This window comes from Saccopteryx bilineata, chromosome 6 (genome assembly GCF_036850765.1).
Source record: "Saccopteryx bilineata isolate mSacBil1 chromosome 6, mSacBil1_pri_phased_curated, whole genome shotgun sequence".
Lineage (NCBI taxonomy): Eukaryota > Metazoa > Chordata > Mammalia > Chiroptera > Emballonuridae > Saccopteryx > Saccopteryx bilineata.
The window spans coordinates 6,798,556-6,870,307 of record NC_089495.1 but is presented as its reverse complement, the minus strand read 5'-3'; the positions used below and the strand labels follow the sequence as shown (position 1 = coordinate 6,870,307).

The window sequence follows — 71,752 nt, the reverse complement described above, 5'->3', positions numbered from 1 at the left end:
GGGCACATGCTGGTACATTTGGCACACGCCCATCCCCAGTGGAAACCCTGGGTACGGAGTATCTAAGGCTTCCCGTAAGCTGTGACTGGTTTCCTCCCCACTTCCTCCCACGCGGGTCTTCCCTCTGACTACTGTGTTTTGTAATCTTCTCCTTTGAAAAACTGTGCCACTGAGTCCTGAGTCCTGTGAGTCCTAGCGAATCAGCTAACCGAGGTGTTCTGGGCACCCGACACAGACCATTTCCCGTTTCATAAATGTCATCATGTCCTTAGGATTTCTACCAACACCCGGGGAAACAGCCCCATTCTCTTCTGCAAGGGAGGTGGAGTATTTTTTTTTTTTTTTTATCCTAAGCCCTATGAATGAACTGGGTCTTTTGCTCGGGGGTTAACTGCTCCCACATGTTGCCCTGTGATGCTCGCATTCATTCTGCCCTGCCTTCTGATTACCCGCCTTCTCTGCTCTGTTCTCAGTGCCCTACTTGTCTCATCTCAGGACCAACTTGTCACGTTAACTTGGGTGGACGCATCACCCAGGTTCCTGAGTCATGACTTGCACAGTCTCCTGCTTCCACGCACACCCCCAGCTTCGAGTGGGAGGCGCTTCCGCTGCCAGTTCCTTATCATTAATGCTACCAATGCGTCATCACTGAGCCAGTCTGTGGCTGTGTCAGCTCCCAGTCCTCCCTGGGAGGAGGGCGGGTCAGGCGGGGTAGACTTTTTGTGTAGACTTATTCCCACCTTCATGTTCCCTGTTTACAGATGGAAAGCTGAAAGTAAAATCAATATATATATGACAGAGGAGGCTGTAAAACCCTAATACCTAACATGACTGTTTTTCCCCCCGAGACTTGTTTGTAACCACTGGGAATACCTAAGAAATTAAACACCCATGTGCAACAGAAATAGTAGGAAACATCTGAATTTTTTCCATCCTGACTTTGAAACGTCTATTCCAAAGAAAAGGAAATCGTTTCAAGAGAAGTTTAGATTTCAGCTTCTGGATGCGGAAATATGTTTAAACTTTCCTCACTGTTACACGTCTCCTAAACCTGATATTGGAAGGAAGTTCAAGAAATCATTCAAGCGATTTGAATATACTAACTGAAACCGAAACTGGGAAGCACAAATTCTGCTTCCGCGGTTTAGTCGTGCGTCACCCTGCGGGAGTCAGCCGTAAGTATATGGCACTTCCGGAGCAGGTGAAGCAAAGAACTTGTGGCTTGGCCTAAGAGCTGTAACAGGTGCCAAGAAGATGATCTTGCCGTGTGCACTGTTTACCATAAAGGCTGGCAAGACGGGTCCCCGAGAGGATTCCAAGGACAGTTATGAGCCAGGCAGCAGGCAGCAAATGGGATCTGAGTTAATCATGAAATGAGCAGGTGCCTTTCTGCATTTACATCACTCGTTTTTATAAAGCACGGTTCACTATCCATTACCATGTTTAGTGTTTCTGTGGTAACTTTCCAGGGAAAGATCCCAAGTGATTCCTAACATCAAGGGATTCTTGACAGAAAGATCCCTAGGTCAAACATTGAATAGATCGTGTCTTCTTTCTTCTCTCAAATGAACGAAGAAGAAGAAAAAGCAAACCCTTGGTCAGTCTACAGATCTCACGGCTCCTCTGAGCCTTGGTTGTTGGCGTGGGTCCAGGACGGGTGGCCAGGGTACTTGGCATCTCTTTTTAGTTCAACAGCTCAGAGTGAACTTAAAATTCCTCTATCTGCCCTAGGGTCAGTGTGGACATTACTGTTGTTTGTTTGTTTATCAATTTTAGAGAAAGAGAGAAAGAAACATCGATTTGTTGTTTCACTTATTTGTGCATTCATTGGTTGTTTCTTGTATGTGCCCTGACCAGGGATTGAACCCACGGCCTTGGCATATTGGGACAACGCTCTAACAAATGGGCCAGGGCCCTTGGCTCACTGTTTTTAAGAAATAAATTATTTCTTGTGTGTGTAACATCTTTTAAAAATTATTTAAATATATGGGGAGAGACTTGCTGGAATAACACATGTAGGTAATGGAGATCTAGAATGTTTTTGCCTGTTTTTACGTTCTTACAGAAATAATTCTTGGTTAAGCTTCTTCCTCTGATGTTGGTTTTTCTAGCCACGTCACCTTGACGTATTACACATTCTCACTGGGCTTGATTTCCTGATTACGAGAGAAGGACCCCATGTTGGGGAGCTTACCATGGCCGCACTACTCAGGCCTGAGGCAGGAGAGATGGTGATTAAGCAAGGTGTGCCCATGCTGGCTACAAGGTATCAGTGGGTATTCAAGGCAAGTCTGCCAGGAATTATGTTTGATAACGAGGCTGAACTTAGAAGTGGGGATCATGGCAGACTTGCATTCCTACCTGAGGTGTGGATGAGAATAGTGTGGGAATATTGGGGGCACAGATATCTACTCAGAAGTCACTCAGGGTGTCCCCAGATCCCAGTGAGGGATCTTTGATAAGCTATGCTGAACTCCAGAGCGTGGGGAGACTGAGGCTGCTAGTAATCTTCCTCACTGCAGTCCGGACTGGCTGAACTACAGAACTGAATCTACATTATTTGAGGGGGGTGTGTCATCACCATAAGGAGCCGGGCAACAGGGAGAAGATACGGAGGGTGGGAGACCATCAGTAAGCGTCTATTTTTATTTCTGTTTTGAAACTAAATGTCCATGGTTATATGAAGTGAGTGGATGAAGTTTCAGGTTTGTTTTTTATCATAGAAGGATAATTACAAATCTAAAAAATACTCTTACACAAATAAGAAATGAGTTGTTTTTAATTCTCCGACTTTATCAAAGTTTTAAGTTTCTTTTCACTCTATTTGTGTGTATAATATTTAAGTGACTCTATATTCAAATGATAGTGCTATCTCAATGCGAATGATACTTTTTAAATTTTTCCAGTTTAAATAATTTCCTATCGCTGAACCATTCCAACGACTCACTCTTTGGAACAATGATTTTTCAACCTTTTCATCTCAGGGTGCATATAAACTACTGAATTCCTGTGGCATGTCAAAAAATATATGATACTTTTTGCCAATCTGACAAAATAAAAAAAATAAATAGGTTTAATTTTGATTCATTCACACCCAATGGCTATTGTTGTGTTGGCTATCGTCATTTTTCTATTGGACGCACACCGCTGAGGAATGAGGGGTCGCATGCTTTAGAATTCTTGTGGAACACCGGTTGAAAATCACTGCCTGAGAACACATAGAGCAGCCTGCAATGTAGATCCTTTTCCACTGACTACATGCTTTGTGTTGCTTGCATTACACAAACTGCCTATCATCCATCATGCCTGGAACAGTGTGGGCACTCAGTATCTGAAAGCTGTTAGCATAGCTGTTATTAAAAGTCCAACAGTTTTATCTAAACAAACATTGTGAAAGTAAAGACTTACACATACAATCAATGTCACAGTTACCCTTTTCTCCCCCACCCCAAACTTTTATGTAATAATCACACATCTATGGAGCAAAGCATGGAGGTAAATATTAATTAAAAAATGAAAGCCCTTCATAATATAAAAAAAAGAAAACAGAGTATGAGACAGGAACAAGACAACTTGAGAACATTTCAGAGTGGAGAAGGTGAAAGACTTTGTTAAAGATTACTTGTAGATATAGACCCATTAAGTTAATTATTTAAATTATTTTCTATTGCCAGAGTGAAAGAATAACAGAAAGGTAGGGGGGAGGGCAGTGAGGAATGAATTGGAAAAAAGGAAAGCTTAATTAGAAACATATCATTGCAGGCCCTGGCCGGTTGGCTCAGCGGTAGAGCGTCGGCCTAGCGTGCGGAGGACCCGGGTTCGATTCCTGGCCAGGGCACACAGGAGAAGCGCCCATTTGCTTCTCCACCCCTCCGCCGCGCCTTCCTCTCTGTCTCTCTCTTCCCCTCCCGCAGCCAAGGCTCCATTGGAGCAAAGATGGCCCGGGCGCTGGGGATGGCTCTGTGGCCTCTGCCTCAGGCGCTAGAGTGGCTCTGGTCGCAACATGGCGACGCCCAGGATGGGCAGAGCATCGCCCCTTGGTGGGCAGAGCGTCGCCCCATGGTGGGCGTGCCGGGTGGATCCCGGTCAGGCGCATGCAGGAGTCTGTCTGTCTCTCCCTGTTTCCAGCTTCAGAAAAATGCAAAAAAAAAAAATAATAAATAAATAAAAAAAAAGAAACATATCCTTGCAGCCCTGGCCAGTTGGCTCAATGGTAGAGCATCGACCTGGCGTGTAGATGTTCTGGGTTCGATTCTCAGTCAGGGCACTCAGGAGAAGTGACCATCTGCTTCTCCACTCCTCCTCCTCCTCCTCGTCCTCCTCGTCCTCCTCCTCCTTCTTCTTCTTCTTCTCTCTCTCTCTCTCTCTCCCCCCTTCCCCTCCTGCAGCCATGGCTCGATTGGTTCCAGCACACTGACCCCAGGGTGCTGAGGATGGTTCCATGGAGCCTCTGCCTCAGGTGCTAAAAATTGCTCAGTTGCGAGCATGGCCCCAGATGGGCAGAACATCTGCCCCGGACAGGGCTTGTCAGGTGGATTCTGGACAGGGTGTATGAGACAGTCTGTTTCTCTAGCTCCCCTCCTCTCACTTGGAAAAGAAGAAAAACAAAACGTGGCCCTGTGAGGAGAGTGCTGGCAGTGAAAGCCGGGTGGGAAGGGGACCGCCATCGGCAGGTATGGAGCCCAGCTCTCCCGTGTCTGGGATGCTGTTGCTTCAACACCGAACCGCTACAAAGGAGACTCAGGACGACTGTGGGTTGTCACCTCCTGGACCTGCATGATGGCCGAGGGGAGGCCACAGCCCTCCGTGGCAGTGACTGCTGTGCCCCTCACCTGTGAGCTCAGCTCTGCTACCACTCCTCTTCAGACTAAGCAACAGCTATAAGTGACCCAGAATTTAAATTGGAGGCCACACCAAAACTCTAACACAGATGTTGGCTGTAGCTGAGATTAATAAACAATGTATGACACAAACCAACGCCTGCAGGGAGAGGTAGTTCCCCAGCCGCCCTCCCTTCCCCTTATCTCATGGGCCTTCAGCCCTCTCTTTAGGAGAAGTGATGTCTTTGTTTATATTATTATTATTAATTTTCTTTCTTATTTTTATTTTAAGACCTTGTGAAATTAGAAAAGAAGTTTTCCATTAGACTGCCAGTGCTGTGTAGTTCTAACACACTATAAACAAATCTCAAGCTGTAACTATCTCCAGTGGGTTCAAATAATCAATCATAGTTTTATTGAGAAAAGAAGAAAAACTCTTTTTAATATCTGACTTTGCCCCAAAAGCAGATTAACAGCTGATCTATTCTTGAAGACATCAGTGGAGATTCTGAATTAATCATTATTCATAAGGAGCATTCTAAATCAAGCATCCACACTTTTTTGGTTCCTAAATTTGTTTTCAGTGGTCACTATTCAGTGAAAGACTTGAGTACATTGATCATGGAATTTCTAGAGCTTAATACTGCCTGAAGACTTTTGGAAGGTGAATTCTGGTGGACATCTGTCATTCATGTCTACCTAAATTTTTTTCAATGCTTTCTCCATATGGTGGTGGTTGTCCTCCATGCATATGATGCATTCTGTCTTCCCAGTGCAGCATCCAGAAACTACATTTCCCAGAACTCCTTGCTGCCAAGGTATAAACATGTGATTTAGATTTGACCAATCAGAGAGAGCTTAATAAACCTTTGATTTGATTTGATTGGCTACATGAGAAAACAGGAAACTTACATATTTGCAGCATGGGAGTTTCTGAGTTTGAGGGTGAGGGAAGCATCTTCTAGAATCAGAGCAGAGGCAGCGTAATTCTCAGTGGTCACTGGGAGCAGCAGGACCTTCTAGCTCACAGTGGAAGAAGCTCTGGTCTGAGGTCAGATGAGGCAGCCACTCCCTTAACAATTCTGTGATATTTAATTTCTTTTTTTTACTCCAGCTATTCACACACGCTGACCTTGTGTCATAGTCATTTCACAATGACAGTTTGTCATTCTTAGGGACTTATCAGTACTTGTCTGTTGACTGGAAGGTCAAGCCATTACTGACCTCGGAGCCTCTGCTGGTGCATTATACTGAACATGAATCATGTATTCTCACTGTTTGGTAACTTGGTTTACAGTGCAGCTTAGTTGCAAAGTACCCAGATGGCAGCTCATTGTCGATGATTTATTAGGCAAATGCCATGTAACGTATAGAACTAGCGTATGGGAATCATAATCATGTGTGGCCAAGTTTTTAAATTTATACTGATCACATATTTCTGTGGGGATAATGTTCTAAAATGATGCCCACATATATTTCACAAGATATTTAGCACCAGAGTCTTTTCTCGGTGCTTTTCTTTTGCACTGTTGTTTATAAGCTCCAGAGCAATGCTGAGTTCTGGTTTCCTGAATTCTGTGCTAATGCCATCCAGAATCTCATTGTGCCATGGATCGGGTGTTACTCTGATTCCTTCCTTCCGTTCACCATCTAGTTAACTGACAAATTCTATTAATTCTACCTCTAATTGTATCTTGCACTGACCCACTTGGCTCAGCTTTTACTTCCATTTCCCTAGCTGTAAGAGTCCTCAATGGCCTTCCGATGCTCTCCCTGCCCTAATTCTACACACATCAGCTAACACGATCCTTTCTCGCTTTTATCAATGCCTTTCGATCACCTCCTCTTTCGCTTAGAATAAAAACCCATGAAGTGATGTGATGTTGCATTTTGGGTTCCTCAGGAAGGGGTCTCTGGGACAGAGCATAGTGTGCAGGTCGGAGGTTTAGCGGGGAGCATCACAGGCAGTTCCCGGGGTGGCTGATGGCCGAGGGCAGCCAGCAGGCAGCACCATGAGCAGGGAGAAGAACTGCTTCTGTTCTAGGGGGGGGGGGAGTCCGGTGGTACGGGACTGTATCCGCTGCTTGTGGTCCCCAGGCACAGGTCCCTGCCCACTCCTGCCCACTCCTGCACTACCGGCCATGCCGCACTCCCCCCCCCCCTCACACTCAGCACAGTGTCTTTGTGGGTCCTGGGAAACCAGAGTCCTGTACCGCCATGCTGTGGGCTTGTGCTCCCTCTCCTGGGCCCACGCCCTCCTCCCCAACTCATCAGCGGCTGGCTCTCTCCTTCTTCAGGTCTCTGCTCAACTCTCTTTCTCCAGCAGGAACCGCCTCCCCTCCCTCCCTGTGGGTCACCACGTCGTTATCCTTTTCCCTACACCGCACCAGCTTCCTCAAGTGCCCTCATCACAGTCTTGGTTTGTTTTGGGCGTTATCATTATCTGGCTGCTCTGCAGGAATCTAATCCCCACGACAGACAGCACGGGCCCCATGTGCTCACACCGCCTGGCTGGTGTCTAAAGAAGCCAGGCACAGAGTGGGCACTGGATGAAACCGTACTGAGTCAGAGAACGCAAATCTTCAGGCTGAATGTTAAGACTTCAGCACAGTTCCATGTGAAGGCAGCTTCGTGAGCGCCTCGCTCAGGCTGATCACACTGACAGTGTGCGCCTCCATCAGACAGGCTACATGGTGCTGGGCTGACAGCGTTAAACCCTCCATGACTTGGAAACACAAAGGGGTACTTCTCATGCTGTGGGTCCCCACAGGGCTATGGGACACGCTGCTCTATGTTGTCTTCATTCAGTTCCCCAAGGCATCAGGTGAGGCTTGATTTCCTTGTGTCCCGGTTTGCTGAGGCAGGGGGAATGGGATGTGGTGACATGTGCACTGGCTTCGCTAGCTTCTTCCCAGAGGGGACACATGTCTGCCCTCAGGTCACTGGTCAACGCGAGTCACATGTTCAAGGCTGCGAGTCACATGTTCAAGGCTGCGAGTCACATGTTCAAGGCTCCATCCAGAGGGGACAGGGAAAGACAGGGTGGGTTCCAAATTAGGTTTGTCGCTCAAGACGAGAAGATGAAGGCCAGAAAGCACACATTTGGTTCCTGTGATGAAATCATATTTTTATTCCTGGAAAGATCACCTTATATATGACACATGAAAAGCCCTTGGGAGGCACAAGTGAGACTATGTGGGCCTTACCCATCACTGATACCAAAGTAGCTATGCAAATAAAGGACCTAAGAAAACCCATGGGTGTCTGAGAATCACTCCAACAGGGAAAAAGGAATAAATAAATTGAAATAAATTCACAAAATCACTCCAAGAGTTACTCATTTTATCTCAGAGCTGTACTTAACAATTTATTTCTTTAGATGCCTCCGTCGAGTTGAAGGCATTTGGTGAGCATGTCTTCCAGGGTATCATCAGCCGCACGTATGTGTGTGCGTGTGCGTGTGTATGTACTGACAGGTGTATGACATAGTTCAGGGACATTATAGCGATGGTTAACACTCACAATTTATCAAAGCAACTTTAGAGTGATTATTAAAGTACAAGAATTATTACAGTAGCCTGACCAGGCGGTGGCGCAGTGGATAGAGCATCAGACTGGGACACGAAGGACCCAGGCTCGAAACCATAACGTCAGTGGTTTGAGCACAGGCTCATCTGGTTTGAGCAAGGCTCACCAGCTTGAGACCAAGGTTGCTGGCTTGAGCAAGGGGTCACTTGATCTGCTGTAGCCCCCCAGTCAAAGCACATATGAGAAAGCAATCAATGAACAACTAAGGTGCCACAACAAAGAATTGATGCTTCTTACCTCTCTCCCTTTCTGTCTGTCCCTCTCTGTCACTCTCTTTGTCTCTCTGTTTTTGTCACACAAAAAAATTATTATAGTAAATGTCTTACAAGAAAAGCATAATACCATTGCCATTAATTATAATAACAATAAGTAAATGAACTTTTGTGCTATTCCTGCTAATGACTTTTTCAGCGACCAGATAAAGACAAAAGAAATGGATTAAAAACAGGGCTTGATGGATAGGTGTGTGGTTACTAGAAAGCATATCAGGTTGCAGAATATTTAAATAATTACCTTATAAGATCACCTCTCACAATTATATATGCCTATAACATAAATCTGATTAGCATACATTCCTAGACATTTATTGATGAAACAATCAACACACCACTAAGACTAAATGCAGCTTAGCCCAGCTTGCTCATTAATTAATAGAGTGGATTATCATGAGATAAAACTGAGGAAGCAAAAAGCCTTAAGAATTTACATATAAAAAAGTTTCTGAAGTGGACTGTTGTGAGGTATATATTCCAGTTAAATTACTAATGACTATTTGAATATGACCTGTTTGAATATGACCTGATTGTGGTAATTCTTTACTGCTGATTTTTGAGGACATATTTTTATATCTAACACGCAGATGTGAAAGAGAAAAAAATGGGTCAGCAACAGACAATGATGTTATGATTGGTAGCAGCTCCTTAAAGTGTCATTTTTACTAGTCATTGTAGTCCTGAGGGTTCAAAGGCTACACTTTATTTTCTCCATCTTTCTCAAATAATTTTTTATATCTTTGCTTTTATCCCTGGGAAGAAATCTGAATTAAAATTTGGGCATAATTTCCTTTTACTATTTGAGCCTTTTGAGCCCATGTTGTTTTAAGATACAAAGATATAATAAGTTCCTTGAGGAAGAAGGCTGTCTTCTCAATCATTCTATTCCCACTTGATATATAGAAGGCCCTTGGTGAGAATTTTTAAATTCAGTCACAGTGATTTGATAGAGTTTGACCAGACTCTTTCTATAATGATAAAGGGCAATTCTGTCAGACTTTTCTCTGCCTTGTTGGTCCGTTTACTTTTAGTGCTACTTTCGCAACAGAAACTCGAGTGCAAGAAATTATTTTCTCACTTTTTACATAATGGCACATATATTGGAATTGTTGATTAAACTCTATCAAGGATCAATGCTTATTATTCTATTGCATGTATTTTTTTTTTAAAAGCCTCAAGTATTTTTTTTAAAACCTATTCTTTTTTTTTTTTTTCTTTTTTTTTCTGAAGCAGGAAACGGGGATAGACAGACAGACTCCTGCATGCGCCCGACCGGGATCCACCCGGCACACCCACCAGGGGACGATGCTCTGCCCACCAGGGGGCGATGCTCTGCCCCTCCGGGGAGCGACCAGAGCCACTCTAGCGCCTGGGGCAAAGGCCGAGGAGCCATCCCCAGCGCCCGGGCCATCTTTGCTCCAGTGGAGCCTTGGCTGCGGGAGGGGAAGAGAGAGACAGAGAGGAAGGAGAGGGGGAGGGGTGGAGAAGCAGATAGGCGCTTCTCCTGTGTGCCCTGGCTGGGAATCAAACCCGGGACTTCTCCACGCCAGGCCGACGCTCTACCACTGAGCCAACTGGCCAGGGCCTCAAGTATTTTTATTATCTTTATTTTGAAGGACTTTGGCATTGCCCCTTTCACAAGCAGTATATTTTATTGAATAAGTGACACAGAGCATTAGATGCATTCCTTCGTCCCTCTGCCTGTGGAGTGTGCCTGATAAGCCAAGAAGATGACATGGAGCGTAGTTCCTCGCCTATCCTGCCAATCGGTTGAGAGCTCCTAAATACTTTTGACAGTTACCATGGGCTCTTTGGAGGGGAATGCCACTCTGAACTCCCGAGGCCCTTCCCGGGGTCTAGGAGCACAATCGGTCTCTCGCCAGGTCTCCATCGACTTTCCCTCTTCCCGTCCCCTGCATTGAGGGACTGCTGTGACTGTTCAGTGCGGGGAGAGAAACCTGACGTGCCCACCCTCAGTCTGCGGCCTGTGTTTCCTTACCAGGAGGACACATTCTCCGCTGTTCCTTCAGGAGCGAGTTCTTCCCTGCCTCTCAGAGCCGTCGGCTACCATCCAGAACTGGGAACAACTGGGTGGATACGTTTCCCTGATTCTTGTGGTAAAGGTAAGAGTCCGGCAGATGGTGTCCTTCAACCTGGCCTTTACTGGTGACAAAGGCGATGTTTTGACCCCCATCTTCCTTACTCTTCGTCTTTCTTTGGGAAGGATAAAAGGTGTTATTTATTGCACATGCACACATACACACACACACGTGCACGCACACACACACACTTGCATGCACACACACACACACACACACGTGCACACACACACCCCAGCAAGACGTCACCTTTTTGTTGCATTGGTCAGGATGACTGAGAAATAAGTTATAAGACACAGAACCCAACACGGAGTCATCAAAGCCTGGACTTGGGGCTCAGAAGAGATCGGGCGCGTTCAGGGTGGTATGGCCGTAGATGGACTTGGCGCTCAGACTCGACCTGTGGGCGGGGTATGGACCGGCTGTCAAGGACCACTTACCCTGTCCACTCAGTGAGCACCATGCCGACAGCCATGGTATTTTTAGGGGACCCAGAAAATGTTTTCATTTCTTCCAACATCTGAAGAAAAGAAATTGATAAAAGTCTGGCTTGGATTTGTCTTTATACCAATGCAGTTGTCAAATACAATTTGTTTATATTTTTAAATTAATTTTTAAAGTTCTATGGAAGGAATCCCCGAAGACAAAGTGTCCGAGGCCCGGAGGAGGCCTCCCGCAGCTCTGCCTCACCGTCTGCGGAAGCCCTGGCTGCCCTGGTCAGCCGCGCACAGCGGGACGTCCGCCCTTAGCTGCTCGGCCCCAAGTGAAGTCGGCGTGTGGAGCCGAGGGGGGGGGGCTGCAGCATCCGGCCCCCCTGTCCTGCCCACGGGTCAGCGGCTGCTGCAATCGAGGTCAAGTCGCCAGCGTGAGCACGGCACCTGGACGGCGTCTCTCTGGAGCAAAGGCACAAGGACACCAGCAAGGCTGCCGTCTGGGGGTGCGGCTGCTACAGCGTGACCCCGGCGGACATCGGCAGAGCGTGGGGCCTCAGCAGAGGCAGTGGTGACCAGAGCTGCAATGCGGATTCGCCATAGAGAAACAGCTCTCTCTGTAGACACCCCCTCAGGTGGTAGCCGGCTGAGTGCACCTGTTGCTTTGACGACTGTCTGCTACAAAACACTACTCAGGCTCCAGAAATAAAATCGGAATGCCCCAAATTCTACATTTAGGTGCCAGCTAGACTGCGGGACCGTGACCTTGAACTTCTGTGTCTTATCCACGGGATCAAACAGAAGCATACCCGGCAGATATACTTCAGAGCGATATAATGGGCAGGGAGACCAGATCCAAGCTCGGATCAGGCCTGCGCCGCCCAGACTGCGGACACATGCTTGAGATTTCAGAACTCAGAGTGGAGGAAAGAGGCTCTCCAGAGAACTTGATCCCGGCCTCTCAGCAAACAAGCATCACAAACCCCCGAAGCATCTGTCTGCTCAGGAGCTGACCGATGGGTTCTGAATTTGGAACAAATGTGAACTTGATGAACGCGCTCCCCGAGATACACGCTGCTCAGACCTCAGTGATTCCACGAGAAAAGACGGTGGCAGCAGCCTTGGGGGCCCCCACGTCTGCCCACAGGGTGCACAGCGGAGGCCCCAGTACCGATGGCCCGCACACAGTGCTCCGAGGGCTGGGCATCGGGGCCCACGGGGACACGGCCATCCCCACACTCTCCCGGGTGGGACTGGGAGTTCTGTCCTGCAAATTTTGAATCTTTGCAAAAAAACAAAACAAAACAAAAACGTTTGTGTTACAAACGTCACTCTCCTACAGAGGAGACGGTACGTGTGAGGAGGCTTTTCCTTCTCGACGGACATGCGGGGTCTGCACATCCAGCTCTGACTGAAACATTTCTTCTCTCTGCGGTCACGGTGTGGCCGCCGTACTGTTGGCACGCTGGGATAGGCGGTCCGGTGAGGAGGAAACCTCCGCCTCCCCTCCCACGCTCGCACAAGATTGAGTTTCTGCCGTGGCTCTGGGCGACACTGATCTTGGGTCCTAGGAATCATTCCAGGGGTAGCTGCCAGGAGCAGGGAGCTGGTTTGCTGCATTCATTGGGCATGAGGCCGGGGCTGTTGCCAATCTTCCGTGTCCCACTCTGTCTCTGAACTCCTCGGTAAGTGAGGGACATCAGAGACCTGGCATTGAACTCGTAGGCCTTTTGACGCCCTGAGGGCATCGCCGTCATTCAGGCCGGACTCTAGGCAGCAGCTGCTGCCGGATTCCAACTCCACCACGTTCCAAGAACTCCCCTCACGGGGGCGGGGAAGAAGAAGAAATGGGTAAAGGGCGTTTGCTTTGTCACTTTAGCTTGAGATGCTTTTGTCCTTGAACAGGTAGCTCGCTAGAGCAGCAAGCTTCATTTTGGACTCCAACCCTTTTAGCACATGAACATGCCAGGGGATTCATTCCCTTTTGAAAACTTGTGAGATTCAACCACATATTGAAACATGCACAAAACAAAGGTCTATCTTAGGAATTTTTAGAGAGTTGTTCCCCAGGTTCAAGAACTGGGAAATTGCCCCTCCCGTGCCCACCTTGCTTGTGTCATCTCCTCCCGAGGATAACTACACACCTGGCGAACACCGTCTCCTGCTCCTCATTATGCTCGAACTACATAAGCGTGGGGTGCGTGCCGTAGAGTTGGCTCCGACTCCTGACGACGTTACGAACGAGGGATGTCCACACGTCCTGTTCTCGGCCACCCCTCTCAGCTCCCGCACCTTCGTGCCCAGGGCTTCTTCTGCAGACAGTCCGTCTCATATTTGGTCTCCTTGTTTTCCTGCTGCCTCTATTCGTCCCAGCATTATTGTCTTTTCCGAAGAACTTCACCTTCTCCGACGTGACCGAAGTAAGACAGCCTCAAGTTTACCCTTCTGGCTCCGGGGACGTTCCAGGCTTCGTTTGCTCTCGGACCTACTTGTGGGTTGTCTCAGCAGTTCGGCCTCTCCATAGAGCTTGTCTCTAATGCCAGATTTCTAATGAAGTGTTCTTTTCCCCTATCAGCCACCTTCCCTGTCCAACTTTCACATCTGGGTATAGTGGATGGGGAACATGATCTTAGCCCTGGTCTCTAATGACACCTCTTAGCTCTCGGGGGTCTTTCCTAATTCTTCCACTGCTGCCCTGCTGAGTCCCAGCCTTCTCCTGGTTTATTGGCTGCAGTCTCCATTTGAGTCGATGACTAGCCACAGAAGGCATCTCCGTGGTCTGTGTTAAGGTGTGCGCGTCCTCTGCAGTCAGGATTCCGTCCTCTTACTGTCTCAATGCCGTCCTACATAGGCACTCACTTCTTTCGTTTTCATCAGTAGTCGCTTCAAATCATTGCTTCTCCTGCCAGGAAGACACGTCATCCGTGAGGTGTGAGTTACTTACTGCTCTTTCTTCTACCAACTTTTCTTCCACCAATTGTCACTATTTTTTTCCTGATCTGGCCCAGTTTTTTCTGTGGTAGGTTCTGTGTGCAGATTAAACAAATAGGGAGAGGAAGCGCACCGTGGTCCGACCCCTGTGCCTGGAGGAAACCGTCCTCCCTGTCCGTGTGCTCTCCCGACAGTGCCTGCTGTCCGCAGTGCAGGTCCCGCGGCAGGACAGTCCAGGGCTGAGGCACGCCCGTGGGTCCCAGATCAACCTGCAGCATCTCATGACCCCCACAGTCTAAAGCTTTGCTGTGGTCGGCAAAACATAGACTGACTTTCAGCAATCCCCACTCCAGTATCCAGTGAGTGCTCCCAGTTAGACCTGAGTGCCGCTTCCTTTTCTGAATGCGGCTTGACCAGCCCGCACTTCCGGCTCCGTGTAAGGTAGGAGTGACGCTGCGTCACCTTGAGCCATCATTGCACTTGTGTCGTTTAGGGCTGTGTATCCCTAAAAGCAATGGCTCAGTTGCGCCTTTATATGAAGTTCACATACATGAAGTTAGACAGCGCTCTGTGGAGGGGCCTGGGAAATATTTCCTCCCCGTTCTGTCCGTGGGAGTCGGACGTGGGTGGGATAGCAGCAGTTTGCTTCCATAACGAGCTAAACGCCTGGGCAGGTTCCCTGGCAGCGCGGCTGAGCCGACCCCAGATGGCCTCCACGCGGGCTTCAGCCTCAGTGCCCAGGATGCGCAGCTGAACATGGACACGGTCTCCCTCCCTCAGTGGGTTCAATTCGAGTCCATTCTCATGGCGCTGGCTGAACTCCCCTTCATGAGCCTTGCTGGATTTTTATTGATTCTTGGGTTGTTGCCAATGACCTGGGTGTTTGGTCAGCCACTTGGAAAACCTCAAACTATCAAATTAGAGACACTCCTCTTTGAGACCACAAACAAATGTTGCAACGAAATGAACCATCTGGGCCGCTCATGTCGCTGCCCCTGGTTCATCACGAGACCAACTCCAGCTGCTGACTGATTCAATACACCTGGATTACAAACATGGCTACCTGGATCCACTGTCGTGCGGACCATGGTGACTGATGTGTCCCCCGTAACAATGGGGCAAAGGATTCTTCTCCCAGGGCAGCAGCTAACACTGTCAGACACGTGACACCTGCCCTTTGGTTTCCAGGGAAGGAGGCTGCAGACTGACTGCCTCAGAACTTGGACGCTTTCCTGGTCCCAGGAGTGGCGTCTCAACACAGTTATTATTTTTTTCTGTTTATAATCTTTTCTGTTTTTCTAGTACGATCAGCTAATCACTGTGGCTCTTGAAACTAATCTGTACTTCATCTTCAGATTTCTGAATCATTTTCAATTCCTTACCAGTGTGCTTCTTATCACAAAAACTTCCCAACAATAGATGGATGGTCAAGGTGTTTGATGAACTTCTGTGCTCTCTCCCATCCATGGGCATCTGATAGTGTTGAGCATTGGAATGGCTTCCTCAAAAATAAACTAAAAGCTCTGGCCAGGTAGTTCAGTGGTTAAAACATTGTCCCTATGTGCCAAGGTTGCGGGTTGGACCCCTGGTCAGGGCAGATACAAGAATTAACAAATAAGTGCATAAATAAGTAGAATAAGAAATCAATATTTTCCTCTCGCTTTCTTTTTCTTTTTCCCTCTGTCTCTCTCCCTCTCTCTCTCTCTCTCGCTCAAATCAATCATATACAATTAAGAAAAGAAGTGTCTGAGCAGAGAATACCCACAGCGAATCTTTAGAGACCTGAGAATAAATAACCAGGTCCATTAAATATGCTGCAGGTGTTCTTCATAATACAGGATTATATAAATGGGTTTATAGCAAAAGCATATTAATGTGCTTGCTTGAATAGCAAGATTGTTAAACAAAAAAAGACTCACCACAAGTTAAAGATGGAAAAAAGGTGTCATTCAAATACCTACTGACCCCAGTGAACTCCTCAGTGACGTTTTCTCGCCTTCTCAGAGAGTGTCCCTTTCTTTTCCACCTGTGACTTGTCAGACCCCTGTGACACAGACGAGGGGGTTGAAGGGTCCCATCATCTTGCTGGGATCCTCAGGGTTCTTGTGGAGGCAGCCTTCCCTTGTCATTTCCAAAAAAATCCTGTCTTCGATCCATGGACCCCAATGTCCTGTGTAATTGTCCTTTCTGTCTTTGTAAAAAATATATATATTTATGATGCCCCCAACAGCCTTGGGTGATGTTCCAAAGGAAGGCCAGGTGGAGCAGCTCCCCAATGAGCACAACCAAGAAATCTTGGCCAGTCCAGACTAGCAGGCAGGGACCACGGAAAAGGGAGCTGAGATGTAAGGGTTAAGAAAGGCGGAGGCTGAGGCACGGCGTCCGCGCTGGTGAGAGACACGGGGAGAACATGGGACGCTGAACTGCGCTGAGGCTGGCGGTCAGAGCCAGGTGTCCTTGGACCTCTTGTTGATTTTTACATTCTGCGCATTAGACGAAAATGCAAAATACGCTGCATAATTTTGAGAAAATCTACGGTTGCCGACTGAAAATGTTACTTGTTCTGAGCGCAGCGAGAAGGAGCTGCAGCTGAGTTAAGGCCCTGAGAGCGGACGCCGAGCCCGCACGCACCCCAGGAGGATGTGGGGACAGACACGCTGCGCCCTGACCCGCGGAGGGGTCTGACACGCTGCGCCCTGACTCGCGGAGGGGTCTGACACGCTGAGCCCTGACCCGCGGAGGGGTCTGACACGCTGCGCCCTGACTCGCGGAGGGGTCGTTGTGGCCAGCCGGAAGTGGTGGAGGGGCATTGCAGCGACTGCGGTAGGGCAAGCTGGCTGATTATTTTACACAAGGCGATACAGTCCGGGGCCCCAGGCCCACGGGCCACCCTTGACGGGACATTAAACAAAATGCAGGGCGAGGTCTCCTACGCCCACACCCGTCTGTGATAGCGCCATCACCCTCCTCCACAGGGAAGGACACGGGCTCAGGAGGCTGCGGACCCTGCCCAAGTTCACACGGCCCAGAGCCAGAACCGCCGGGGCTTCTGAAGACCTCGCCCCCGCACTCGCCGCAGTCTCACCGCCTCATCCTGGGACGGTCACCGTGACAGTGGCCACGGGCTCCCCGTGGAGTCAGTGCCCGGGCTCTCGGACGGCCATGCGGCTTCCGTTCTCCGCGTACCTGTACTTGTACAGCTGCACCGCACGCGTGGGCTCCTTTCGGGCCACAGGACCGCGTAGCACAGCGTGTCTGCCCCAATGACCCTGGTCGTTATCACACCCAGAGGGAGGTTCCGTTCTTTCCGGAGGAGCCATAGTTCTTCAAACCGGGGACCGTAGGTTGCAGCCAGAGACGAGCTGTCCGTCTAAGACCCGGAGTGTCCGCTCTCTTCCCTGCATGTCCCAAACTGAGGAGTCCCCTTTGTCACAGGCCTGGGAAAAATAAATATTTCCAAATATGTGTGATGAACAAACGTCTCATGAAGTTACAGCTCTCCTTTATATCTTGAAGCAAAAGATCTATCATTCATTTGATATAGAAGATCGTGGGCCAACCAGGTCACGGATCCTGGTTGTGGCAATGGGCACAGTTTCCAACACCAGGGGGAGTCGGATATACTTCTTTGATGTAAGTACGTGTCTGTCGTTGGCAGAGACTAGGGTACGACAGGAAGCTGGACATTTAATTAGATGAGCACAGGGCGATATCTTAGAGCCCAGGAGGCAACATTTTCTAATTTAAATAAGTAACTAAATAATAGAAATGGTCACAGAACGCCAGTATTTGCCGAGGTCTTCTTATGCAGCCTGAAGGGCGATTGTGCATTACTGCATTCTGCATTTAAACCTCATGCCATGTGAGGTAGATTCTTTTATCACCAGGCTCATAATTGGAGATTAAAAGAGTCGCCTTGAAAGGAGACACCCAAGGCCACACCAGTGCTCCCGCAGGAGCTGTGATCAGGGTCCGAAGCACGCTCGTTCACAGACCCCAGTTTTATTAGCTGGTTCGCCACATCCCAAGGTAACCGATGCGTTTCATTTAGCTGTGTGACGAAACGGTCATTGTTAAGTGCTGGACGTGCACATGTAAGAAGGCTGATAAAATCGCCAGGCTGGCAGGACCTGCGGGATTCCTGCGACGTCACGTCACTTCTAACACGGCCCACGCCGTGGCTGTTCAGAACGCTGCCGCCGCCGGCTTCCCGTCAGGGAACAGCCATGAGGTGGTTTGTTCAAATGAGACGGCTAGAACAAATGTTTAATCACCGAGGATGTGGCCAGGGCTCATTTGCTTCAGCCCTGTAAAATGCGCAAGTATTTAGCCACAGGCTATTTATAACCCTAGCAGGACACACGTGCGTGTTGTAAATTGCGGGCTGTGCTCGAGTGTGAGGACGGTGAGTAAACCGGACCACGTGACTGTCTCAGCTCTGACCTATGAACAAGAAGGTGAGAAGGGTTGCAGTGAGAAGCGCTCAGGGTAGGATCTCAGCCCTTCTACGTTAAGGGGTACAATCTTGGGCAAATTCCTTCACTTCTTTGAGTTCTTATTTTCTCATCTGTTGTCCAGCAGGGGTAACAAGACCTCCTTCATAATTTCTTAAAAGGACTCCAGAAAAAATAGAAATATATCAGAACTATCAGAATTTATTCTTCCACATTACTCAGCTCCACCTAGGTCCCGGCGTTCAAAGGAAGGGGTTGTGACCGTGACGCCTCCTTTCCAAAGCCTGACCGCTTTCCTTCGCGTTGGCTCAGTTCCTAGGCACACCGTTTCTTTGCTGACCAGCCGTCTTTTAGGCTTAGGGCTTCTATCTTTTTTTTTTTTTTTTTTTTTTTTTTGTATTTTTCTGAAGCTGGAAACGGGGAGAGACAGTCAGACTCCCGCATGCGCCCGACCGGGATCCACCCAGCACGCCCACCAGAGGGCGACACTCTGCCCACCAGGGGGCGATGCTCTGCCCCTCCGGGGCGTCGCTCTGCCACGACCAGAACCACTTTAGCGCCTGGGGCAGAGGCCAAGGAGCCATCCCCAGCGCCCGGGCCATCTTTGCTCCAATGGAGCCTTGGCTGCGGGAGGGGAAGAGAGAGACAGAGAGGAAGGAGAGGGGGAGGGGTGGAGAAGCAGATGGGCGCTTCTCCTGTGTACCCTGGCTGGGAATCGAACCTGGGACTTCTGCACGCCAGGCCGACGCTCTATCACTGAGCCAACCGGCCAGGGCCTTAGGGCTTCTATCTTAAACCCCCCCCCCTCCCCAAAGTAAGAGCTCTTTCCCCAAACTCCAGTAGAAGTTCTGCAAGCATCTTTCATTGGCTTCATTGGTCAAATGCCCTCTTCTGGAACCAGGAGGTCAGGTACATAGACTGAGGTTGGGTGAGACATGATCTTCTTTAAAAATGCCAACTTTCTTCGTCCTTAAAGTTAAATAAGAATACTCACATCTCTGAGATAGAAACAGTGAATGAGAAGATATCTGTGGAACATGCAGCATCCAGCAGACCCTCAATAATGATTTTTTCCCTATGTTTTTAACATCTCTCGCTTCAGCCATTCCAGGTAACACAGTTGTTGGGCTCAGGGCTGGTTTGATTGATTGACTGCTCAATGAATAAGGTTAGAACAGTTGGGATGTACCCACCAATCAACCAAACCCTCCCACCACATCCTCTCAACAATGTCAATTATAAAAGTATTCTCTCAATATATCACCTAAATTACTAATCAATATTTTACTCCTACAAAAGTACTAATGCCAAGAAAATAGGGACACAGTGCACTTGAGGTGGCTTTTAAATATTAATGAAGTTATTTATGGTGTTGTTTGGAAATGTCTATAACATGAAAAATGTAGCATCTAACTTAGATTTGATGAGTTCACTTACTGTGAGTTATTTTATTTCGTTTTAATTTTTATCGATTGGGAACGTGGGAATTTCATTACAATACGACCTGGCGTCTTGACATACCGTATTTCTCCATGTATAAGACTTGCTCTTTTTCAAAAAATTTGGGGACTAAGAACTGGGAGCATCTCATACAGTGGTTGTAGGGTTTTTTACTTGCATTTCCCACTTTTTCACATTTGTTTTTGCTCTCATTGTTGAAGACAGTGATTTATTGTCAGACACGGATGAAGACAAGCTAATGGATGGGAGTTCTGACAGTGATGAGGAGCTGTATGAATTTTATGATGAATAAAACTTGAGTTCAATAACTTGATGTAATACATTTTTTTTTTAATTTCGAGTTCCAAAATTAAGGTGCATCTTATACATGGGCATATCTGATACATGAAAGCCTCAGCATTGTATTAATAGTATTTTTCTCGTAGTAAAACTACATGGATTTCAGCATGGTGCCCAGTAGTAATAGCCTTACTGAAGTGAAAGTGATCCTCAACGCCAAAGAATCCAAGCCCCGAAGAGCTGATGTGAAGAGAATTATAATAGCACTTACTGGTAAGAGGAAGGCGTGAAACCTTAGACGTGACTCAGCCGGGATTTATCAGGAATCCCGAGCACTGAAGTGGAAGTCAGCGCAGTGACTCAGAGCACTGTGATGGTCCAGCTGTCCCGGCCCCCACCTGCCGGGCATGTGGTCATCAGCAGCACGCCGGAGGGAAACCTCGCTGTGGGTGACGGTCATGTTACCACCGCACGGGCACAATCTCACCGCCACGGCGAGCAGAGTATGAAGTTACTTTGTCTTCAGTACTTTGAAGTCAGCTTTGAGGATTCCCAAAACACATATGAGATGGTCACTGAGTCGAACTCGTGGCCGCTGCTTGATACATGTATTACAGCTAAAGCGACGTCTCATTTGCCGTAGGAATGTTTTATGTATATCGGTCTAATCAGATAAGAGACACAACGCAGAAAGCACACAGCACGGCAGATAGGCACTCAACACTTGCCCATGAGAACGATCATTGATAATGCTTCTCTATGCCAAGAAGTGACACTTTTTTTAATGTCTTTTTTATTTTGTGTTATTCTGAACCTTCACAGAAGAATGGGGAAATGATACAACAATTAACGGGCCCCAAACTTGGTCATATAAATATATAAATTTACTCCCAGTGTGATGTGTTGTTTTATATTTTGTTGTATTTTTTTGGCTTGTGTACAGAAATATCATCACTCTACATTGTTGTCCACAATAATTTACTCAATTTCTCTTTTTTTAAAAAAATATAACTAGTCTAAGGATGTCTTCTAGAGAGTCGCATTTTACTGATAAAAACATCAAATTGGGGTTAACAAAAATTATAGACCTTAAAAGTATATTGCTTTGCTTGGTTTGGGGCTGTCTAAATGAAACACTATGTTTATTTGGTGATTCTCTGTAGTTGCCATCTCCTCCAGGAAGCCTTCTCTGATTCTTTCCCACCTTCCTCTTTGTGCTCCTGCCATACCCTGTCCACACCTGGCTGTGTCTGATGTATTGTCTGTTTCCTCTTCTAGACTCTGAGATCTTTGTGGCAAAATGTTTGACACATAGTAGGTGCTAAAAACTTTTCACTGGATGAATGAACAGGCTAAAGTTATTGTTCTATGACTGTCCCATCAATCCACCTATAAAAATTATTTTCTAACAACAGTCAAAGCTATGTAATTAACTCATCTGATGAGTCGTCGTTAAGATCATCAAGTTGTGGAGAGTTGGAGGATTTAGCTGATAATCTACAAATAGGACCATCTTAAAGGCTTCAATAGGTGGACTTAGTTTTACCTCCCTCTTATGAATATCATTTACATAAACAACGAGAACCTCAAACACAGAGTCTTCAAGGTATTTATGCTAATTACATACCCCAGAAATGAAGTAACCTATATATAAATTTCAATACCTAGATTTTGCAATTCGGAGCAGAGACACAGGGCGTCTATTTATTTTGAGAATGGAAAGTCAGGAGTCTTGCGAAGGGGGCATGTGTTGCAGTTGCTTGCCTGGAATACGGTCAGACCAATCGGAGCCTGCCGAGAACTTGTATGGACAGTATAAATATTTTGAGCTGGAGGCATCATTACCAGCTGATGTTTTCTTTCGGCAGGACCAGCTGTTCAGGAGGATCCGGACGAGAGCCAGGCACATTGGAGACTTGGATCTCACTGCAGCCTGCCTGGATTCCTGTGCAGCCATGTCGGTGTTAGAAGAAAGCCGACCATTTGCTCAACAGTTATCCAATGTCTACTTCACGATCCTTTCCCTGTTCTGTTTTAAGCTTTTTGTGAAAATCAGCCTCGCCATCCTCAGTCATTTCTACATTGTCAAAGGCAACCGCAAGGAGGCTGCGCGGATAGCAGCGGAATTTTATGGAGTAACCCAAGAACAAGGTATGTTGACCGTCATGCTTTCTTGTCTCCAGTTGAGTTGTGACTTTCATTTCATCCGCAGTCCGAGCAAACACCGCGTGATTTCTTTATGGACTGTGTCAAAGGGAATATGTGGTAGATTTTTCTCATTACAAATATATATATATATATATATATATATATATATATATATATATATATATATATATATATTTAACTCAGTTCATGTTTTTATTAAAAAAAACTAGTTTGCTGTGGAAATGTCTGGGCTAATACAATGAAGGTATCTTTGCAAAATTGATTAGTGGAAACACGCTTTTGAATATACATTGTTCTCTTAATAAATTGTTTACAATTTTAAACATTTCATTTGCCACCATTTCACTGGTTTCAATTACTGATGGCACTTCTATTTGCCTTTAACCTATACCCAAATTTTATGCTTTTTAATTCAAATATTTAAGTATATGTGAAATAATTATTTAAAAGAGAAGATTTGGAGGTCTTATTTGTCGTTTACAACTTTTATTTTACCAAGGTTAACCACTTGATTGTAAAATAAAGCACAATGTGTCAGATACTAAGATTTGTGGAATGTGTTTTCCTGATGACATTTTTGTTGCTTTGCTCAATTTGTGAAAAACTGATTATAAGAGGATAGAAACATGAATTAACAACCTTATATGTGTGCAGCAAAATCCATTCATGTTTCCTGAAGAAATTGGAGTATGAGACCAAATGAGAAACAATTATTTGAATTATAGACTTTAAAGGACGTAAAACCAATTACATTCTATTAAACTGATTCTCTGTGCATTAAAAACAATTCTTACGGTGCACTTCAAGGTGACATTTTAAGCTCTTAAAGTCTTTTGATTAACTTCTGGTTTGAAAATTAGCAGACAAGTATATACATTTTAGAGTCCAAAATACCACTAACATAACTTGTTTTCAGAATCAAAACATACTATCACATAATTTAAAAAGTGTTATTTCTTTTAAAAAAAAAAGCACTTAGAGTAGAAATCTTGACCTCTTAAAGATCTGTTTTCTAATATTTTTCAATTTTCAAAAATAATTTATTTTAAATGTAGGTTACTCTGTCAGTACATGGAAAGTTGAGTAAAGGTAAAATATCTCGTGTGTGTGTGTGTGTGTGTGTGTGTGTGTGTGTGTGTCTGTGTTTATGAGGTGGAAAATGAGTTTATTTTTCCTAAAAAAATTTTTCTTATGCAAAGTGAGGGCTTCGCACCAGCTTTGCTGCAGGAAAGGTCTAACTTTTTAAATATGGAAACATTATGTTGGTTGACAGAAAATATCGTATTTAAAAAGCAGCAAACATGGAAGACTATATTTAAAAACAAAACCCTATTTCTAGATACAAGACTAAATAGATTATATGATCATAACTACTAAAGTTTACTCTCATGGGCTGCTTAGAGCTCATTACTATGAGTCATAGTCAAATCTTGTCTACATATTATGAGAATTATCATGCATAAAAACCTAAAATTTGAGTTAAAATTTTTTTTTGTGCGTGTGAATTGACCAGGGTTTTAGAGGACGTTATGGAAGCTCCTTTTTTGTACATATTTAGAAATAAAGAGCAACGATCATATTCTCTTCGGTCTGGTCTCAGTGTGATTAAGCTGGGGAGTCCGGGAATGTATGAAACGGCTTCCATGTTCTTGTCTACACTATGTGAGTCTGTGTTAAGATATTAGAGAACTCTAGGGTTATATCACAGAAAGGAAAGAAAGACATTAAACACTCACTAATAGAAAATGCTTTTCCTTGGAATATAAAGTTTTTTAAAAATTTTGTTTTTTTGTTGTTTTTAATGTTAAACCTACTTAACAAAATTCCGTCCTCCAACATCTTGCATTAATCTATGTGTTAAATAGTAAAATATATTATGGTAATTTTTATTCAGTGTAAACGTAGTCTCCATTTTTTTTTAAATATCAGGACAATCAGGTACCTTACAAACTCTTTCTTGATCACCTACCTCTAAGAATTAATTCTTTCTTGCTGAAGAAATGATCACCTCCTTCATGTTACCATAGCTTGTTCCTTTACTACAAAAAAACCTAATTTTTATTTTGATTATATTTTTATAATGAACCAATCAGGCTCAATTATCTTTGTTTAATCTGGCAATTTCCTCCTTCATAGGAAAGATTATCACCTTGACTCCACTTTGAATTAGGTTTCTCCTTCCTGCTTGCAAGACTAGGCAGACTGGTCCCCAAGATTTCTGAAGTGGGGTTGCCAGATGCCAGGAAACACGAGCCGATGTGTGTATTTCCATTTCTCTCATAACCACAGAAGACCCTGCTGACAACATCCTGGCTGTCCTCCCCACCGGCAGTAGTGCTGGGGTGTGAAAAGGAAGAAACTGTCTCTTCTTAGAGACTATTGCCAGTCAGCTCGTTGTGTTAGACCAGCGATTTTCAACCCGTGGACCACAAGAATTTTTACAACATGCAACCTGATTATTTAGTCAGGGGCCCTGGCCTCTTTCCCCTTAGATTGTCAAATGGAAAAATACAAACAGCCAACAAAAAAATAGTCATCCGGTGCGAATGAATCAAAATTATACTTTTCTTTTGGTGTGCGCAGAATTTTAGGGTGCCGTGAGATGTAAAAAGTTAAAATTTGTTGTCAGGTGTTAGAGAAATGTCATGGGGTTCTTGTTTTTTTTTTAAACATTCTACAATCAGGCTTGAGACCAAGGTTTGAAACACAACAAGAATTCAGTGAAGGTAAATAGCTAAAACAGCTTAAGGTTATTTCCTTCTTGGCCCCTCTATTATTCCAATGAAACCAAAGAGTTTTCCCAACTCCACCATCGTACTGAAGGGACCTCTTTGCTACACTATTCTGTATAACCGCCTCATGTACCGTTCTTGCTGTCTAAGGTCATGACGTCAATCCCCATATATCAGAGGTCGAATCTGTTTTTAGAGCTAGCCCTCTATTTTGAGACTGACAGTGAGACTAACAGGAAGCGAAAGGTGGTTTTAATTGTGCTATCAAATGGTACAGAGAGCAAATGAGGATGTGGAGGCATCCACTGATTTTCTGGAGTCAAAGGTTCATGAAATAGAAAAAATGACAGTTGGGTGCAGATATGAAAGAATTTGAATGGCAGGCAAAGCAATTTGAACTTTACTTTGAAGGCAGCAGGCATCACTGAAAGGTTCTGGAATGAGTGTAGGGAGGAAATTTGGAAAAGACGCAAAACCTTAATATGAGCTAGACTTATATCATCCTGATTTTTGGTGTGGGGCAAGGGGACAGGGTTGAGATAAGTGGCTGAGGAGACCCCAGCCATAGGAGATGCGAAGCTAGCCTTCCTTGTCGGGGGTGCTGGTGTGGATAGAAAAGGAAGAATGACAACAAAAATAAATAAATAAAAAGAAGAAAAGAATGAATGAACTGGATGATTCCTTTAAATAATGTTGGCAGAAAACGAATGTTACCTTAGAGGACTGATTGTCTCTCAACATTAGATTTGAAAAATTCTTCCATCACAAGAGCAATTTATATACTATGCAGTGGAATCTGTAGTTCTCAGCCAATGCCCACCTGGAGAGGTGGGTCCCTAGCTGCTTGCTCACCTGTCTCTGATGGGAAACATTGGTGTGAATCAACTAGAATCTGAATTCTATTTGTGCATTTGATTTATTTAATGTATTCTGTTTGTACCGTGTTTTCGTCATCTCTGATTACAATGTGGCTCTCCATCTAGACTTGTCCACAGAAAGAGAATGTTTTAGTCCATCTGACACTGTTGATCCTCACTGTGAATTCATGTATTTGCATCTTGATAACACTCTGTAGCGTTTGGGGCTCTTTGAGTGGCACATGCACCTCTGAGATGCGATGCTCTAGCTTCGCTGGAAGATCAGGTTTCCAAGCCTGCAAGGCCATGGACAAATTCTAGACAATGGAAAATTCACCAAGGTAACGCCTTTGTGTGAAGCTGCTTGAAAAGCAATCTTGTGATTCCCAACCTCTTCAGACACTGTTTTCAAGGTTGGGGCTTTCTGTAGACTATAAGATCGATGTAGAATCATCTAATACGATATTTGTGCTCACGATTTCATAAATTTGCTTCTAGGGTTTCCATTAAACATGCAAATTTTTTTGACAAGTCTACTATTGACATTTGGAAATGGACTGGGGTGGAGACATGTCACAGCCAATCAAAGTGCATGTCACTTTGGAGGATAGTACGAACTGCAGAGGAAAAGCAACTGGAATGCCATATAACGTAATATCACTTTTTTCTCCCTCAATCAAGTCCATCCCGGGTCTTAAAACTAGCTCAGGAATTTAGCTTTCTAGCGAATGTCAGCCAGAAGAGCCGCAGTGCTATTCCTGGGGAGCACCGTGTTTCACGTGAAATTTGGTGCCGCTCTGTTGAGTGTGAATGAGGTTACTTATATTATAAACATTTCTCAGAATCTCAGCAGTGAAAAATTTCAAGCAACAAATCTGTAGGACAGCTTTTTTTCATGATGTTCATTATAGAATGTTGTAAAAAAATACCTTAAAGATGTGAGAGTTTTGGACACATTTTCTATACTTAGGCGGGACTCAGCAAAGAATAACTTGAATCAACGGAACTGCTCTTTTAGAACAAAAATTTAACATTATAATAAGAAGTCCTACAAAAAATGTGTAAAGAGTTTCCGATTTTACCTGAGCTGTACTAATTCTCCAGTGTGCCAGAGCTCTTTCTGGGAAGAAACTATTATGATAGTGTGGGTGAAAAATGGAATCTAGGTCCAGGTTAACAATCGATTGTCATTTTAATGTATTAAGACCTTTCTTCTTACTGTATATTTGGAGAAACTCGTGAATTTGTGGGATTAAGAGACTTTGCATAGTTTAGGAGGGACCAGCTCCCTAGGAATAAACTTCTCATTCTGTTTGTTCTTCTCTTCCTTCCTTTAGTCATTCAATGACTTGCTCCTTTATTACTTACAGTGTTTATTCATGTATCTTCTATGCCAAAGGCACGGTGCTAGGCATTAAGGATAAAATCTACAAACACACCGCAGTCCCCGTTCCCCAGGTGTGCATAGTCTAGTGGGAGAGGCAGACAGTTAACCGAATTATTTAGAAGCACAATAAGTACCATTTTGCAAGGTTGGAGGGGGTACCATGAGATCATAGAGGAGAGAGTGCAGAGATAAGACTGCTTCTGGGTTGACCAGGCAGTGGTGCAGTGAATAGAGTGCTGGACTGGGATGTGGAGGACCCAGGTTCAAGACCTCGAGGTCGCCAGCTTGAGCGTGGGCTCATCTGGTTTGAGCAAGGCTCACCAGCTTGGACCCAAGGTCGCTGGCTCAAGCAAAGGTGTCACTCGGTCTGCTGAAGGCCCATGGTCAAGGCATATATGAGAAAGCAATCAATGAACAACTAAGTTGTCACAACGAAAAACTGATGATTGATGCTTCTCATCTCTCTCTGTTCCTGTCGGTCTGTCCCTATCTATCCCTCTCTCTGACTCTCTCTCTGTTTCTGTAAAAAAAAAAAAAAAAAAAAAAAAAAAAAAAAAAAAAAGACCGCTTCTGCCTGGGACGTGTCAGTTCAGTAAAGCTGTGCCAACAACAAGCCTGCTGTGTCCACGGGCAGGCGCAGACCCGTAGTCAGAACGCCCCAGAGCTGCCCACCCCCCTTCCTTCCCTGTTCACTCTTCACCTCTCACCTCATTATTGTCCTTATTTCTAACTCATATCTCTGCTTAGATCTTTACTTAGAGCCTCAGAGTTTTATTGCTAAAAGGATGTATTTTTGGCCCTGGCCAGTTGGTTCAATGGTAGAGCATCAGCCCGGTGTGTGGAAGCCCTGGGTTTGATTCCCAGCCAGGGCACACAGGAGAAGTGCCCATCTGCTTTTCCACCCCTTCCCCTTTCCTTTCTCTCTCTCTCTCTCTTTCTCTCTCTCTTCCCCTCCTGCAGCCAAGTCTCCATTGGAGCAAAGTTGGCCCAGGTGCTGAGGACGGCTCCATGGCCTCTGCCTCAGGCGCCAGAATGGCTCTGGTTGCAACAGAGCAATGCCCCAGATGGGCAGAGCATCGCCCCCTGGTGGGCATACTGGGTGGATCCCAGTTGGGTGCATGCGGAGTCTGTCTCTCTGCCTCCCCGCTTTTCACTTCAGAAACATACAAAAAAAAAATGTATTTTTAAGAAAGAACAGGTACGCTCATTGCTTATCCACTAAGATTTTTAAAAAAATGTCAGGTATATTGGTGAAAGTTTTCAAAATTAATTTTGTATATATCGATAGATGCCACTGTTATAGTCAACTCTAAAATCTTTATATAATAAGGACAGTTAAAGAATCAAAATTAGTTCCTGACATTTTGCTTTCCAATTTAGTATTTTAGAAGGTGTTAAATTATTAAAATAAGTTATTTTTCTTATGAACTGGCATATGAGTAGCTTTGAATTTAATTCAGCTCAATGAATACTTAGACACCAACTCTATTCTTGGCACAGTGTCCGTGGTAGAATTTCATAGATGGAAACATATGTATCTGTATATTGGTGGGTGTGCATGTCTATAGATATATTTACATATAGCATATGGCTTGTTTTTTGAAAAAAAAAGGAAACTTGGGTGAACGGAGCCAAACCTTGCACACGCTAAACACGCAAACAGCAAGCAAGTAGCAAGTCGTAAAGCGCTGCACTGAAAGCCATTCGTTCTGCGGTGAGTGTTCTCTAAGGAAGTCCAGTCGTAAAGCGCTACACTGAAAGCCATTCAGCCCTGCAGTGAGTGTTCTCTAAGGAGGTCCAGTCGTAAAGCGCTACACTGAAAGCCATGTGGCTCTGCAGTGAGTGTTCTCTAAGGAAGTCCAGTCGTAAAGCGCTACACTGAAAGCCATTCAGCCCTGCGGTGAGTGTTCTCTAAGGAAGTCCAGTCGTAAAGCGCTACACTGAAAGCCATTCAGCCCCGCGGTGAGTGTTCTCTAAGGAAGTCCAGTCGTAAAGCGCTACACTGAGAGCCATTCAGCCCCGCGGTGAGGGTTCTCTAAGGAGGTCCAGTCGTAAAGCGCTACACTGAAAGCCATTCGGGTCTGCGGTGAGTGTTCTCTAAGGAAGTCCAGTCGTAAAGCGCTACACTGAAAGCCATTCAGCCCTGCAGTGAGTGTTCTCTAAGGAAGTCCCAGTCGTAAAGCGCTACACTGAAAGCCATTCAGCCCTGCAGTGAGTGTTCTCTAAGGAGGTCCAGTCGTAAAGCGCTACACTGAGAGCCATTCAGCCCCGCGGTGAGTGTTCTCTAAGGAAGTCCCAGTCGTAAAGCGCTACACTGAAAGCCATGTGGCTCTGCAGTGAGTGTTCTCTAAGGAGGTCCAGTCGTAAAGCGCTACACTGAAAGCCATTCGGGTCTGCGGTGAGTGTTCTCTAAGGGAGTCCAGTCGTAAAGCGCTACACTAAAAGCCATGTGGCTCTGCAGTGAGTGTTCTCTAAGGAAGTCCAGTCGTAAAGCGCTACACTGAAAGCCATTCAGCCCCGCGGTGAGTGTTCTCTAAGGAAGTCCAGTCGTAAAGCGCTACACTAAAAGCCATGTGGCTCTGCAGTGAGTGTTCTCTAAGGAAGTCCAGTCGTAAAGCGCTACGCTGAAAGCCATTCGGGTCTGCAGTGAGTGTTCTCTAAGGAAGTCCAGTCGTAAAGCGCTACACTGAGAGCCATTCGGGTCTGCGGTGAGTGTTCTCTAAGGAAGTCCAATACGAGTATCAGGTGCTGCACAGGGAAGGTGGAATTGGAGATAACACTTCAAAGGCAGAACGGATCCGGTTATGTGTGAATGGAGAGGAAACCAAGCTGAATATAAAGAAAAAACAATGTTGAGAATGTGGAACTAAACAAGCCTGGTTCATCTGGGATGAAGGTTGAAGTCTAAATCTCAGATAAGGACACAAAATTAGGTGGTTGGTGCCAATATGAAAAATAAACACACACCTTCTTAATCACACATCCAGAGTTGATCGTCCTATGAAGAGCTTTCTAATGCCTCTAACTGGCTTCAACCTATGCAAAAGAGTCATCAGCTAATGATGGAAACCATTTACCACCGTAAGCATTTTACAGAATTCTTGGTATAATTTTATGAACCACATCTCGGAGAAGAAGAAGGCTTACTTGACATTGACTCCGCAATGCACCTCCTCAGAGTGGCTCCGTGGCAGTTATGTTGGCTCCTGCAACACTTTCAGGATAGTAAGCTCATTTCCTCATCTGAGGAGGAGACAGGAAAGTTCATCTCCAGTGACAGACAAACCTTATCATTGAAAATAGCTGGAGTATTTGGAATGCCTCTTCCTCCGAAACCACTTCAAAAAGTTTTGCAAGGAAGGAGGGAGCGAGGGAGGGAAGGGAGTGAGGGGAGTGAGAGAGACAGAAAGAGAAGAAGGAAGGAAGGAAGGAAGGAAGGAAGGAAGGAAGGAAGGAAGGAAGGAAGGAAGGAAAGAAGGAAGGAAAAAAGGAAGTTAGGAAGGAAGGGAGAAAGGAAGGAAGGAAGGAAGGAAGAAAGGAAGAGGCAGGAGGGAGGGAAGGAAGAAGGAAGGAGGGAGGGAGATAGGGAGGGAGGGAGGGAAGGGAAGAGAAGAAAAGAAAGAAGGAAGGAAAGAAAAATAAAGTTTGCTAAGAGCTATGAACTATTTTTAGCATATCATCTTTACCAGCTACACAAAAAATAAATTATTTTCTCCTGCCTTCTCTCAGCAATGCTACAAAGCAGATCACTGGCTTTTTAAAAAACATTTTTTCACCTTTATTAATTTCTTTTATCTTTTAATTGAATATATTGAAGAGATGCTGGTTAACATAATTATACAGACTTCAGATGCCCCATTCTACAACCTATCTCTGTACCTCATATTGTGTGCCCAGTGCCCCCCAAGTCAAGTCCCTGTCCTTCACCATTCTCTCCCTACACCCTCCTCCACTTCCCTCCCCACCCTGCCAATGTCCGCACTGTAGACTGTGTCCATGGGTTGTGTCTTTTGGTGGGTGTTGTTGTTGTTTTGTCCTTTTGTGCTCTATCTCTTCTCCTCCCTCCCCGCCCACATGACAGCTGTCAGCCTGCTCTCTGTGTCTGAGTCTGTCTCTATTTTGCTTGTTAGCTGATTTTGTTCAGTAGATTGCATATGTGAGTGAAGTCATCTGGTTCTTGTCTTTCTCTGACTGGTTATTTCGCTGAGTAGAATGCTCTCCAGGTCCATTCATGCTGTGGCAAAGGGTACAATTTCCTTCTTTTTTATGGCTGTATAGTATTTCATTGTTTGTTTGTTTGTTTTGACTGAAAATGCCCAAAGAACATCATGTCTCAGAGGGTGAAGCTTAAGGAGTGTCATAAATTGTTGGCATTTCAGATGTCCTCTGATTAAACAAGTCCACTCTGTGAATTTAGGTTGAGGGTAAACATCAGCATGATCTTCTTTCTCAATCCTATAATTCTCCATTGGTTATAGAAATATGTTTTTGCTTTTGTTTTTTGACAGAGACAGAGTCAGGGAAAGGGACAGATAGAGACAAACAGGAAGGGAGAGAGATAAGAAGCATCACTTCTTCATTGCAGCTTTTTTAGTTGTTCATTGATTGCTTTCTCATATGTGCCTTGACTGGGGGGCTACAGCAGAGCTAGTGACCTCTTGCTCAAGCCAATGACCTTGGGCTCTAGCCAGTGATCTTGGGCTCAAGCCAGCGACCATGGGGTCATATATATAATCCCACACTCAAGCCAGGGACCCTGCTTTTAAGCTGGTGAGCCCATGCTCAAGCAGGACGAATCCATGCTCAAGCCGGTGACCTCAAGGATTTGAGCCTGGGTCCTCTGCGTCCCAGTCTGATGCTCTAGCTACCGCACCACTGCCTGGTCAAGCAAGAGAGAAATGTGTTTTTAAAAATTCTGTCCTCCACGTAGATTTAGGAGTTTTCCAGAAGAGCCTCAGGGATGAAGAGGCTGGGGTGTTGTGAGGGGATAAGTTTCTCATGTGCCCCCATCCTCGCTCTAAACAGAACAACTCAGATGAATCTTCAGAATTTGACCTTTAAGAGGAATTTTATTTTTCAAGAAAGAGAGAAAAATGTTTTAAACAAAACCGTCCCAGTTTGTTTCAAATAAAATCTATTAAGAGTTACATGCGTCTCTGCAGAACCTCACCACCCTGTAAAATGAGTCGTAACTGCAGAGCCCTGTGCCCTTCTTTCCTAGGGGATTAGAGCCGCCGTGAATCTAGGTGGGATGTCTGGAAGGCGTCCTCCCTCCTCCAGGGCAGCGAGATTTCCATGTCCCCATTACCTACTGAGCAAAATAGGAACGTTCAGAAACACATCCACGCTTTCCAGAGGCTTGTGGTCTTAAACTATGGGCCGAGTTTATAATGCCAAAATGCCACTCACGTTCTTAAATAGAAACACTGGCTCCTCTCAGTCGTCGGATGTGCAGCTCGGTTTAAGTGAAAATGGGGAATGACACGACTCAAGGCAAGACAAGTCCACGGAGACACTGCTCTTTGCCATCACGACGTGGCAGTTTCTTGTCAGTTGATGGAGTCAGGTAGGCTGCGGCCAGAGTGCTGAAGGAAGCTTGTTCTTCCTCTAAAGAGGTCTCTACCCACTACCGCGACAGTTCAAGACCACGCACGTCAGTAATGGTGACTGATGGAGCGCCTCAGCAACAACCAGCCACCGAGATGTATGAGCTAATTCTGCTTTCCGACGCTACCTCATTCCCCAGAGAAACAATGCTGCCTATTATCCATCAAGTTAAGTAGTCAGTGATTTTCGGAATGAAATGATGCCCCGAATGAATTTCTGAATTTGAGAGCGTTGCATCTTATGCTCCTCTTGAGCCATGATCCAGAAGGGAGAATTAGGAAGAGAAAGGAGTGCTGGCTCCTTTAGAGTGCAAATGCAGGGAATCGCAGGTCTACTGTGCCCCGAGGAAGCATGACTGCTTCTCCTTAGCGACTCCCCAAGAACTACACACACAAAAAGAGCTGAATGAAAATGTGAGTGCTTCTCCTGCTCTCCACCCCCAGGAGCTATGATGATATATAGCTCATCTACTAAAACCCAGCATGGGAGCAACGTTTCACGGCAGCTTACCGTTTATTACTCAAAGTGATGCACAGAATGAGAGTGGTTTGGGTTCGGGAGACGAGCTCCTGTACAACAAGTCCTAAGACAATACTTGCACATCTAATTGATGTGGCATTCCGAGAATGTGAAAGAAAGGGAAACCGTTGCAGTAAGCTCAATGTTTCGGGTCTCCTGGAAATAACAAGAATATTTTTTTAAAAGCATTTTTATTTATAAAAGTTAATTAGATTGAATGATTGAATTTTTTTATAATTATTTAGAGCTTAATTTTAAAAAGCACATAAAAATGACCACACATCTGTTTCAACAGCTTTATGCTGAATATTTTTAGTATTAAAAAAATAAGATGTTGAAAGACTAAGAATTTAATTAGAAGGAAAAAAAACGAAGTTTGTAATTAATCTGAGGCTCATGAGGTAAACATGATTCTTGCCAAATACTTGGATACTGAATTGTGACTCAACTACAGGGAGAAATTGCTGCTATTTTGGGGACAAAATTATAATTTACTAAGCAAAATGTCCTTGAAATAGCGGCGAATGGTATATAGGAAGAGCAATGCTTTGGATGGTGAAGAAACTCAGCTAATATTTGTGGAATAAATAAAAAACCTTCAGTTAGGGGGGAAGTGGAGTTTAAAATCACATTGCAGATAACACAGTGATTTAGCCACACAAAAATCTTTCTGTTAACGGATGTGGTATTGCCTAGCTGTGTCTGTCATTGTAGTCATTTTGTCTAAAGTCTGTAGCCCTCACCTTTCTCCTCAGTAAAAAGGAGACAGTGATATTTATTTCAGGGGGTTACTGTAAATTTTATATGCGATATAATTTATCACCTGGATCATTGGCCACTGCCTCTGACATTTAGTTCACCCTCCATCAATGTTAGATTTTTCACCAATGGGACACGCATACCACACTTAGCAACACAGAGAAGCGTCAATATGAAAAAGCGGAGAAAAGAGTAACAATTTGTTTCTGAACAGTTGCTATAAGCACTTGATAATAAAATAAGACTCATCTACAAAGCAGCTGTTCTTCACCAGCATCGTACCGGCCCTTGAGGCAGATGCACTTCAGAAATTAAGTGGTGGGTTTTACGTTTATGTTGATTTGAGTGTAATAGACGGAATGTCAGGAAAATGACAGTAAGTTGCTGGGTGGTAATGGAAGAAGTAGGGTTTTCACCCCAAGCCCCTGGCTCAGGTGTGTACCTTCCCAGGCTGCGGCCTGCTCCTCGCTGGTCTGTCACCCCACATGAGCAGGTCACGCCAGAAGCAGGTCTCCAGCCCACAAGGTCCCCATGTCATTCACTGGCCCTTTCCACACACAATTTCAACTATTTAAAGAGTATTTAAAACACAAAACTTGCTAAAAGCACAAGCTAAACCAAGCAGTTGGTGTTGTGCCTTTAAGACCCAAGCTATTCTTGCCATTCAGATATTTTCTCCGCTTGGCTTGACACACAAAGTAGGAAGGGTTCTGCGCTGCCACGCAGAACGGCTGGAGCACCGCAGGGCAGAGCGCTGGGCCGGAGGGCATGGGGCCGAGGCTGGGGCCGACCAGGAGCTTTAGAGTTACTGACAGAAACTTTTTCGACCATCTTACTCTGTCCAAGAAACTCTTCTTTGGACAGGAATGTACTCCTGGGCAAACCTGGTCGAATACCTGGTCACGGCTACCCTGTAGGAAAGCAGGTGTTTCCGGGAGGGCGTCCCAAGAGGTGGGTGACACGTGCTGCAGGCAGGGACGCGGAGCAGCTGACGGAGCAGCCGATGACCCGTCCTCTGCCAGGGTGGGCACGCGGAAAGAGCCGGAGCTGTGTACCCTGCAGCCCACCAGAGCGCCGGGCATCACTAACTGCTGCCGCACCGTTTCCCTGCCCTATCATTGCGTTTTCTCTTCATCCCTGGCAGGGGAAAAGGGAAGGCCGAGGAGCCAACATGCCCACGCTCAGTGCAGGGTGGAGTCAGCTAGTGCAGGGATTTGGCCTTTTCCTCCTTTATTTTGTCGTCTCCTTTCTGCCCGCTCATTTCGCCAGGAAAGCGAGCAAAACACAGTTTCTCACAGAAAGGTACCTTAGAAAAAGCTTTGGAGGAAGGAGAAAAGTATTTTCTTTAAAATAAGCAGACCTATATCCGAAAATAAGGATGCAGAATTATTTCACAGAATCATCGAATAACCTCAGACTCTGTTAATACTTTAAGTTGTCCGGGGCCCTCTGCTCGGGTTTGCAAAATACCCCAGGAGCCGGCAGGAGCACTGCGCCCTTAGCAGCCGCGCAGGGCGACTGGGAGGTGGCAGCTTCCCTGCGGAAGACAACGAATCACAAACAACGATTGTGTCTTCCACCTACCCTAGGGACAGCTACACTGCATCCTCTGCCGTCATTACACTGCATCCTCTGCCGTCATTACACTGCATCCTCTGCCGCCATTACACTGCATCCTCTGCCGCCATTACACTGCATCCTCTGCCGTCATTACACTGCATCCTCTGCCGTCATTACACTGCATCCTCTCCCGTCATTACACTGCATCCTCTGCCGCCATTACACTGCATCCTCTGCCGCCATTACACTGCATCCTCTCCCGCCATTACACTGCATCCTCTCCCGCCATTACACTGCATCCTCTGCCGCCATTACACTGCATCCTCTGCCGTCATTACACTGCATCCTCTGCCGCCATTACACTGCATCCTCTGCCGCCATTACACTGCATCCTCTGCCGCCATTACACTGCATCCTCTGCCGCCATTACACTGCATCCTCTGCCGCCATTACACTGCATCCTCTCCCGCCATTACACTGCATCCTCTCCCGTCATTACACTGCATCCTCTCCCGTCATTACACTGCATCCTCTGCCGCCATTACACTGCATCCTCTCCCGTCATTACACTGCATCCTCTGCCGCCATTACACTGCATCCTCTGCCGTCATTACACTGCATCCTCTGCCGTCATTACACTGCATTCTCTCCCGCCATTACACTGCATCCTCTCCCGTCATTACACTGCATCCTCTCCCGTCATTACACTGCATCCTCTGCCGTCATTACACTGCATCCTCTGCCGTCATTACACTGCATTCTCTCCCGCCATTACACTGCATCCTCTCCCGCCATTACACTGCATCCTCTCCCGTCATTACACTGCATCCTCTCCCGTCATTACACTGCATCCTCTCCCGTCATTACACTGCATTCTCTGCCGTCATTACACTGCATCCTCTGCCGTCATTACACTGCATTCTCTGCCGTCATTACACTGCATCCTCTGCCGCCATTACACTGCATCCTCTCCCGTCATTACACTGCATCCTCTGCCGTCATTACACTGCATCCTCTCCCGTCATTACACTGCATCCTCTGCCGTCATTACACTGCATCCTCTGCCGTCATTACAATGCATCCTCTCCCGTCATTACACTGCATCCTCTGCCGTCATTACACTGCATCCTCTCCCGTCATTACACTGCATCCTCTGCCGTCATTACACTGCATCCTCTCCCGTCATTACACTGCATCCTCTGCCGTCATTACACTGCATCCTCTCCTGTCATTACACTGCATCCTCTGCCGTCATTACACTGCATCCTCTCCCGTCATTACACTGCATCCTCTGCCGTCATTACACTGCATCCTCTGCCGTCATTACACTGCATCCTCTGCCGTCATTACACTGCATTCTCTGCCGTCATTACACTGCATTCTCTGCCGCAGGGACAAGGGCGGGGCCCAAGCAGCAGGAATGCTAAGGCCGCTCCTTGTCCGGTCTGAGAAGCAGGATTTGTCCTCCCCTGCACACGACTAGCGACTCGCCAGAAAGAAGGAGCGTGACAACCAGAAGCGAGGCAGGAACAGAAGGATGGACGAAGAACTTTCTGGAAGTGGAATGTCTCATGCAGCCTCTGCAGGCCGGAGGGTGGCATTCCTGAACCACGCGGCGGCCGGCGAGGACCCCACGCGCTCGGCCGGGAGCTCAGGCACGCCTCGTCTTCAGTAGACTCTCACCAATGACACGGCCCGTGCCCTGCTGGCCGTTTGTGGGACGAGATGGTGGCAATCCAGGTCCGAGCAGTCATATCAGAATTGTAATAATTCTAGCAGAAGTGTTATTTAAAAAAAAAGCCAAAATCCAGGTGCTTTAGAAGCTAGTGTTTGAAATTTGGCAAAACAGCGATCACATATACTCGTACCAGAATATGTGCGTGGCTGTGCTTGCTAGGTCGTGCGTGAAACGGCTTTCAGTGGAACTTTGTCCACCGTGTAAACTTGTTACGTGAAAGGGCCCCCACATTCATTTTGTAAATACAGTTGTTTCTTAAGTTGCGTGCTCCTATGTGCTGCCTTTCTAGTAACCGCGGGGTTAGTACTATAGAAGGAGGAGAGAAGGAGAAATGGAAAACATCCTCTCCCACATCCAGTCAGTGCCCTGTTTCCCCAATTCCCTGTGACTGGGCTTCCCAGGGGTGGTCAGCGAGGGTCTTTCGACATTTTCTGTTTCTGTCTTTGACGCGACATGACTTATCTCACACTTTCTAAAAACAGTAGGTCATATGTTTACGGTCATTCACAAAGTCTTTCCTCACATACTGTTACCTCATCACTGTCCGCTAAAAGTCGACGCGGCATGATGAGTCTTAATTTACAGTGAAGGGACCAGAGGGGACCGTCACTGGGGAGGACCGGGCTCGAGGTGACTGACTGCATCAGAGCAGACAGCGGGTGAGCCCTGGCTGCTTCGGCCGTGGCTCCTCCTGAGCTCGTGGGGGGTCTGGGCCCTTGGATGATGCCATGAAACAAGCAGGGTCCTTTTCCCGGGGCTTGCTGTGTTTCAGGTTGCAGCCAACCCGTCCTGCCGGGTCCTTGTAACAATCCCAACCAGACAGAACCCCCCCAGACTTCCGGTGCCACTTTCCTTCCTTCCCGACCACGGTGACGTCCCAAACAGATGCCACACTGACTATGCCACCAAGGCAGGCCACTGCCAGCTTGTTGGACTCGTGAAGATGGGTTCATTTCATCCTCAGGGCTCAGAAAAATGCCAACACGTGGCAGGTACTCAGTACACACTCGAGGAACGGAGGAATTGAGGAAGAAGGGGGAGAGAAGGGGAGAAATCAAGGCTAGCAAGCTCACATGCATTCATTTTAGGACCACCCTGAGCCCAGGGTATCGCGTGTGCCAGTCATGCCTCCCCCGGGGGTGGTGGCCTGTGGACACTGAGAAATGTTAATAGAGAGACGCTGGGAGTTCATTCTCACAGAACAGAGGAAGACGGGAAATCTCTACTGTCCAGATAAACCTGCAACTCATGCCTCCCACGCCTTCCTCTTCTTAATCAGATTTAATGTCCCTAAATTGGCAATTTTACTGTCTCCTGAATAGGCAATCACCCTACTCCCCAAATAAAACACACCCTGCACGTTCTTTTTTTTGAGTGGCTGTCCAGGCACCATCTCTGGGCTTCTGTTCTTTGCCCTTCGTGCCGCCCTGCATGTTACCCTGTGCCCCAAATTCCTTAGTGTCCTTTTTCAGAGTGCAGAGTGGTAGCAAGGACAAAAATAAATACTTTTTTCTAAAATCCTGTTTTTGCCTATGCCCCCAAGCAGCTGCTTCGTGCTCAGGCAGCTAATGGCCAGGAGCAGGAAGAAGGACCCGTCCGCACACCAGGACCTCTCTCCCGTAGTTGACCTCACAGAAGGGCAGCCGGGCAGCTGCCCCCACAGTGCGGGGCAGGAGTCCTGGTCGGAGAGGGTGGACAGGGGTGGACTGCCCTCAGGCCGCCCCTGTCTGCGAGACCACCTGGGCCTGCAAAGTCGGAGCTGAGGCCGCTCACCTGGGCGTCCTGACTTTTACCCTCTGCTCCGGGACCTACATCCCCAGGTGTGTTCAGCATGGCGCAAGCAAGGGCCCTGGACCTCTCTCTTCCACATGCAACACCCCCCCTGCTGCCAGCGCCCAGCCCTTCCATGAGCTCATGGTTCGTGGTGGTAAAACTATTTGTGGCCAGAACGATGGGCAGGAGAAGGATTATGAGCAAATTGTTCTTACATTAGGTCCTTGTCCGCCGCGGGGATCAGATTTTCTGCAGCAGCTGTCCCGATCCGGGTCGAGGCACGGGCGGCTGCTGTCAGTCCTTGTATGGACTGGTGGCCCTTCGGAAAGCGTCAAGCTGGCCATCGGGAGAAAGGGAACACCTGTGCGGACAGAAGGATGAGGGAAGCGTGCCTGTGGTGAGAACAGCGAGCACCGGCCCAGTTCTTAGTGACTAGCCAGGCGCTGTCCCTAAACGCGCCCAGGGATAAACCCACCGAATCCTTCCAGAAACCTGACAGTGGAGGTGCCACTGGTGCCTAGACCCGCACTGGCCTCTGGTTCATGACCGCTGGCTCGGAGTCGTCTTCCCACGGGGTTAAGGACCAGTGTCGTTGGGTGACCTGGAGGACATCCCCTGCCTGCCCACCTCAACTTCAGTTCCTGAATCTGCAAAATGAAGGAACAAGGCTAGATCAATGGCTTTCCTATTTTCTTTTTTTAAAAAAGCCTTTTTCCCATTTTTTTTGGGGGGGTGGTGACCTGGAGGCTTAGTTTGTAAAGAGGATAGGGTGGGGCCCGTGCTGTTTGAAGAGAGAGCCCCCCGCCCCGTGGCTGATGCCCTGGAAGGCAGCTCCCCTGAATTCTCTGGGGTCTTTGAAGCCACTTGTAAAGTCACTGCAGTAGATGATATCCGAGTCCGCTTTTAGCTCTGAGACACGATGATTATTTGTTTCATGTTATTTTGACTATTGGCGAATCACGCTTGTCCCAGAGAAGCTGTTACATGGCTTCCTTTTTATGAGTGCATCACACTCATGACCTCACCTACCCGGTTCCAGAACATGGAGACTGGACTCAGCCCAACTGTTCAGAACACCGGTCCTGAGTCACCAAGTCAGACATGACAGCAATGACCTTAGCGCAGGCCCTGTGGTCCTGCCGACACATTCGCACTTACTCAAGCACACCCACGGCCACTCGAAGCACATCGCGGGTCGTTCTGCAATCCGAGCACACTGGGCTCTGTCCGCTTGCACCCCCTTCCTCATCCTCGCCACCGCACGTACCTTCAGAGACAGTCCCTGGGTCATTTCGGGCTTTCCTGGAGGCGAGCGTGGCTGCTCAGCGCCCATAGGAGGAGGGCAGAGGTCAGAGAGCAGAGGTCGTGCAGCCTTGGGCGGTCGCGACAGGGTGGGGGTGGGGGGGGTGGCACCGCCGCTTGGAACACAGGGCGCCAGGGCAGGAGGCCCAACCTGCGTCCTCTGTGCTCCCGGGGCGGGACGTGTTCTGCTAACAGTCTCCTCGTTTCAGTCGTGTTGGCTTGTTGACTGGCCTCCTTCTGTGAATTAGTACTTTCTTCATCATAGTATAAACTATACCGGGTGGTGGTGGTGGAACAGAACTCGTTTATAGACTGTGACCAAAGACGGTAAAGCAGAAACCAGTTAACCACCATCGAGAAATAGCGAACATGCTTGGAACCCCAGAAATCCTCCCCCAGGTCCCCCTGTCGGACTGCAGCACCTCTCCCCGCCTGTGCCCCAGGAGAGCGCGGCTGCCTTCTATAGTAATCACCCCCCTGCCTTTGCTGTTTTTCAGAGTTCTCACTCCTACGAATACATCCCCATTGGACACGGTTTGTTTGGGGCCTGTTTTAAAACTTTTATGTAAATTAAATCAGTCTCTAAATAATCTCCTTTCTTGACTTTCTTTTCTTTTCCACCAAACAATAGGAAAGATTTATCTCTGTGTATCTGGAGGCTGTTCCTTTCCAGTGCTGTAAATTCTGTTCCCAATTGGGCACGGTCGTGAATGATGTTGCTGTCAACAGCGAGTGCGGTAAGCTCGCACAGCGCTCCCAGTGGCGTCGTCAAGGCCGGCAGCGCGCCTGTCGGCTTTTTTTTAGGTGGTAGCACACTGTTTTCCGACATCATAGTATCCCTAGTAAAACCAGCGGCCTACGGAAACTCACGTTGCTTCTCAGGATTGCTAATCTTCGGTATTACCAGTATTCCTAAAATTTGCCAATCTTGGCGGGCTTGTAAGTGTATTTTACAGTTTGAATTTCATTTCCTTCACTGAGAAGCCATTTTCATCTGTTTATCGCACATTTGTACTTCCTCTTTGTGGTATGCCTGCCAAATAGTTTGGCTTCTATTTTCTTTCTTAACTAAAAAAAATATTTTATTCTTTCTTGAATTTATTATTTGTGTGTTCTAACAATTAGATAGAAAATAAAGAAAAAGTTAAAAGAACTCATTACAACTATTTTTTGTGGCTAATTCACGTTTTATGGTTTTTTCCTTTTGGTGAATAGAGCTCTTAATTAAAAAAATAGAATATATATATATATATCAGTTTGGTTAATACTTTTTGTGCAACTTACTTTAAAAGCCCTGCTCTACTTTTAGATGATCAAAGTTTTTTTCTGTATTCTCTCCTTAAAGCTTTCTTTCCAGTGATCCACTTGGAACTGAGTTCTTGAACGGTGCTAGTCCATTTTTACTGATGGATAGCCAGTGTATTCACAACCATTTATTGGCAAGTCAGCCATGCAATTTATATCCTACAGTCACTGCGGGCGTAAGCATAGGGACTCTTCGTGCGTGGGTCTTCGTTCTATTTCTACAGACCTAACCACATTTTATTTGTTGGTTTCTATAGCTTTAGAATATGTCTCCATGCCTGGTAGAGAAGCCTTCCCACTCTGTTCCATTTTCTCAGTAGTTTTGGCCATTTTTATTGTTGGTACTTTGAAACCCATAAATGAATTTTAGAAGTAACATTCATGGTTCACAGAACACCTGTTGGGTTTTGGAATTCACTTAACCTGTTATGTAATCATTTATTTGAGGAAGAAATTCCTCTTTGTAATACTTGGCATTCCAATGAAAAAACATATTGTTTTCTAATTACATAGGTTTTCTTTGCTGTGTCTTGTAACGTCTTATGATTATCCCCTGGGGAAGACCTATGTATTTTTTGAATTTATTCCTAAGTATTGAATTGTTTTATACTATTGTACTAGTATCTCATTAATTTTTTCCATTTTCTATATGTATGTTTTAGGCATCGAGAAATACAATTAATTTTCATATATTGTTTTTATACCAAGCAAACTTGTTAAAACTAATTCTAATAGGAATCTGTAGGTTCTGCAGGGTGTTTTTAGGTAGAAAATTCTATGAATTGTGACTACGACCGTTTTGTTTATTCCTTTCTAATCGTGACACTATTTTTATTTCTCTTTCCTTTATGGATTAAAATCTTCAGCACAATTTTAAATTGAGCACAGATAATGAGAATCCATTTTTAGTTTTCAGTTCAAAGGGAAAGTTTTCCACATTTTGCCATTAACTATGTTTCCCAATGGTTTTTGTTACTTTTTGTAGACGATCTTCCGCATTTTCAAGGAAGCTCCTTATTATTCTTGTCATGTCAGCTGACTTTTGTTTGGGTTTTGTCCAATAACTTAACACTTTTACCTGTACATACATGTGGGTGGACCCCTCGTCACTGAGGAAGAACTTGCTTCTGCAAATGCGTCTTTATTTTTTCGCATTCCTCATGCCATCACTCGGGTAGCTACGTTCAGCCTCGGTATCTGGAAGATGGTCCACAGTGCCCACACTCACCAAATAAGCGTCTGCCCTTGGCGTGGGCTGGTTTAAGCTTTGTGATCTCTCAGGGCCCAGTTGCACCGCACCTCTTTGACATGTGTACTGCACATTTCTGACAGACGATCTGGAAAGATCATTCTTACATTGAGTTTTTTCATCAAACGTTTTAAAAGCTTTTCTCAGAAATATCTGATTTAACAACATCCTTCTTCTTTTCTACGTAATATATCCTGGCCCACCAGTTGTCTTCATAGGGTCTGTAAAAGGCTTCACCTTTGCTTAGTTTATACCAACGTTAATATTTGAGAAGTGTGTTTGTCTGTGTGTGTGTGTGTGTGTGTGGTGTGTGATTACATTTGCATCATTTACAAAAGGTGCTTTGTTGCTTCCTGGTAAGGAACTGAGGAATGGTAGGTGATCCGCAAGCTCCCGAGAAGCCAGGGCCAGAGGACAGATTATAAGGAGGGTGGTGGCTGAGGTGAGGCATAGGTCACCTTACTGAGGTGACGCTCTACAGTGTGGTGATTCTCACTTGGTGGCAGGATAAAACAGATTTGTCAGGGAGATGTCCAGAGTTGGAGGAAGGCTCTCTACACTGGATGGGAGGTCTCATTTCTAAAGAGTGGTTGCAGATTCGGTCACAGATCGTATGTAGAGTGATCAGTGCGGGTCGGGAGGAGCAGTTTTGTATTTTGTGCCATCAACATACGAGGTGTGGGTGCAGACGTGGTTCGTGGGCGAAGCCTGCTCGACAAGGAATTTGTGTGTGGCGCGTGAGGCACGTGTCAACCCAAATTTATTCTTGAAAGATGTCACTTATAGAGGCAAGATTATGGCTATACTTTTATTTTAGCTCTCATTAATGTTGGATCTGCATAAACTTTTAGGCGCAGTGTTTAAAAATAAATACATTATTTTAACTTTCAGAGAAGAAGAGGGAAGATGGAGTTTAAAAAGGAATCAACTCTCACTCATGAATATAGATGCAAAAACCTTAAATAAAATATCAGCAAGCCAAATCTAGCATGAATAATTTGCTTTCTAAGAAATCTGGTATGATAAAGTTTCCTATGTTAAATAAAATAAATTGAGCAGAAAGATAAGATCCTAGTAGGCGATCCCACCTTGCTTCTGCAGAGGCACACAACAAGGAAGCTCGCAAAGGTTGCCTTGGAGATGATTTTGAAGCAAGTCCCAGACATATCACTTAATTAATAAAGGGAGAACGGGTGGGCAGACGGCCAGAGTGGATTCACGGAGAACAGTTCGTAACGGTCACAACAGAGTAATGTGTGGCAGCTCGGTCTGAATCTCTGACTCAAGGCTGATGGCATTGGAAATTAATGAACTTGGACATAATCCAGAGAAATTCGGGAGGAAAAGTAGGCGTGACGAAGCAACAGATTGAATCAAGTGTACTTTCTCATCAACATATGAAAGCCCCGGGGTAATGACAATTAAATTTATCAAGGGATTTTCAGTGTAAGACAAAGGTATTATTACTCATTTAAGGATGGTCGTCAGTTCTTTCTTAAACTGGCATTTACCTAGCCAAAAATCTGAGGTAAAATATTCACCTTGGGTTGAATTTGATTCAATCAGCAAACCTCACTTGGGGACTGTCCAAATCTGCCTTCATCGCCACCAACAAACTCTTCCGGGAAGTAGGGACTGTCACTGTGAATATTTGAGTGAATTTGTGCTTCTGATCACTTGGGAATCTGTGGTGTCTTCCCTTATTTATTTTATTTTTTCATGTTTCATGTTTTAGTATTTCCTACATTCTGGCTTTTACAGGAAAATAGTTGGTCTACTACATATGGTATCAACCAGCATTTCTTTATTTGCAACCAGTAGACTCACCGGGACACAGAGGATTAGTTTGTTATGAGTCCGTAACTCCTCTTACCTGTCTTTTCTATCCCTTTGTTTTCATGGGTTGTTTCTGTCGGGGTGTCTGTTGCTTTTTCGGTTGCAAAGTAGCAAAGTTACAAGATACCAAGAGCTGTTTTATATACACCATCGTCACTGAGCAACTTATGAATCATGAAAATGTGCGGGGTTTACCAGTAACTGAAGTGCTTGAGAGCTGTGGGTTTTTCATCTGCTTTCCCAAAGTCACAAGTTTAGCATTTGGCTGACCTAGAATACAGACCCTGCTTTGGTGGTTTCATGCCAGAGGTAAGGCTCTTAATTACTACTGTCTATTGGAGAGAGTGTCATTACTGAGATACGAGAAATCAAATGTAGATAAATTGCTAAAGCAAGTAGAATTGATATTAAAAGGCCACATCGATGAGAGTTTAACATATTTAATTTCTACATGTTGAGTTTAAAAACAATGTTAGGATTTTTAAAATAAGTTATATAATTTCTTCTAACTACATGTTTAGCAGAAGTCTAGAGGAATGTCCAACCTTGTTTCTAAAACCAGAATTGACCTCCTTGGTTAGACCTTCCTTCCTTCTTCTTCTTTCACAATAGTATCTTTCTTTTTGATACCTCCCCCGTCAGTTTCACAGTTTACGCACCCGCCAAATAATTTCAACGAGACCATGGTAAGAATAATGGCCACAGCCCAAATCTTTTCTTGCCTACCTTTCCCAGAAAATTCCTTTGGGCTTCGTAAAGATCTCCGCAGTGGAGATGCGCTGTCTGTGATGAGGTCACGGCCTCTACTGCGTGTCACGGGTCACTGCTTACAAGGGGTTAAACTTCAGTGGAAAGGACATGCGAACCAGGGATTTGGTGGGCATCTCCATCTCTAGTAGTGAAAGGGCCGCCGCTGTAACCTGGCGATAGGAATCTCTGAGTTGGTCACGATGGTAGGAACCTTTGGTTCCCAGATGTACGAAGGTTCCTTAGACAGTGGGGAAGGTCCGTGTGATTCTGAAACGCCCGTCTGGAGGCCGAGGTCCAAGCGGGCAGCAGCCCTTTTCCTTTCTGTTGCCCGAGGACGTATCGCCTGGCACCTGATCCATATTCAATAAGTCAATGAACCACATCCCACCACCTCATTCTTCCATTACACAATTACAAATCAAACACTAGACCTTAGCAGTTAGAGTTCATGCTAGTCTCTCATGATTTTAAGCTCTGAGGTATTTAGAGTTAAAATTGTATTTTATTATTTTCTTTCTACATAGAAGGGATTAGTGTTTGTGTCCCTTAAAAAAATCACTTACGTCATTTGGTATAGTTTAAATTATTCCAAATTTAAGGATATCTTTGATTTTTACCACATTAAAGGAAATATTTTAAACATTATGAGACTATTTTAGCTCCCAACATTAACCGACATTTGCGTACGGTAGAAATCACCTTTAAGATACAGCTACGGGCAAACGACTTTGCATTGTGGAGTTTCCACATCGGGAAGAGGTGCGTCTCCCCCGACAGAACCCCTTCACCGCTTTGTTTCGGTATCTACAATAAAGATACATTGCACAGGAATACAATCCTGCTATTTCAGACTAGAGATTATGCTTATAGTTTATTGAGTCATAGCCCCCAAAAGTTGGTAAAACTGAAGAGACCGTCGTAGTAACATTGACTCTCAAGGCCTCGCGTACACAAACCAACTAAACACCCTTCACTGCAGTGTTTAGGCACTGACGTTAGAGGTGTGGTTTTGTAAAGATCCCGAATATTATTTTCTCTAGCTGTCTCTTTTTCAGACCCCTGTGGCTCTTCCTAACCACTCAGTTCCCACTCAGAGAGGAGCCATCAGGGACCACAAGATGTCACTGTAGGTTTCCCGGTAACCTTTGTGTAAGACGTGAGTGACCCCTGAAACCAGGTAACTGTTAGCTAACAATCCCTCTGTTTCCCCAGGAGCCTTCAGCCAGGCTGGCCCTCAGACCTCAGCTGCCTCTTCTCCCATCACTAGGCCAACAGCACTTGGTACTCATGTTTAAATAAAATAGAATCCAGAATAAAATGGAACAAGAACGGGGCTCAGAGATTACTCTTAAAGAATTCTATATGCACGTGGCTTTGTAACAAAAAAAGAAAACCTCACAGCAAGGCTGACACCAAGCACCGAACCATGGCCTGTTCCCCATGCGCCTTTGCAGCGGTGGGAATTTATCACCAACAGGTAAAAGGAATCTTCGTGATGATTTATGGTGAAGACTTTATCTTGTATCTTTGTGATGATTTACGGTGAAGAGTGAGCTCTTGGATAATGACGGACAATAAACATTTGAGGGGAGGGCTGATAATCTTATATTTGTTAAAAGGTGTTTTAGAAAATGGAAAGGTTACAGACTTTTGCTTCAAGGTAATGAATTTGAGAACTGTATGAATTTAGGTACAATTAGAGAAAGCAGTTTCTGAACTGAGCGTCCTTTTAGAAAGTAACAGTGTCCTCCCTGAATTTGCTGATACATTGGAACTACAGTTGTCGTGTGATGGTGACGTGGTAGTTACGATTAGGAAGAGTCCTCATCTTTTAGAACGCATGCTGAAATACTTATGGGTGAAATTATATAACGAGATTAGCTTTAAAATAATCCTAGGAATGGGGACGGAGAGGGGAGAGGGTGTTGTGGATGGAACAGGACTAGCCATGAGTTGATACTGTTGTTAAACTGGGTGCTGAATAGCTTCTGTGTTTGAAACATCCCTCTGTTGGAGAGGGGGTGAAATGGCTGCCCCGGATCCAAACAGGGGTCTGTGCATCTTGATTTGCTTCTGTCAGTGGGTGAACTCGATGATCTAAGTCCCCAAACTCAGGAATATACCCTCAAAAGTTTTATCTGTGGGTTACTCATTCTTTAGTGTAGCTAAACAGTAGCTTTTAGAAGCAACGAGCTCCTGAAGTTTGTGATTGGTTGTGTAAACTAAAAAGATAAGAAAAGTTCACATTTTACATTGTGTCCCAAATTTACCTTTGAAAACGTAGATGGTGATTGGCCCAACTTACTAGTTTTTCAGAAGTTCTTGGAAAAGTCTATTCACTCCTAACCATGCAATTGCATGATTATGAAGACTTTCACCATAATTCCTCTTAGATTTCAACTTTCTGTTTTGAAATATATAAAAGAATCAGAGCCCTGGCCGGTTAGAGCATCATCCCAAAACAAGGTTGTGATTTGCGAGTTCGATCCCGTCAGAGCACATATGGAAAGCAATCAATGAATGCACAACTAAATTAACAACAAGTGAACGCTCATTCTCTCTCTCTCTCTCTTTCCCTTCCTCCCTGTCTCTCTAAAATCAATTAGTTAAAAATAAACAACTATTAGGATTTCTTTCCTGTAGAAGAGCCTCCATCTCTCAGATGATTTCATGGTTTTTGTGAACACGTCTGCAGTCTTTCTCACTAGGGTTTGGTAATGAGACAAACACAGGGCCTGAGTTTTCAGTCACGTTAGTGTTGGTTTAAATAGAAACAGCATGGCTCCTGGGAATAGACTCACCCTGTCTCATTTCCCATATCCTTCTTGTGAAGGTTCACATTTTTATTTTGGCCTTTGCGGGTAGTAATAGTATGCCCTCTCTGATCTACGAAATTTCTCGAGCTTTTTCTCTAATATGATAGTTCAGAGTCCATTATCTTCTGTGGAATATAATGTTTATTATTTTCTTTATTTTATCAAACACTGGTTTGCTATAAAATGTCTGCCTACTCCAGTGATAGTCTGCAGTTTATCCAGCCCACTTTTGTATTGACATTAAGGAAGATGCTAGATTCCTCCATATACATATTTGGAGATTTCCCAGTGATCTATAGGATCATAGACACTCAGCGTTGAAATGATTGTGTCCCACGCACATTTATGGCTTTGTGCTTTCTTTTATAGAATCATGCAGTTGTACATACTCATTTGATTTCATCTTTAGTTCCCTATTTTTGTCTAGTAAATTAATTATCACTGTATCGCCCTTCAATGCTATGGAGTTCCTTTTAAAAATTACTTTGGTTTTTGATGCATCTAGAATTTTTGAGAGAAGTAATTAGCTCCTTGGTCTACCCGATTATTGAAGCAAATGAGGACCCGTGTTCTGCAGGACCAGCAGAGCATGCTCTCACTGCACGGGAAATGGCTACCCTCCTTCTCTGCCCAGGACTACAGAAAGCCCTCCCGAGGTATTCTTGGGATTTCCACATTCCTTTAACTAACATCGTTTTTAATGCCCACCATCTAAGCAGTGCCACGGTAGACCCATGAAATCACAGACACCTTGCACTTGGTCCCTGTAATCCGAGTGCACAGCCTAGTGGAGGAGGCAGACACATAAACAGATCATTGTATGCCAGGTGTCCAAAATTGTTTTCAGATCAAAACCGCCTCAACTTTTATAATAAAATGCCCCCTATTTATTTTACTATAACAGAATAAAAGTGCAAAGCCAAAAAGTCAAAAGCTTATCATTGAAATTGCTTTCACAAACAACAATTAGCATTTATTTCACCTTTCCCCCCAATACACACACTCCCTTCCTTGTGAGGAGAGTGTAGTCAATAATACTGCGATAGGTTTGCACACAGACAAACGGGTCCTAGCATTAGTGGGCTGATCACACCGTAAGGTATAGAAAGGTTGAATCACTCTATTGTACACCAGAAGCTAATATAATATTGTACACCAACTGTACTTAAATTTAAAAAGTTAAATAAAAATTAGTATGTACTTTTTCTGTGTGGCTTGTATATAGATCATCACACTCCCTAGTGGCCACCAAGGTGGTGGTGGGGGGGCAAAGAGCCAGCAGTGCATGACCACAGGCACATGTGAACATGCTGGTCAGAATAGGTCCCTTTACTGGCCACGCGTCAGCCGTTACTACCTTCCCCTGGGCTGGTGCCCCACCCCCCTGCAAACAGCCTGGGCTGAGTGAGCTCTTTTACGGCGAATGCTAGGCTTCCTCAGTGGTCACAGTGGTAACCACCGTAGCCTGCCTAAAGTCCCTCGGCCACCTCGCCCTTCGTATGTTAGCCTTTGACTCTGAACCACAGCACGTTAGAGCCAGAAAAGAGGGATCTTACCCCGCGCTCCTCATTTTATAGAAAAGAAAACTGAGCTATAATTTAGCTCTTTGCCCGGGGTTGCATAGTGTATGCGATTAGAACTTCACTCAAGATAAGGAAAAGATAGTCTTGGTATCCCTTAGGGATAACTCGGAGGTCAGTATTGGCAATCTACAATGGCAGGAAGTGTGTGAGCAATAATTCCACTCATGAGACGCTGTTCCTTCCACTTGTTCTCTGAAAGCAATACCCCAATATATTTTTTTCAGTATATATTAACAAAGGGTAGAGTCTCAAAAATTGTGATAAAAAAAATTAGGGTGAGTAATAAACTCGGTGAGCATTCTTCATCAAGGCAGGACTCCGTATGTGAATAGAATGTAAGGCAGGGCTCCGTATGTGAATAGCATGTAAGGCAGGGCTCCGTATGTGAATAGCATGTAAGACAGGGCTCCGTATGTGAATAGCATGTAAGGCAGGGCTCCGTATGTGAATAGCATGTACTGGGACCGCCAGCTCAGTTGATCCCGCAAGCCCTGCCGTGCTGCACTCGGTCATGCACAGGGAAGCTGGCTCCAGTCCCCGAGCCAGCCAAGCATACCAGGCACAGGTCCGGCTTCCCTCTCCGCTCCCCAGCGACGCTTTCCTCTGCCTTTTAAGGTGGAAACTCTCAGCTGCACTTAAATTGACTGCTGACGTCTTTGGGTCTAGAAATGACCTCCCAAAAACAAAAAACAAAAACAAAACCACACATAATTGTGACCTGTGCCTATATGAAAAAAGAAGAAGGAAGAAAAAACAGACTGCTGTGATTTTGCCTGGAAGCCAAGGCTAAACTTAGAGCCTTACACGGTGAAATCCTGAGCCAGCTGCCGCCTGGCCCTAATGCAGGACACGCCCTATCCCCCAGGACAGAGGAGAAAGGCTGACTGGTCTCACTCAGATCCCTTCTGGCCTTCCTGGCTGCGAAATTCTTTCTGGAGCGGTTTCCAACAGGCAGTTGGATACGGGGTTGATTTGTAAATAATTCATAGGCTTCACGTTTCTGTTCTGTTCTGTTCAACCAAGGAAAGCAAGTTGATACATTTTTTTTAATCACATGTGTATCATGCAAATAGTTAAAACTTCTGGCTGCAGCTGAGTCTCCACTTTAAAAATAGAACATGCCGCTGCCTCTCTACCCTCCCCCCCCCACCGCACCTACCCACCGCCGCAAGTGTTTGTGAGTGGAGCTCCAGGTGGGAGCCCTTCTGCAGTTAGCCTCTGTGCAAGCCCGGAGGGCGGGAGAAGGGAGTTCGCGCGCCCCCCCCCCCCCCCCCCCCCCCGCGCTGGGATTCCTCGCGGCCAGGGCGTCGGCCCCTGTGCCATGTGGTGGGTGCAGACAGACAAGTCAGGCACACTATGCCCGCAGATAGAGCTGTGGAAAGGACCCGCAGTAAGCAGACCCTCTCGCAAAGAAGGCTAGCCAGGATAGAAGAAGGTTCTTCTAAACGAAACGCTAGCTGGGGTATTCTGACCAGTCAAGGTTAGTAGAGCAGCCGTCGCAAGTCTGTTGGCTCCTGAAATAAACTCTACTGACCTGTGCTTGGCAATTATCATACTAATTTCAGACCCAGGGAGGGGGAGGGCGCTTTCAAGAAGGTCGATTCCGGGTGAACGCAGAGCAGGCCCAGGACCGCACCGCGTTTCCCCCGGGTGGGATGGCGAGTGCACCTGTGCGCTCTGGGACCGCGCGGCACACGCTGAGCCCGGGGCTGCTCACCTCCGGTTCCACAGGCGTCTCTAGGTGGTATGGGGACGGGAAACCATGTTGTTCAGCAGGAAAAGACTCTCTACAGACAATTAAGTATGGAAACTTGGAATCATTTCAATTGGACCGGAACGAACAAGAATGAATAGAACAACTTATTTTTGAAGTGCTCTGCTGCAAACTTATCAATTTTTCATAAGAGAACAATATGAAAGCTAAAAAGGAGAGTGGGTGAGTATCAAAGAGGAGCCAGGTGAGGACATTAATTTTAGAAAGAACAATCTAAGTAGTTATTTTAGCAGAACACCGATATGGTTGATGAAAGATTCGGAGGTTGGAGATGAAGACTCGGGGTATAAATGATCTTCTCCTCCCGCCGAAACTGCCGAAGCTGTATTTACTACGGAATGCTTGGAGTCGGAAGAATATTATTTATGGATTAACATACAGTTTTAAAACGTAGAAAGCATGTCTTTAAATAGGATAAAAGGCTACCATGTCTCTAAAAGATGGAGGAAGCAACTTGGTTCTTTTGCCTCATCTCAAATGACTTTTCCTTTTAATTACTGTTTAACAATGTAATGAACAGTACAGGTTAAGAACACATTAGCATGGATACAAAGTGGTGAACTATAAAGAAGACAATTTAGAAACTCAACAAGTGTTTATTGAGCATTTACTATGTGCTGGGCACCAGGCTGGATGCTGGGAAACAGTAACACCTAGTCTCAAGGCCCTTGGAGCCCAGGAGGAATGCCGCAATCAAATCGTGCAGAATAAAGACCTTTCTGTCCTTCCTTGGATGGAGAGCAAATTACCTACGCATGCACGTGACCACAGGGGGGCGCCACCTAACAGAGTTGGATGAGGTGATAATTTAAATATCAGCAAATTCACCACCTAGCTGAGTCTCACGTATCTTTAATGAAGAGAGATGCCAGAGGATGTCGACAATAAGCTATACTATCATTTTAAAATCCTGATTTTGTATGAAGAAAATACAGTTTCAAACAATCTTCTTTGATATAGTTTAAATATATAGAAATTATTATAAGAGAAAAATGGCCCATGCTCTGATTAAAAAACAAACAAAAAATACAAAAGAAAGAAAAAAGCTTAACAAACTTTCATTAAATTTAGTTTCAAAATTTTCCAGTACTTTTAACAAGACTGTAAATAGGCCAAGTCTTTTTTTTTTTCTTTTTTTACAGAGACAGAGAGAGCGTCAGAGAGAGGGAGAGATAGGGACAGACAGACAGGAACGGAGAGAGATAAGAAGCATTAATCATCATTTTTTTCTTCCAACACCTTAGTTGTTCATTGATTGCTTTCTCAAATGTGCCTTGACCATGGCACTTCAGCAGACTGAGTAACCCCTTGGTCAAGCCAGTGACCTTGGATCCAAGCTGGTGAGCCTTGCTCAAACCAGATGAGCCCGCGCTAAGCTTGCAACCTCGGGGTCTCAAACCTGGGTCCTCCGCATCCCAGTCCGACGCTCTACCCACTGTGCCACCGCCTGGTCAGGCGGGTCAAGTCTTGACAGAGGCGATTTGATGACGTATTTCAACATTTTAAGAATTCACACTAAACAGGTAATTAGACACATTCACTAAAGTAAGAAATAATGCTGACTCCCTAAAACTGAAAGCTACCCCTGAACATCATTCAATGGGGTATTAAGTAAATCAACAATGGTAAACCTATAAAAAGAAATACACATTATATAGTAGTCATTTAAAATGCAGAATTGCATTTTGTGACACGGGACAACGACCCTATGAAATCCATCAGTGGAAACAAGTAGGTGAAAGGCAGTCTGAACTGTAGTCTGCGTCTTAGGTAAGCTGACTCAGAGCAGCAGGGAGGACTTGCCCGGGGAAGGAGTTTCCTGGTGGAGGGTGCGGTCAGCGAGGAAGGGACCTGTCTCAAAAGGCCCACCTGCAGAGCAAGCAGAGGGTCTGTGGGGTGTGAGGAAAGGCTAAGAGGTCCGGTGCCGGAGCCTGGGCCGCGGAAGGATGGGGGGTGGAGCCTGAGGTCAGGAAGAGACCCCTATGGACCATGACAAGGTGAGAAGGGGGCCCACTGGATTCTTTCTAACATTAAAAGGATCATTCTGGCTCCTGAGTGCGGGGGCACTGATGGAAGGTCACGGGTGTCAACACACAGACCAGTCAGGGGGCCTTGACGATAAGTCAGGTGAGGGTAACGGTGGCGTGGGCGAAGGTAGGCACAGAGGACGTCGGGAGATGATCGTCAGGGTCTGGACTGCATGTGAATCGGAAGTTCACCGGGGTGGAGGAACCCAGGAAATGGGGGTCACACAGTAGGCCCTCGCAGCTCCTGGGTGAGTGGGGGTGCCCCGTGCCCACAAGAGGGAGACTTAGGAGGACCGAACAAGAGGCCAGTCAGTTTCGGACCTGTGAAGTTGAATTTTCTGTTTCTCTATGGAAACACAAGTTCATCGCTGGAAACACAAGTCTGGAGTTCAGGGGAGAGAGCTGGTCCGGAGTACATATTTGGGGTGATCAACTCTACCTATCAATGGGACTAGGAGGGGTCCGCCCGAGCATCAGTGCAGGTAGATGCAAGGGCTGAACCGCGAGTTGTGGACTCATGAAAAACAAGACGAAACGGGGTATCTAGGTCAGTAACAGGGGCACCTGAAATCAGTAATACATGCGGCATGTCCTTGGAAATGGCTGTGCTTTCATTTAAGACCGTATTATCGGTGCCAGGTGGCAGAATGTACAGCCACACTGTGTAAAGCCACGGAGAAGCAGAAAGGAAGGGTTGGTGCTGAGAGACAGATGGTGCGTTCGCTTTCAGAAAGGTGTTGAGATGCCAGTAAAACGTCTGGGTGAACGTCTAGACGTCAGTGTTCAGGTGCGGCGCTAAAATTGGTGAGAGGCCAGAGAAGAGCTCTAGGCTGGAGAGCTTGTCCATATGTATGCGATCACTGTCCCTAAGTTTTGGCCGTTCCCGTGCTGTGTGTGTCTCCTACGGACACACAGGCGAGAGAAAGGGGATGTGCTGAGGTTTCGTGATCTTGAGGAACTTAGGTCAGTCCATCTCCTGTGGTGAAGACGTAGTCAAAACCTCAGACAGACACATGGAAGCGATGGATTAAAATGGGAGGCGGACGGCAAGGTCACATCTCAAATGTGTTTGGGAGGATGTTAACTCCTTCACACTCCCCCCGTAGCCCTAGGCTGTGGGTAGAATTGTCTTCCCTTTACAATGGAGAGAACAGCCTCAAAGGTTAGTAACTCCCACAAATCCCACACTCACATCTGTGCTGGAATTAGAGCTCAGGTCTATCTGACGATGGCCAGTGAGCTCTGTCCACAGCGCCAAAAATCAGTAAGTAATGAGTCGTCTCGCCCAAGAGCAGCACTGTTGTTGGGAAACTGTCTTAAAAACTCTCTTTCTCTTGATTTTAGAAAACCACTACCTGTTGAAAATGTAGTCTTTTTTCTTGAGATAAACCACATAATTCTTTCACTTACGTGTGTATGGTTCCCATTTGGTCTCATATGCTATCTTTTTATAAAATAATAAAGGGCTCTAGACCGTGAACAAGACATCCATTAGAGTAACTTGCATGTTCATGCAATTCGGTATATATTCTTGCGGTTCTTGAGGTACAGAAACATCTAGCGCAGGGGTCCCCAAACTACGGCCCGCGGGCCACATGCAGCCCCCTGAGGCCATTTATCCTGCCCCCACTGCACTTCTGGAAGGGGCACCTGTTTCATTGGTGGTCAGTGAGAGGAGCATAGTTCCCATTGAAATACCGGTCAGTTTGTTGATTTAAATTTACTTGTTCTTTATTTTAAATATTGTATTTGTTCCCGTTTTGTTTTTTTACTTAAAAATAAGATATGTGCAGTGTGCATAGGGATTTGTTCATAGTTCTTTTTATACTCCGGCCCTCCAACGGTCTGAGGGAGAGTGAACTGGCCCCCTGTGTAAAAAGTTTGGGGATCCCTGATCTAGCGGTTTCGGATCTGGCGAGCAGGATGCCAAGAGAATTGTCAGGTTGATGGGAATGGAGAGACGGGACAGCCTCCATCTCTGAAGAGACAGTTTTCGACAACATATGGTTTCCCTCCTTCTCCACCGTGTCCTCCGGCATTTGTGTGGCTCCATTAGTCTGATCCATCCGGTGAGCAGAAGAGTAAGCAATGGACATCACCAAGTGCCTGGGGATTTTAATTATTTTGTAAAGCTGTGAGTAAGGATGAGCCAGGCATCGCTGAGCCTGAAGCTGGTCCTTGTTTGGGAGACTTCTTTGAGGAAGACGACGTGAAATTACACACAGAGTCTAAGAAAGGACCTGTGCGGTTGGAGGCTGAGCGGAAGTATCATGGGCCTCATGGTGAGTTCACCTCCGTTATGGAAAAGATGGTTGATTTACTGTTTTGTAGCAAAAGGAACTAAAAAACGTATGAATAATTTGCAGTCTGATTCATCGATGGCGTCTTTGCCCCGCTCTCTCCCTGTGACTCCCTGTTGGAGGTGAGGCCTGTTTACTCTGCTTCCACTGAGGAGAGGTGGGTTTGTACTGAACTCGGGGAGCCAGGTGCCCTGGGGCCAGGCCAGCTCTCCTGTGAGCCTGCACCCCACTTCTGTGGCGGGACTTGAAGCGGGGAAGGCACGGGGGTCCTAAGGCATAAAAAGTCTCCATCACCCTGTCTGGTTGGCTCAGTGGTAGAGCGTCGGCCTGGCGTGCAGGGGTCCTGGGTTCGATTCCCGGCCAGGGCACACAGGAGAGGCACCCATCTGCTTCTCCACCCCTCCCCCTCTCCTTCCTCTCTGTCTCTCTCTTCCCCTCCCGCAGCGAGGCTCCATTGGAGCAAAGATGGCCCGGGCTCTGGGGATGGCTCCTTGGCCTCTGCCCCAGGTGCTGGAGTGGCTCTGGTCGTGGCAGAGCGATGCCCTGGAGGGACAGAGCATCGCCCCCTGGTGGGCAGAGCATCGCCCCCTGGTGGGCATGCCGGGTGGATCCCCATCGGGGGCATGCGGGAGTCTGTCTGACTGTCTCTCCCCGTTTCTAGCTTCAGAAAAATACAAAAAAAAAAAGTCTCCATCGTAGCCATGGGCAGAGAGCTAACTGCAATACTTCTATTTCATTGCAGGGAACACCCTGTCAGGAGAAAAAAAAAAAAAAAAGTGAGAACGAGCAGTTTCTCAAAGAGGAGGAGTAATTAGGAAAGGTTATTTTGAAAATAAATGAAACTTGCAGAAGCTGTTTTTCTTTTTTGGAGGTGAAAGGTCATGTTACAGGGAGCTCAGAGCTCCTTAAAATGGCCGAATAGAACTAGCAAATGACACGTCATTTTTTTCCCCCTATGCTGATAAGAAAGAGATATGAGTCGGATTTACCTCCAGAGTGGCTGGCTTGAGGTGCCTTGGGGCGACGGTGATTTAGGTTGGTACCGACCCTCACCAAACTGTATGTATCTGAGACCGTGAATGCTTTTGCTCCGGCAATGTGATGTTTACAGACCAGGGCCTGTGCTCTCCCTGTAAATTAAATACCAGATGTCTGGGAACTAGTGTTGTTTCTAAATATAGCCCTGTGTAGCAACGGAGAGACCATAACAGTAGGCATTTGATTAGAGCGACGAAAGTTACAGATATTTTGTAAAGCAATTTCCACACTAATTAAGTTATCCTAATGACTAAAACTGAACATTAAAGAAGAAGAAAAAAAGAAACCTTAGATACCAAATTAAAGGCTACCATGATTGCAAAGTGACTGAATCATTGTACAGGAAGAGATGTATATTTTGTTTGGTCTCGAGAAAGCTTGCAAATCTTTCTAATATAAAGCATGTTCATACTGAATATAGTATTGGACTCATTTGACTAGAAATGTGCAGTTGCTGAATTTCAGATGCTGAAGGGGAGAAACAGGGAGGGATGAACGGTGAGTTTAAATCAAGAATTGGAACATAGTAGTGTTCCTTCAATTTCCACCTCTTTCCAGATTAATCCCAGGAATTCTTCCACGAACTTAGAAGGAAGCCAGTGAGATGGGCTTTGCTGGGGCTTCAGCAGAATTCAAACAAAGAACCTTATTTTCCATCGAATATCATGCATGTACCTAGATTGGTACGTCTGTATGTCCTGTTACTTGCTTAGGAAAGAAAATGTAGCAGCCCAGTTAACAAACTGTTGATTTAACTACATTTATGAGCCAGGCAATTGTTTTATATAGTTTAATTAAGTGCATAGCACTAAAAATCCTTTCAGTCAATGGATGCTGTTATTTATGGCTTGAGTTTCCCTAGCTTTGGAGGAAAAGGATTGCTCCCTGAAATTCATATTCAAATCGGCACTGTGTGTCAGTGTATGCAGAATGCTGGGTATTATTTATTGTGCGTTCATACAGCAGTCCTTAGCGCCTCATTCCCAGTTCTCCCCCAGTCCTGTCCCAGGTGACTGCATGGAGGCCACTGTCCAGCCCAGCCTCTGGTTGCTCCCTTTCTCGGGGGCTCTATTTCCATCTCTCTGCCTCCTGCTCTCGCCTGCCCCCTGCTGGAAGCAAGAATGACACACAGCAGGGGTCCCAGGCAGTGAGCTGAGCTCAGCTTAGGATAACCTAACAGTGGTCCCCAACCTTTTTTGGGCCATGGACCGGTTTAATGTCAGAAAATATTTTCACAGACCGGCCTTTAGGGTGGGACGGATAAATGTGTCACATGACCGAGACAAGCGTCAAGAGTGAGTCTTAGACAGATGTAACAGAGGGAATCTGGTCATTTTTTAAAAAATAGAACATCGTTCAGGCTTAAATATAAATAAAACGTAAATAATGTAAGTTATTTATTTTATCTCTGCAGACTGGTACCAAATGGCCCATGGACTGGTACCAGTCCGCGGCCCGGGGGTTGGGGACCATTGACCTAGTACTTATTTCTTCTAAGACTTTGTCCCTGTCTGGCAAGACAAGGGATCCCTCATCCAACCTGGTATATTTTCAGTGGATTTGTCTGCGGACACTTTCCAGTAGATTTCTGTGAGGACTCCATTTCCATGCTCACAGAGGAGGTCATATTAATAGAAACAATAGCAAATGCGCATATGTAAAATGTGGCTTCCTCACTTTTTCTCCCCACTGTGATGGACTAAAGTCTTGGTGATTAAAGAATAAAAGGCAGAGTGGGGCTAGGAATCTATGTGACAATGGGGGGGGGTGGACACTGGAGTTTGGGATAAAAATGTTAAATTCAAATACTCCCTTTCTCTATTTTGGTCCTTGTGCAGCCTGTTTTCTAAATAACCTTTTCTTTTCTTTTTTCCTCTTTTCCTCTGTCTCCTTAACACCAGCAAGCAGTGTCATGATGGGTCAGAGGGCTACTGCAATCATTTTGATGGACAAACACATAGCTACAGATATTGTTAATTTTGCTGTCCCTTAAAGGCCTCCGTAAAGGACTAGAAAGAAATGAGTCCAGAAGGAATCCCAAAGGCCATTTCTCTGGACTTTGCCCAGCCCCAACATCTGGTTAACAGCTGTGTTAGCTAACAACGGAGGAAATTGAGCAGTACTAACCAACGGACCTCATTGAATTCCATTCAGCTTTTAGAGATAAATAAGTTAAGGGTAATGAGTTTTATTAAGCTCTTCTACAGGGGGGCACATAGGATTATGATAAATGTTATAACTTACTTAAAGCATTGTTTACTTAAAAACTGTATTAATTTATGGCTGTTATGCTGACTAACCTGCACATAGTGGTTTCACACATATTATCTGTCTGGAAAGTGAATGTTATGATTTCCTTATTTAAATATTCTCAGTGAACATTGATACATGTCCCCGAGTCCTCCGGAGTTTCACTCGGCAATCAAGTTCAGTAATGATAAAAACAAGTGGATATGTATGATTTAGAAAGCATCAAATTTCATCTTAGAATCTGGAATTCAAAACATACGTGTTCCCCCAAAATAGTATTTACGATGGTGACTTTTGCATTTCATGTAGTGAGAATATAATGTTCCAATTTATTATAAATTATTGTTTTGCCACCAAATTTTGTCCTATCAACAAACATTTAGCCTGATCAGGCAGTGCTGTAGTGGATAGAGCACGGGACTGGGACACGAAGGACTGAGGTTTGAAACTCCAAGGTCGCTGGCTTGAGTGCAGGCTCATTTGGCTTGAACACAGGCTCACCAGCTTGAGCACAGGGTCGCTGGCTTGAGCATGGGATCATAGACATGACCTCATGGTTGCTGGCTTAAAGCTCAAGGTCACTGGTTTGAGCCCAAGGTCGCTGGCTTGAGCAAGAGGTCACTTGGTCTGCTGTAGCCCCCTCAGTCAAGGCACATATGAGAAATCAATCAATGAACAACTAAGGTGCCGTAACAAAGAATTGATGCTTCTCATCTCTCTCCCTTCCTGCCTGTCTGTCCCTATCTGTCCTTCTCTCAGACTCTCTGACTCTTTCTCTATCTGTCTCTCTAAAAAAAAAAAAAAAAAAAAAAAAAAAAAAAAAAATTATCAGTGTACTGTATTTATTTTAATTCTACTTCTAAAATATAATGGGAGTATTGAATACAAAATAAATAATATGAAAAAGATAATAACAGTAACTCTTCTTTCAGTTGAAAACTCAAAGCATTGGATGTCTGCCTTCCTCAGCTTTTTGGATGTGCAAGGAATAATGCCAGATGCGAAGGAAAATCCAAGACAACGCAGTTTCGTCGCTAGATGATGACTCTCTCTAAATGATTCATTTCTACTAGTGCTCATTTTCTCAATTGAAAATAGAAATAATAATTGTGTACACCTCAAAGAGTTGTGAAAACTAAATGGGATATTGTACACGGTGCTTAGACTAGTTTGTTCACTTCGTGAACACTATTCGACGTTAGCTATTATGACCATCAGTCATAACTCAGAGCCAGGAAGCGGAAGAGAGACTGCTTCTCCTCCCCCTTAGGAACTGTATTTTAACCAAAGCCCAAGTATCACTGGTTACAATAGGACTGATGATTGGCAGTTGACTTCTGTCTTAAACCAAGTTCACTTGGTCATATCATCAACCTTGTGCTGTGTGTCTCACAATTCAGTGGAATTGCTGGGACCTCACTTACCTTGTGGTGAAGTTCTATCTTAAAAACATATACAGAAGCATATATTTATGTGCAGACTTTTCCCAAGACAGGAGTAATAAGGTGATGTCTAAAGGACAAAGCCCTACTGTGTTTCCAATAATTTTTCCTGACCTATTTAAACAGGCTTTAGACATGCTTTTCATAACATTTGTATCTGACTAACAGCTAAGTGACTTTATTTAAAATGCACTAGAACTGATTAGCAGTATTTTTAAAATTATTTTTATTTATCACATCCTACGGATCTAAAGAGTGGGGAAGAGGCAGTCGACAAGGAGATGGATATTAGCAAACATGATTCCATTACATTGGGAAATTTTCTCTCTAGTCAGCATTGCATTAATGTATCAGACAATGATATCCTTAAGTGAATGTTTTTCTGTTTTCCATAGTATGTATATTTAATTACTTTAAAACGTTCAAAGTGATCTCTTGTGTCCACTAAATAAGGCCAACAATGCTGGTCCCGTTTGAATTACACGTAAATCACCAACCCAGAATTCTATCATGTCACCTGCGTGGCCCAGGAGGTGGGGAGAGACTGGAGGGAAGGGTGTGCTCCGGTGGTGACTGGGTGCTCAGAGGAGCTGGGGAGAGAGGAAAAGGGGACTGTCACATGGGCGGGCACTTTCCTAATAGGAGGGGCACAAAGGCATGACAAAAGAGGGAGACTTAGGGACATGACAGGGCAGTGTTTTCCCACCAGGACACAGGGTGGGATAGTCTCAGTGCCACCACCCTCCGCCATCTGGGTGAGCCGTCGGCACTATCAGCACCATTTCCAGCAAAGAGGACCATGTGCTCAGCCCAGCCTGTGGCACCCGTTTCTGTGGCCCGCCTGGCTGGTTCCGTGGTTCAGGACTCGGGGCTCAGCTACGCCCCCTCCTTGGCCACCTGTCGCACACCCCCTCATAACAGGGCAGAGAAACAGCGTGGTGGGTGCGGAGAGGGGGAGGGGTTCTTCCAGGTCTTTTCTGCTAAAAGGAACAAAATATATGTCTGTATTTGGGAGGTTCTGTCTGGAAAACTGTGAAACAGAGGTGGGTTCTTGTTTGTTTTGGTGGCAGATAGAGTGACCTTCATCCTGTTCTTTGAAGGACAGTTGCAAAGGCGCAGGAAGTCTGCGGTCGGCCAGTTCCAGACCGTGCGCGCCCCTGGCTTTGGGAACCGCCCATCAGGATCCTTTAGAGAAGCGTCGGATTTCCCGATGGATGGTCTAAGTGTCTCGGTCCCCTCGTGACCGCTGAACCTGAACAGTTCCTATTTCCCAGGGACTGACCTGCCTGACAGGGTTTCCTCGGACTCAGAGACGTTTGTTTCCTTTCTTTTCGGGCAGGCTCCTGGGCGGATCGCTCACCGCTCCACGAAGCAGCAAGTCAGGGTCGCCTCCTCGCTCTGCGGACGTTACTGTCGCAGGTAAACTCTTCCATCTGCTTAGAACAGCCCCCTTCCCATGAACAGAGGACATGAGTCCTCCAAAGTAATCAACTCAAAAATGACAAAGTAATATAACACTGCTTCATAAATGTCATTAGTCTTTGTATTTTAAGTCGCACACTAGTCGGGTCTGTATTTTCTCATTTCTCTTTGAAACATCTTCATAAATATTTTGGCATACAGTCTAATGCCTTAGACTTCTCAGTCAGTATATTTGCTTATGGATAGATATATGTATTTAAGCAAGAGATAAGTGGAATTATGTGTAACACATTAAGCATTTTAAGTATCCTTAACTCTGTACAACGTGCATAGGTTATGGCAGGCTTAGTTCGTTCTAAAACATCCAGGAAGGGGTCATCAGACCAGATGCCTCAGCCATCTTTTTTTACATTCTGGTAATCTGCGATGTTTTGGGGAAACGGCCCATGAAAGCGACAGAACCGTGGTTTCTGCTCCTGCCTCTCATCAGACATCCCAGAGGAAAACGGATCAGGTTGTTGAAGCAGAAAGCGCTCTGGCATGGCCTGCGCATTTTTTAGATTTTCCAGTGTGATTCAAATGTACACCCCGGTCAGGACGTCAGGGCCCGAGTGTTTCCCAATAGCAAGGAGAAAGCTGTTTTCTCCCATGGCCCCAACGGAGGGAGGGTAGAGTGGCTCAGGCTGGAGCGTGCCCTCTGAGGCTGGGGACCTCGGTGACAACCTGGCACTAGAGGGGAATCCCAACCTTGATGAGTGCCCATTTTCTCTTCCGTGACAGGAAGAATTAGAACGAGATGCCCTCTTACGGCCCGCCACTTCTCTGACAGTCATGTGATTATTTTGTTCGCCCATCACTTAATAGAATAATAATAATAATAATAATAAAAAAGCCTGCAAAACATCCTTAATGTCTGAAGGGTACCCCCTGAAAGGGCCACACAGTTCTTTGAGAGCTGGGCAGTCTTAGGATCTTTTGAAACAGGGATCCCGTATCCACTGAGGAGCCGGCCGGGAAAAGTCAGGAGCTGCCCCCACGCCCTGTGTGAAAGGGAACCTCGACCTTGGCGATGCTTCCACAGTCCGGTCACTCTGCCATGTCGCAGTTAGGGATTCGTGCTCCCAAGTCCAGCGGCGGGCCAGCCACTCAGAAACCTCTAACAGGATCATTTAAGGGGTCGTAAAGATCACTACTCACAAGTCACAAAGGTCGAGGGTCATTCTTTTCCTTGCCTTCATTTTAAGATTCCTCAAGGTCCACTCGGCATGACAGAGCACTGTAGCCTGTAATACGTTATGGGGCTTTGGTCCCGAAAATCTTCTTGTCCTAGTGTTTAGTGTGATTGTCGATAGACAATGAGTTACCGAAAACAGCAAGAAGGCAAAGAATCTCAGGCCTTAATAATATTTAATTAATTTAGTCTGATAGTATTCGTCTAATCAGAATGAAAATTCCAGAAGCGTTTAGTTTCGATGGAATAACCCAACCCAGTCAAACCTGTTCTGTACGCCGGGCGCTGTCATGGTAACTGCTTTCCACATATCATCTCGTTGAATCTTCAGGCTAATGGTAAAACTCAGGGGTTAGTGTCCCTGTTCAATTTAAAACAATGACTGCCTTACGGAGCAAGGCCCCCAGCCCTAGTCTGACTCTGTTAGGCAAAGACCCTTACCCAACAGCAAAGAGCCTAGTCAGACGTACTTTCTGACAGAATTTCCCAGAGCAGATGACAATTTAGGGTGCTTTTCTTCCCGGATGGGCTGACATGTGATTTTATAGCCCCAGTCATAGCAAGTGATCCAGCTTATGAACAATCTCTAATGCCACAAAACTAAATCGAACAAAAAATCAATAGCAACCAAAACAGTTTCTAAAGAGAAGAAACCGTTAAGTAAGCAAAGTTGAAATAATAACTTTCAGAATATAATGAAGAAAATACTTAAAGCAGTATTGGGTTTAGATAGGATGGTGTAACAATTATGGGGTTCAGGTGTCTTGAGTTTAACAGGGGAGGCGTTCAACTTGGCTTTTCCTGCTCAACTTAAAACCTGAGAGTTGCCTGAGATTGCTTAATTTTTTATATAGCTTTTTGGGGTTTGTTTTTTTTTTTTTTTTTTTTTTTGAGAGAGAGTGAGAGTAAGGGAGAGAGGAGGGAAGGGAGAGAGAGAGAGTAGCATCAACTCATTGATTTACTTAGTCGTTCCACTTTTAGTTGTCTATTCATTGATTGCTTCTCTTACCTGCCCTGACCAGGGATTGAACCTGTTACCTCTGGGGCATGGGGTCAAGGCTTTATTCACTGAGTTACCTGGCCAGGACCTTTTTTATATCACTCTTTAATGACAATTGTAGACATAATTTTATAGAACTTTTGGCTCACCTTTCAAAATTATTCATGTCATGTTTAGGGTTACAATGTTAACGCCGTGACCATAGACCATGTCACCCCCCTGCACGAAGCCTGCCTTGGTGACCACGTGGCCTGTGCGCGGACTCTTCTGGAAGCTGGAGCTAATGTAAGTCCCTGTGAAAACCGGTAACATTTTCACATCTTCTGAGGAAGCAAATCAAGCCAAGTCCTCTCTTTTCCTTCCTTTCCTTCCTGGTGGGTTTCAGGGCTTGCGGGATAAAAACAGCTCTCCAGCTGCCCAGGCCGCTGTCATTCGCGCTGGAAGAAAGACTCCCGACCATTGCAAAGAGGGTAGCGCGTTGCGCGGGACACAAGACTAGCTAGGCTGCTTCCTGCTTCCGTGATTCTGAACAGCGGTAGATGAGCATCTTTATGCCCATAATGTTCTCCCATCCTTTGGATGACTTTTTCTTTTTTTCTTCAAATAAATCCTCAGGAAACAGAGTTTCCAGTTTAAACTGCCACCAGCCAAGTGGCTTCGTCACACTTTTCGTCACCATTACACTTGCTGACTTTTTCTTTCTTTTCTTTCTTTCTTTCTTTCTTTCTTTCTTTCTTTCTTTCTTTCTTTCTTTCTTTCTTTCTTTCTTTCTTTCTTTTCTTTTTTTTTTGTAAATGGAAAACACCAAACCGTTGAATTCGCTTTTTGTGTATTTGATCCTTGAGTATGTATTTTTCCTTTTCATGATGTCTACCCCTGGCCTGGTCATTCCTGTGAGTGACCTACCACATCGCACTTCTCTGGATCTCTTGACGGGGGAGAGCTCTCCTTACCCGCGTGTCTGAGCGAAAGGGTCTGCCCTGTTCCCTGTGCGCATCCCTGTGCAATGATTTCCGTGAGCAGATCGTGAGGGACTGCCATCGCGTGTGCTCTCCCGACTCTCACCCCCGGACGTCCGTTTGCTTTGGTTCAGGTGAACGCCCTCACGATAGACGGTGTGACTCCGCTCTTCAACGCCTGCTCGCGGGGCAGCGCCAGCTGCGCGGAGCTCCTGCTGGAGTACGGGGCCAAGCCCCAGCTCGAGTCTTGTCTGCCTTCTCCTGCGCATGAGGCCGCCGGCAAAGGTGACAGTGGCGGGGGCGGGAGGTTCCGGCAGCAAGACGCCGGGCTGCATTGCCCTTCCCTGAACGGCATGGCTGGAGCAGTCAGGGGGAGTGTGTGTGTTGGGGGCACAGGGGGTCGGAGTGTGGCTATTAAAGAGAAGTAACCTGTCTCTTCTCTGCGTCTGCAGGCCACCATGAATGTCTAGAGATACTGATATCCTGGGGCATCGATGTGGACCAAGACATTCCTCACTTGGGGACGCCTCTGTATGTCGCCTGCATGTCGCAGCAATTCCATTGCATCCGGAAGCTTCTTTATGCTGGTAATTGTCCTAATCCGGTTTCTCCATACCCACCAGCAATTATTCAGGGCTCTGCCTGTCCCTCTCCACCAGCTTCTGAAAAGATGATATCCCGGTGCTAAAAATGTCCTTATTCTAAGCATGCTCACACGTAAGTCGATAACCCGTAAATGAGAACCTCACACCCAATGAATCCACCTCACCTCAAAGCTCCAAACCCTGATTTACAGAAGTTGTGATTAAGATCTTCAAGGATGAATATAAAGTTGCCAAATATATATACATCTATCTATTTATCTATCTATCCATCTATCTATCCACCTATCCATATCTGTAAAGAAAACCATCAAAAGAAATTTTAGGACAGTAACTGCTTCGATAACCTTACCCTCCACCAACCATAACTCATGCACGTTTCCACGCTGTCATCTCTGTCCCCATTCCCTGAAGGGACGTAATGTCCTTGCCCACCTAGGAAACAAACCAGTTGTCCAAGGTTCAGCTTCAGGCCCTGAGAAACCTCTCCGAGCCTTGGGGACCGCAGTGGTCAGTCCCACCCTAGGTCTGGGAACCTCTGTAGGTGACACATTCTGTCTTTCCCCTTCCTCTCTTTGCTCTGGCACTGCACCTCTCATGGGGTCAGCCCTTAACCAGACTTGAAATGAGTAAATGGATTTCTTTGCCTTTTACTGTTTATGACAATCCTTTGGCCTCTGGCCTATCCTGATGCATCTTTAGTAGCCCCTTTGTGTTAGTCACAACATTTCAGCTAAGTTATAAATTCCTGGCGAGCAGCATCGCCATACATTTCACCCCCGTTACCAGTTAGATTCTAAAACATGATTTCTGCCAATAATTGCTGGCCAATTGTTATTTTCTGGCTACAGTCACCCATCAACTTATATAACCAAAAGAGTTTATTCTTTATCACCTTTCTTGACTTTGCTTAAGAATATTTTCTTTCCATTACATATTTTATACTGGGTAAAAAAAAAAATACTGCAAAGTGCCATTAGTCATCATGGGTGGGCGAGTATTCTCAGGTTCTGTTTTCTCATAACATTGATACAATCAACAGAGTTTACATCTTCCGTGAGGAGATTTTGTTATGCAACGTAATTTTCCCACTAAATGCTTTACAGTCGGTTAAAAACATTGAAAACAACTGCGTTTACTGAAACTTGAAAGTAGCGGGAGGGCCAGCCGGAGACTCATAGAAGGCACTGCTTCTTATAAACGTGAGCTTGACAAACAGTGTCAGAAAAATGGAGTTGAAAAGGACTGATGCATTTTTATTGATAGGCATTTCCTGGTGGTGCAACCACTTACGTGTGGGGAAAACGGGTTATTATTTCTCACAATATTAAATGGTGCCTATTCGTCACGCACGTGCTCAGTGACCGCCACGTGCCAGGGTTCACACTAAGGTACGGAGCCATGCAAGAGGTGACTAAGCATGGCAGACCTAAATGGAAGCATTTTTTCCCGATTTGCTTTGCATGCAGAGATATAATGTGCCTTTCCATGTAGGAGGCTCTGTGCCTTTTTTGTGTATTTGTCAACCTGTACTTCACGAGTGAGGAGGGGCAGGAAAACCTAGCCACCTTTTACCTGAAGACCTCACATATCTAGAGTCATGAGTTTTCCAAGAAATGAAAGTGCTCTGGTGCGTTAAAATACATGAAAAGAAGAAAAGCAGTAAGCTCTTGAATAATCCTAAGAGCAACCCAATCATGAGAACAACGGGAGTCAACTTCAACTGCACACTGTTTATAAGACATAATAGTTACTATGGTTAATTTTGGAACTGCTTAAAATTTTTCAAAACACGTATTAGGAGACATTTTAAGCACAGAGAAAAATATTAGAAAATATAACAAACGTGTGCATTTTTCATGCAGAGATGCCACGTGTGTAAATCTATGTATATATCACATGAAGCCCTCAGGATAGTGGGAGCTCACTGAGCTGCCCGTTCTGATTCACCTTCCTCCCTGCACCGGGGTGACGCTTATAAGCCTTTTTGTCGGTATTCGTCACCATTCCGTATTGGCACGCAGGCGCTGACGTACAGAAGGGCAAATACTGGGACACACCGCTCCATGCCGCCGCCCAGCAGTCCAGCACAGAGATCGTCAACTTGCTGCTGGAATTCGGAGCGGACCCCAACGCCAAGAACACGGAGCTGCTGCGGCCAGTCGACGTGGCGACCTCGAGCAGTCTGGTGGAACGGCTGCTGCTCCAGCACGAAGGTGAGACAAAGACACGTGTGAGCCCGGGAACCACAAAGATGCACATGCCTGCGGGAGGGGACGTTCACGGGCCTTTTGTCGGCATGTGACATAGTAATGGTGTGAGATTGGGAATATGTTTTCATGAAAAGTAAACATTTGTTAATTTAGGCTCTATCTATGAAAAAAATAACCACGATGATCTTAATTTTTTTTTCCATCTCACCTAAACTTTATATTCCTCTGTTTAAGTTAAATATATCCAGTTTTTAACCATATATAATAGGTAATTCTGTTTACTATCTGCTAATACATATTTAGACACATGCCCGTTTTATAGGAGCAGGACCTTCCATAATGTGTTGTAGAAACATAAACAGGAAATATTTTCACACTTAAGGCTTTTATTCTAAAATAGAATTTCTTTTTAAATTTTTATTATTATTTTATTATTTTTTTAGCACATATGTGAGTAAAATAGAGACAGAGAGAGGGACAGACAGGGACAGAGAGAGGGACAAACAGAGAGGAAGGGAGAGAGATGAGAAGCATCAACTGGTAGTTGCACCACTTTAGTTGTTCGTTGATTACTTTCTCATATGTGCCTTGATTGGGGGGCTACAGCAGAGAGAGTGACCCCTTGCTCAAGCCAGTGAACTTGGGCTTCAAGCCAGTGACCCTTCAGCTCAACCAGTGACCACCGGATCATGTCTATGAACCCACACTCAAGGTGGCATCCCCGCGCTCAAGCTGATGAGCCCACGCTCCAGCAGATGACCCTGGGAAAACAGAATTTCTTAAGTCTGGTCCAAACACCATAATAACATTGACTTTGGCTGAAATAGTAAATCTAATTTGAGAAAACAGGTTACGAATGTCTTCCTAGAGCCCCGGACACTCGTTGGGTCTAGATCTCCTTCCCAAAGCACAGTTTGTTTCTGAGGTTTCCAAGGCGACAACCATTTCACAAGCCTGCAGGCTTCCTGTGGTTTAAAGAACGCAAATGGGGCGCAGGTCAGTTCTAGATGGGTCCTTACAAAGGCCGTCTAAATGCTCGCCGTGGGGTGTCCCCAGCACCGTCGCCATTTTTCTGGAGACAAAACACGGTTGTCGTAGTTCTCCGGTTTTACTTACTGTACCGTGCGGCACACACAGAATGAATTTTCCACCCTTGCACTGACGCACGCTCTTGTCCCTCGCAGCCACGCCGAGCGCGCTGAGCCAACTTTGCCGCCTCTGCATCCGAAGCCGCGTGGGGAGACCGCGCCTGCACCTGCTCCCGCAGCTCCCCCTACCCCCGCTCCTGCAGAACTTCTTACAGTACCGATAAGGCAGTAAAGGAGGCCGACACACGCAGCAGGCCAGACCTTTCTATTTCAGCGGCGGAGTGTGTATTTCATATTAAAATACGCTAAATAGGGTTTAAAAAAAAAAGTGAGTATGGCAACACCCAGGGAAGAAGTGAACTATCGATCTTCATTGTAAGTGTCCTAGCGGGTACTGTTGTTTGATGCATTATTGTTTTCGGACATAGTATATTTAAAATATTTACATATTACTATTCCTATATACCCTTTTTATGGTTTAGAAGAAGAAGAAGAAAAAAAGACATTCTCCATCGTGTGTTTTAGAGTGAAAAGAAAAACTGTGAACTCTAACTAAAATTATTCCCATAATTGTATTTGAAAAGGTCTGTTATTCTCCACATAATGCATTAATCTTTCGATTTTGGTCACTGTATTTGATCCTCTGTATTTTTTTTTTAATATTGATACAAAAATAGAACTATTGTTTAGAAAAGAGCAGTTAATATGTGTTTTAAAATAAAGACGGCTCGTTTGGGAAATCCACTATGTTGCCTGTGCATGGTCATTGTAACCGTCAGCTCATAGAGAAAAGATTCCACTGCCTTCTCCAGCAAAAGGATCTATCTCACTGTTCATTTGTCCATCGTACATGGACCCAGTCCAGAGCAGGGTAGGACTGAACGTTATTGCTGCTGCGCCCCGGGACCTGACGGATAGAGGACGCGGTGCGCCTGCGCAGGCTATTTTAGGCCCTCCTCCGGGTCCACCTCAAGGGGGGGGGGTGCTCTTAAGTTCTCTCTTCAGTGCCTCGACACACGTGACCCCAGCCTTCTTCCATTTCAAAATCGTCAGCAGCTGGCCACACCTGGAATGAAGAACCTGGACTACCTATCGACACGACAAAGGGGCCCTGCTCACACGGGGAACAGAGCAGTCCACAGCTGTAGAGAATGGAAGATGAAAACCTCCTTACGTTGTGGGGTGCCCCTGAGCCATCTCAGAGACCTTCCGAAGTGTACCCTATGTTCAGCCACTAACAGGAGTGTTTCTAGTTCTTCTCCCCCAAAGCAGGGATTCAGGGTAGACGGTTTTTAGCAAGGGAGTGATGGATCAAAGAAGACGTTGCTAAGGTAACGTCCTGGGCAGGTGTTCATACTATGTCCATTCTCTTCTGTGCTTGTCGAGTGTAGTTTAAAACAGAATAAAACTTGCCTGACCAGGTGGTGGCGCAGTGGATAGAGCGTCGGACTGGGATGCGGAAGGACCCAGGTTCGAGACCCCGAGGTCGCCAGCTTGAGCGCGGGCTCATCTGGCTTGAGCAAAGAGCTCACCAGCTTGGACCCAAGGTCGCTGGCTCCAGCAGGGGGTTACTCGGTCTGCTGAAGGCCCACGGTCAAGGCACATGTGAGAAAGCAATCAATGAACAACTAAGGTGTCGCAACGAGAAACTGATGATTGATGCTTCTCATCTCTCTCTGTTCCTGTCTGTCCCTGTCTATCTCTGCCTCTGTAAAAAAAAAAAAAAACATAATAAAACTTTTAAGCCCTCTTTGTAAGTTAGACTGGATTTGAGTCTATTATGGATTTAGAAATAGGATACTCAAGATACAACACTGTGTAAAGTAGAAGAAAATGTTTTGATGAGTTTTTTTTTAATTTATCAAATTTTGATAAAATAATGTGACTACTATTTTAAAAACCCAGGGGCCTATTTTCCTTTCGTCTTAATTCTTGGCTGACTTCCAGAGACCCATGGGAAATAAACCATTATTGTATGTAATTCCAACATCACTAAGATTGCATTTCAAAAAAAACTGTGTGTTTAGATTTTCAAAAGTAGAAATAAGGCTGTAGCATGTTTGTTAAAATATGTTTCCTACATGTCTAGAGAGTAAATGTGTCTGTTTTACTGAAATATTTCCAAAAAC

The 71,752-nt window shown here is 45.5% G+C and overlaps 1 protein-coding gene across 3 annotated transcripts; it reads left to right on the top strand.

Moving 5' to 3' along the window:
• The first annotated feature begins 22,194 nt into the window (after window positions 1–22,194).
• Window positions 22,195–70,380, top strand: ASB5 (ankyrin repeat and SOCS box containing 5). Of its 3 annotated transcripts, none has more exons than XM_066234912.1 (7): window positions 22,195–22,486; window positions 62,448–62,527; window positions 64,939–65,046; window positions 65,855–66,005; window positions 66,173–66,307; window positions 68,347–68,538; window positions 69,720–70,380. In XM_066234912.1, exons 1-7 carry the CDS (start codon window positions 22,291–22,293, stop codon window positions 69,845–69,847), a joined length of 990 nt encoding a protein of 329 aa, XP_066091009.1. In that variant the 5' UTR covers window positions 22,195–22,290; the 3' UTR covers window positions 69,848–70,380. The 3 variants fall into 3 exon arrangements, with proteins under 3 accessions (XP_066091009.1, XP_066091010.1, XP_066091012.1); XM_066234913.1 differs by lacking the exon at window positions 22,195–22,486 and adding an exon at window positions 51,621–51,757; XM_066234915.1 differs by lacking the exon at window positions 22,195–22,486 and adding an exon at window positions 57,279–57,413.
• The last annotated feature ends 1,372 nt before the right edge of the window (window positions 70,381–71,752 follow it).

What these genes read in the sequence shown, in the direction of transcription:
- ASB5 (XM_066234912.1), top strand. Translation starts at nt 22,291, where the DNA reads ATGTCGGTGTTAGAAGAAAGCCGACCATTTGCTCAACAGTTATCCAAT. An exon ending in TGGAGTAACCCAAGAACAAG is followed by an intron (nt 22,487 to 62,447) that starts GTATGTTGACCG and finishes CTTTTCGGGCAG; the next exon opens with GCTCCTGGGCGGATCGCTCA. An exon ending in GCATGAGGCCGCCGGCAAAG is followed by an intron (nt 66,006 to 66,172) that starts GTGACAGTGGCG and finishes CTGCGTCTGCAG; the next exon opens with GCCACCATGAATGTCTAGAG.